The 64,673-nt window shown below is 38.2% G+C and overlaps 1 protein-coding gene across 2 annotated transcripts; it reads right to left on the bottom strand.

The window, feature by feature from the left end:
- Window positions 1–19,209: 19,209 nt before the first annotated feature.
- LOC129771821 (uncharacterized) lies at window positions 19,210–48,108 on the bottom strand. 2 transcript variants are annotated; one of them, XM_055775882.1, is made up of 4 exons: window positions 47,326–48,108; window positions 28,347–28,589; window positions 26,821–28,282; window positions 19,210–20,483 (listed from the first exon to the last, which is right to left on the bottom strand). In XM_055775882.1, coding segments are annotated over exons 1-4 (1,740 nt in total). In that variant the 5' UTR covers window positions 47,360–48,108; the 3' UTR covers window positions 19,210–20,482. The 2 variants fall into 2 exon arrangements, with proteins under 2 accessions (XP_055631857.1, XP_055631859.1); XM_055775884.1 differs by lacking the exon at window positions 47,326–48,108 and adding an exon at window positions 46,746–46,923.
- Window positions 48,109–64,673: the final 16,565 nt, after the last annotated feature.

Below are 64,673 nucleotides of genomic sequence, written 5' to 3'. Positions count from 1 at the left end.
GCATTTTTCTCTCCATAACTCGATACCTCCCTAACTCGATGGTCCCTTAGATATCGAGTTAGGGAGAGTTGACTGTATATCCAGAAATCAAAGAGGTGTTTTCTTTCGTTTTTTAGTCATAATTTTTTTCAAAACAAAAAAGAAATGCCATTTTTGGATGCGAATCTAATAGTTAGCGATAAAGCAGAAAACCACCACTTTTTACGAAGAACCAACTTCCATTTTCGGATAACCAACTCTAATTACGACTGATTTTATAAGGCCGTATCCAAAATTGTTAGCGTTTTTGAAAAAAATCAAACTCAAAATAAAATTAAAAAAAATATGATATACAGCAAAGTTATTGGGGAATTAATGAACTAGTTATAAAAAATATTTTTTGAGTAATAATTTTTATACACCAATAAAAATTATTACTCAAAAAATGTATTTAGTATCAAAAATGTTTAGAACTCAAAACATATCCCTAATTGACGGTTGGCTTTATCAATTAAAGCTGTGTATTGCAGTTTAAAGAAGAGTCGATAATCCAACAACACTCCAGGATCCTTAACTTCATCGAAGCGTTCAAGTTTTTCTCCATGAATAGTGTAGTTATATCTGATGGGACTTTTACATCTCCGGAAGGATATAATCGAACATTTAGCGACGCTCACTTCAAGAAAATTTGTAGTGCACCAATACTCAAAACGATCCAAGAACTCCTGCAGCTCCCTGCAGTCAGTTCCATTTTGAACTGCAAGAAAAAATTAATAAAATAAAATTTTAAGATCGTCAGCATAGATCAGTAGCCCACCGTTTCGCAGAAGAGTTACCACATCATTGAAGTACAGTGTGAACAGCATTGGACCTAGATTACTGCCTTATGGTATATCAGAGCGTGGCGAGAAATGCGCTGACTCACAGGATCCAGTTTTGACGCAAAGTTGCCTGTTGCGTAGACACGAATAAAGCCTGTTGCGCATTTTCTCCGATACTCCAAGTCGAAATAGTCCAGCCAGTATGATTTCGTGATTTACGGTGTCGAAAGCAGATTTGATATCCATGTACACTGCATCCACCTGTACTCCGTTGTCCATCGCACTGATGCAAGTCGAAGTGAATTCGCACAGATTATTCTAAGCTGATCGCTTTGGGTGAAATCCGTGGTGGAAAGGACTAATGTAGCTCCTGCATAAACTAAACGAGACAGTATGCACAATAGATTCTAGACCTTTTGATCCTGCCGACAAAGATGTTATGCCATGGTAGTTAGCATCGACTTATATGATTCCTATGTTCAAGAACTGTCACCATTTTCGATCGCTCTCTCCAACAACTCCCGACTGTCTGGAAATCGTCTTATATGATTCCTATGTTCAAGAATTGTCACCCTTCTTGAGGTCGAAGAGGTCGGATAAGGTCCTGCATCTCTTAAAAACACAAGAGGAAATCTTATTTTATCTTATTAATCCCGATACGGGATTGTAGGAGAACTTTATTTTATCCATCGCAAACTCCACCATCTCTCGGTAATTTAAAAAACGTCGAAATCAATAACGTCTCTAGGGGTTCCATTGACCGCTGTTGTCCTTTCATTCTCAGTAGGAATACGATCCACGAAAACACTTTTAAAATGTTGCGCGAAAAAGACGTCAGTCACCTCGCTTGTGGAGTTTCAACCGACGAATTTCTGCATAGCGGTTGACAGCTCGATCTCTTTGTGTTAGAACTTACAAAGCTGCAGAACCATTTTGGATTCCGTCGAAGATTGTCCTGTCTCTTCTTGACGTAACGTTTGTATAGAAAGTGATCGTATCCACGATATATTCGGCTGGCCTCATCAAATTGGTGTTCAAGGATGGAACATCTTAAGCTGCAGAAGAGTTTCAAAAATTTTACGCGCCTTCTGCGTTGGAAGTGTTCGAAGACGGTCATGAGACCATGCAGGATTTCTTGGTGGTCTACCTGCGTTATGCAATTCATAAGAATGCTTTTGTTTTTTTATATTTATTATAATAATGTTTTTTTTTTATTAATTAAAAAGAGTATTTTGTGAGTTCCCGTATCACGCTCAGAGTTAACAAAAAAAAGAGATATTTTGTTGTGTAATTTTTTTAATTGTTTCCCATTCTTGTATCGAGCTGTGTGTGTCCATGTGTGTGAAATCAGCATTAGGTATAAGCGATGTCCGCTCGTTGTGTTGTTCTTGTTCAGCCGCTCGCTCGGTTCCATTCCATTCCAGCAGTTTAATGAAACTCCACTTCATATTCATCCTTCCTTTGTCTTTTGTAATGACATTGCAATGTATAACATATCAAACAAATCTTAGGCGGCTCGCACACCGGAGCAATAAGCAACTAGCAATTGTTAACATGCAATAAGCAATATTATCGCCAATGGATTTTTCCATTTAATTTTTGTTGATCTCGCCCACCGACGCTATCGCTGTCGCCTTTATAGAGCAACACATGTCGCTAGTAACACGGCGTGTCGGTTGAAGAGCAACTTCTTCTTCTTCTTCAATGGCACTAACGTTCCTAGAGAAACTTCGCCGTCTCAACGTAGTATTACTTGCGTCATTTTTATTAGTAGTTAGTTGAGATTTCTATGCCAAATAACACGCCTTGAATGCATTCTGAGTGGCAAGCTCTAGAATACGCGTGATCACAGTGCAAGTCGGAGGAAATTTCTTTGACGAAAAATTCCCCCGACCAGAACGGGAATCGAACCCGAACCCCCGGCATGTTAGTTATGACGCTAACCACTCGGCCACGGGAGCACTACAACTTATCGCCCATATTTTGACAAGTTTCGTACATTAAGCCGATTGTTTGCATAATGTCAGGGATTTTTATTGCTCTGGTATGCGAAGAACAACAAAATATGTTGCCTGTTGTATATTGCGTATTGCAGTTTGCTAGTTGCTGATTGCTGCGGTGTGCGAGCCGCCTTAGAGAATTTGCGATTCGATTGTGCAAATCATGAAAAACCGTTCGCTGTGAAAATAGTTTTTCGTGTTAATTTTATTTCATAAAAACGCGACTTGTATTCTTATTTAGCATTTTTCCTGAAAGACGTTGTTCTACGTCAAAATATTTTTTTTATGTTATTCATGGCATGGACTAGATTTCACATGGGCTAAGTAAAAAATCAAATGAGGGGCTCAGAATGCAAGGGGTGTAAGTGACTTGATCCATTTATCTTCGTCAACTTTTTCTTTGATTAATAACTCAACTGCAAAAATGTTTGCTATAGAATCCGATAGATGAGGTTCTGACCTCCCGTCCACATTGTAAAATACAGCACGGAATGTGTTTGCAGCCAAATTACGACCAAAAAAGAGAGTCGATGTAGAGAAATCGATGATGTCACTTGCACCCCTTTCGTTTTGAGCCCCTCAAATATATACGTCATGAGGTACAAAGTAGTTATGTGAACGACGCGACTCACTCACTACATTCGACAAGAAAATTATAACAACACCTTGCAACATCGATAGTTTTGAGTGATATTTATAAGACTGTAACTTTGTGTAAAATGAGCATCTGGATATAAAACATACATCTTCAGATTACATCATTATATTTAAGTATATAGTATTAGAATCACATAGCATAGTGGCATATTGATGTGTTATGGACAAAAATGTGGAAGAAGAAAAGTAAATCTAGTTTTTTCAATTTTTTCCAAAACAGAAAAACAGTTCTAAAATTAGAATCTTCAGTTATAGAATCTTGTATCACTCAATTTATGCATATTTCGCTTCCAGATTTTCATGTAGCACGTATTGCTGAGTGACAATTTCTCGTTCAAATTGAATACGATTTTTGAAAGGAATTTGATAGAATATGCATCAAAAAATATATATGGGATGTATAGAATAAACATAAAATGAAAAACATAAAAATATAATTTTTATTCATTTATATGTTCCAAATGGTTTGTCCTACTGTTTCATAGGAACCCCATATTATACAACATTGGCATGCTTTTTTGTTGTCACTTTCATACGTCTTTAAATTGGAAGAAAAATATTGCTAATCATGTATAAGTGTCCGCAAACAATATTCAATCTTCATTAAATTCGGCTAAGCCGACATGCTTTCGTCCGCTAATATTGCATCGACGTTGTAAAGTGTACACATAAGCATACCTAGGTAACTGTTTACGTACGTTTGACTGCAACAACTAAAATGTTGCGTAGATCAACAGTGGTACTGCAACAGAGTGTGACGCGACATCGGGATTATGACACGTTCCATTGACAGCCAAGTAAACAGATGAGGCGAATCAAAAAATAAACATTGATGGTACGTATTATTGAGGTAAACAGTAATAAAAATGTCTTAAATTTTAGGGTATCTGCTGTCGCCAAGATGTGGTTGTTTTCCATTAGATGTATAAAAGTTGAATTCCATGCGATGCTGTAATAAACTTGAACAAACAGAGTCGTTGGCGATGGAATGGATGGCGATGCAAAACTTGTATACTGTTCCAATTCCTGGACAGTAAAGGGTAAACATTGCAATCGACTTTTGTGGATTAATCGGGGACAATTGCAAGTCGTCGTAGGAGTTGATGCTTCAGCAGCGGGAAATCGTATTTATTCGACTTTTATTTTCTCTAAATAACCAAATTCGGTCAACTTCAGCGAGTCTTATGTAACTGAGCCTGTAAAAATAAAACAATTTGAAAAAAAAAATCAGCGAGTCAAAAGTAACGCCACGAGGGTGCCAGCAAATGTTCACCTTAAAATACATCTCTAAATAATCCATCGGTGATAGCAACATGTGGTATGTACAAAGGGCAGGAACGTAATCAACGCTAGCTAATGATCAATACTTACTGGGAATTCCAGGTTCATATGGACCATTTCAATCCATAATCTCGCCTAAATGAGCATTTTAGTGTTCTCCAGTACCTCGCGGAATAGGGCACAAGCTGCTGCCCACGTTATCAGTACTATTAAATACAACAAATCTGTTTCAACCGTTTTTGAAAGTTCGCATTAGACAGTAAAGAATTTAGATGTGCTGAAGACGTATCTATGTTCGTTACGGACGTTTCGAGTTTTAAAGAGATTTATAATGATACTTACAAGGACAATTGGCTTCTAGCTGTAGAAGTCAGATATTTCAAAATGCCTGGAATCTGCACTGGAATGTATCATTCGCCCAAGAATAACGGCAAGGATTTTTTGACGTAGGACTACGTCTTTCATTTCTATACCGGGGTGTAAAATCAAAGTTTCGAAAACGAAAGCGTTACGCCGGAGACCGAGATTTTGAGCGTTAATAGCTCCTAAACAACTGAACGAAATGGTATGATAAACACTTCATTCGAAAGATAAAATGTCTACGCGTTATATACTTGTTACTTTTTGATCCAAAAACTTGTTTCAATAGTCTTAAAATTGCTTTCAAAACAGGCTATTGAAATCACCAATCGGTATATAAGCGAGCGGCGCTCGGAAATCCACTCAGTTCTAATTGAACAGCGATTGGAGCATGTTGTCGCTGTTGCGGTGAAGCTCTTTATTTATCATGAAAGCGCGGATGAACGGTGTCACCAAGAGCCTGTTTGTGCACCCTAGGCCAGAAGGGAATCTATCAGGAGGAGAGTGATGCCACAAACGGTTCCCTGGGAAGACATCGCTACACACACATACACGCGCGGCTATTAACAGGTGGTTATCGAGTTGGCATTAACCACTGGTGGGCTTCCAGTATCGAGGAAAATGTGGAAATATCTAATCGTTACTGAAAATAATTTGCCAGTTCCTTTGGGAATTTTCAAAATATATTCATGTGAAAGAGTTTAATTGAATGTTTTCTATCCATGTAACACTGTGACCAAATATGTTTCAATCAAGTGCTATTAACAGGTGGTTATCGAGTTGGCATTAACCACTGGTGGGCTTCCAGTATCGAGGAAAATATGGAAATATCTAATCGTTACTGAAAATAATCTGCCAGTTCCTTTGGGAATTTTCAAAATATATTCATGTGAAAGAGTTTAATTGAATGTTTTCTATCCATGTAACACTGTGACCAAATACATTTGGTTTTGTGGTTTTTCAATCAATCGCAATTAACAGGATAGCTTCAGAAGATTATTCTTCCCCATCAGTAGGATATTTCCGTATCCAATATTGTATGCGCCCGCAATCGATTATTGCTCAGTCGCCGAAAGTTCCAAGCTCAGAGAGTTCATTCCCCTCTAGTTTGCCTTCCAAATTGCCATCGTAAACCACACCTTCTCTCGATTCAATCACACACAAAAAGCATACTTAAGCGATATTCTGGTGGTGAGACACATTCATTTTTCGTGAGGACATCGACAAGACAACATCGTTGCATAACGTGCTGGAGGAGGTGGACGGCGAAGGATCGACACATACACGCGCAGAACTCTTTCCGTTAGGATGCCATTCAGCATCGAGAAAGTTCCGGAAAGATCTAATCATTGCTGGAAAATAATCTGGCAGTTCCTTTGGGAATTTTCAAAATATATTCATGTGAAAGAGTTTAATTGAAGTTTTCTATCCATGTTACACTGTGACCAAATATGTTTCAATCAAGTGCTATTAACAGGTGGTTATCGAGTTGGCATTAACCACTGGTGGGCTTCCAGTATCGAGGAAAATATGGAAATATCTAATCGTTACTGAAAATAATCTGCCAGTTCCTTTGGGAATTTTCAAAATATATTCATGTGAAAGAGTTTAATTGAATGTTTTCTATCCATGTAACACTGTGACCAAATACATTTGGTTTTGTGGTTTTTCAATCAATCGCAATTAACAGGATAGCTTCAGAAGATTATTCTTCCCCATCAGTAGGATATTTCCGTATCCAATATTGTATGCGCCCGCAAGCGATTATTGCTCAGTCGCCGAAAGTTCCGAGCTCAGAGAGTTCATTCCCCTCTAGTTTGCCTTCCAAATTGCCATCGTAAACCACACCTTCTCTCGATTCAATCACACACAAAAAGCATACTTAAGCGATATTCTGGTGGTGAGACACATTCATTTTTCGTGAGGACATCGACAAGACAACATCGTTGCCTAACGTGCTGGAGGAGGTGGACGGCAAAGGATCGACACATACACGCGAAGAACTCTTTCCGTTAGGATGCCATTCAGCATCGGGAAAGTTCCGGAAAGATCTAATCATTGCTGGAAAATAATCTGCCAGTTCCTCTGGGAATTTTCAAAATATATTCATGTGAAAGAGTTTAGTTGAATGTTTTCTATCCATGTTACACTGTGACCAAATATGTTTCAATCAAGTGCTATTAACAGGTGGTTATCGAGTTGGCATTAACCACTGGTGGGCTTCCAGTATCGAGGAAAATGTGGAAATAACTAATCGTTACTGAAAATAATCTGCCAGTTCCTCTGGGAATTTTCAAAATATATTCATGTGAAAGAGTTTAATTGAATGTTTTCTATCCATGTAACACTGTGACCAAATATGTTTCAATCAAGTGCTATTAACAGATGGTTATCGAGTTAGCATTAACCACTGGTGGGCTTCCAGTATCGAGGAAAATGTGGAAATATCTAATCGTTACTGAAAATAATCTGCCAGTTCCTCTGGGAATTTAAAATTACATTCATGTGAAAGAGTTTATTTTAATGTTTTCTATCCAAGAAACACTGTGACCAAATACATTTGGTTTTGTGATTTTTCAATCAATCGCAATTAACAGGATAGCTTCTGAAGATTATTCTTTCCCATCAGTAGGATATTTCCGTATCCAATATTGGATGCATAAAACCTTGTGGCTCCAACGTAACGCTCTCGTTTTCGAAGTTCTCCAAATATTCATTCATTCAGAATGAATTCAGATTCAACTTCAAACAAATGATCTCTAAATCAACGATAGTCCTACGTCACTCTTGCGGTTATACCATAGATATAACCCACTTCCTGTTTTTTAATTTCCGTAAAGATATATGGCTACAGCACATACAAGCCCATGAACTAAAAACGAATGGTTATTACTGATGATTTAAATATTGATCGAGTAGAATGAATTGAATAATAAGCAATTCTCCCAACTGCTGAATTTGGACAAAGAATTGATGATCACATCATAGGGTTGACGACTATCGGTTTAGTTCTTACTATTTTTCACGAAGGTCTGATTACAATTCTTCAAATCTCGGATCATAAAACAATTGGTATGATCTTTACCTTCATTGTTATTGGCTTGACCGAAATGAAGGAAAACTTGTTTAAGAGTTGGAAAAGCTAAAGCTATGCAAAACGCATGTTACAATAGTTTATTTTACAGAACAATTAACTGATTAGAAAGCGAACCTTTCTCCATGTTTGCGAACATTTTTGAAGAAGCATTTGACTCTTCAACTATACAAGTAGGCAGACAAAACATGAACACCCGTATTATTTTTGACGTAGGACTACGTCTAACCGGAAGATATAGGGGGTGAAATGGAATTCTAGGCACTGAACAAGTAGGAAAAAATGCAAGATTTGGAACGCTTATAACTCGAGCATTTCTCAATAGATCGCAAAGGTTTTTGCATCAATTGATAGGAAATATATCTACGCATCTATCATAACGAATAACATTTCATTTCTCTTGAGATAAATAATTGAATAATTGTGAAATATCAAGCATTGTCCAAATACACTATGTGCCCATTTTTGATTGGTCCATTTTGTGCTCCTCAAATCGTACCGACCAAAACGGGCAACCAGAGCAGCAGCGAAATAGAATGAAGCACGATTGGAAAGGAAAAAGAAAAAAATGAACGAAACATCGGTCGCAGTCTCACACATGCGTAATTCTCGAGCCAGCCAGTCAGCTTAAAAATCCCCGCTCCGCTGCCGTAACGATCATTCTCATCCGAACCGTACACCACATCGTTTCGCATCACCTCACATCAACAAACCAACACAAGCAGCCATGGTTGGATATGGCAAAGGAGGAAAAGTGAAGGGAAAGGCAAAATCCCGCTCGAACCTTGATCTGGAGTTCCCGCTCGTGTTGATCTGGAGTTCCCCGCAAGGGTAGCTAGGCCGAGCGCGTTAGTACCAGTGTACCAGTCCACCTAGCCGGCGTTATATAGTTTCGGCCGCCGGAGTGATCGAGTTAGCTGGCAAAGCTGCTCGCGACGATAAGAAAACCTGCATTCGGAACAGAACACATTCGGTTCGGCGGACATCAAGACAACAGGTAGTTGCAGCGAATGGCGAGTGGCAAACGCAATCGCAAAACGGCATCAGGTAGCAGAAGAAAAAAGTTTGTTCTTTATACAAACTGCTTTGGCGGCAAATCCAGAACAAGGCGGCATCGAGGGCGTTCGAAATGTTTTTTTTCAAAACCACGAGTACTAAGTTTTCTAAATTGAAACCATTCCATAAAACAAGGCGCTTTTCAGGGCCATTATACCTTCCAAAAAGAGTTTAGGAAATACAGTTCAATGCTTTCTAAACCATTATCCAAAATAGTAATAAAACACAAATTGATGTTTTCATAATTTGTTTGCCAGGATCTGATGAGTATGTGAATTTGGCAGTTGTTCTGAGCTTATTGATAGTTGGGGACATTCCTGATTATTCAATTTTCACCAATTCTTAAATTGTTTCCAGATTGAAAGTACAGTAATCTACAATTAGTTCGACATTTAGCTAATTGGACGGACATGTAATGTGACTTATTTAGTTGGACATTTTTGTAAACATAGAGATCCAAATTATGACCCCACATTTAAAGTCGACACTGTACCACTGTCATCGCAAATGTTCAATTACAGGTTAAAATTACCTCCAATCCGGCACTGAGTGGTGGTAATGCGACGTGCCATTGAATGTAATTTACTGTAAAATATGTCACAAGCTGGATGGGAAGAAATTTTCCAACTGTGAAAGCTGTGGCGAGTGACAACAAATCGCTAAACAGGAAGGTTTAGCCGAACAAGATGGGAATATCGAGTGATAACAAAAACACAACACCAAAGGTTCTTTTCAGAACCATCAACATATTCATAAAGAGTAAACAGTAAACTAATCCATTTTTCAGGTAGATAGGTAGGTTCACGTAGGTGAAGAAAATAAAACAATATATTTAAAATATATATTTAACAAAAGCTGTCCCCTTTGTATAGTCCTACGTCACTCCGGTTATGTCCCCGACATTACCCACCCGTCTTTTTATTTTTCCAGTACGGAAACCATTTCCATTTTAGGGTTGTCCGAAAAATCAACTTTTTCCTCTTCTTTTTTTTTCCAAAAATGACTTTTTTCAAAAATTCATAACTTTTGAACTTCTAGACCGATTCAGATGATCGACATATCAAATTAAAGAAACCAGAGAGGCGTTTTTTCCATTTTTGAGTTTTGATTCTTCAAAGTTAACCGAAGGATCAAAAAATCTTTTTTTTTCCTCTTTTTCCCAACACAAAAATTCATAACTTTTGATCTACTGGACCGATTCAGATGATCGACACATAAAATTAAAGCCAATTAGATAGTCTTTTTTGAAAAATATTGGACATGGGAAAAAAATGGGTTTTGATTTCGTAATTATTTATTGGATTAGTTTTTTATAGTTTACATGGTTTCGGGACCAAGGATGCTAATTTTTTTTAAAATTTTTTCATGAAAACTGAGGTTTTTTTTTACATAACATATCCAAAAATTAGAGATGTGTTATTTTTTTTTGTTATGATTTTTCAAAGCTAACATGATTTCAGTCTTCGTTCAATATTTCTATGCGACTAGACTGGATGTATGCGACTAGAATTCAATTAATTGGCAAATGTGTCATTTTTTCAAAAAAAGGCAAAAAAAGGCAAAACTAACACTTTTCAAGAAAATCTGAGAACCACTATATCGGTTTGGCATGCAATGGCTGTATTTGTGTACGTAAACAAATAAAATGGGTGGGTTATATCTATGATATAACCGATAGTTTGACGTGGGACTACCATAGTTTAGCAATCATTTGTTTGTATTGATTAAATTTATCATTGAATGAAACAATTTCCGAATTCAATTGAATCCATTATATTTGCTTTGTGAGTAAAAAGATTGTATAATTCCATGTAAGGTCAATTCATGCATTGTGATAGATTATGTTCTTCGTTACAAGCAGCGTTGCCAATGTTCCAGTTTAAACTGGATTCTTCCAGTTTTTTTTCCTCGATCCAGTCAAACAGTTAAACCCTAAAATCTTCCAGTTTTTTTTAAATATTGTCCAGTTTTATTCAGTTTTTTTTATTTGTGTGCTTTACCAATTTTATGTAAAATAAATTCACAATGCATAAACATTATGCTTCCCTCATCCTTTCTATTCCTTGACCAATTTTGTTTTTTGACATTTTTCGTTCGATCGATCTATTTACCTTGGTAATCGTTCAGATCTGTTTATATCCGTGATCAATCGATCATTTGACAAAATGAAAATCTGAAAATCTCTTGTGTCACAACATGCGCTAAAGATTATCTCTAGGTAACCTGAAAATGAAAATATTGTGACCGGCTATATATTCTATTATATATCGCATCTTTTCAAATCAAAATCCAATCCCAACGGTGGAAAATTAATTGTGGGAAACTTGAGATGGTAACCGAGAGAACTCCTCTACAATCAATCATCCCGGCAATATCTTATGTTTTTCATAGCGTATACACTTACGCTACACCATCCGCGACGGCGGAGAGTTATCTTTGGGAAACCTGAAAAAATACCCGGAGGAACTCTAAAACCCATCGTATTCTGTTAATCATCTATATATATCGAACTTCAATCTCGAAGGGGGAGAGTTATCTTTTGAAAACCTGAGAAGCCGAGAGGGCTCCTCTAGAAATAATCGTCCCGAAGCATTATGCATCGCACGTACGCTTTATAGAAATTTAATCGCGACGGAGAATTATCTTTTGGTAAGGCGTCGTGCACAAATTACGTAACGCGATAAGGCGGGGAGGGTGGTTGAGGTTGCGTTACTTTATGTGTATTGGAGATAGGAAATTGCGTTACGTAGGGGGGAGGGGGTCCAAAATCCGGATTTTTAGCGTTACGAAATTTGTGCCCTCTAATACCAATATCTCCGGCGATATGTTCCGTTATCATTCGCGTGTACTCTGAATCGAACTTCAATCGCGACGGCGGAGAGTTATATTTCTTTACGTAATAGCCATGGAATTACAACCGTCCTTCTTAGGGCTTTTGACCTTCTACTCTGTTTCTCAATAGTTTCAAATGCTTTTTCGGACATTCTACCATATAGATCCATTATTCGCAGGCGGAGATTTTTTTTTATTGTCGAGCAATGAATACGATATTTTTCATGTTTTATCCAAATAAAACCGTATTTCCTAGAGGTGCTAGAAGAAAAGATTCTCAAACATTGTTTCACAGTGATGTTCGAACGGTGGGAAACGTTATTTTGATCTGCTCGAAAGGGTAATCAATGTTTATTTCACTATTTTATAAACTGCATATAAATACTACAAGAAGCTTCGTAGGAAATTCTATATCTCAAGCAATCAAGCAATCAAAACAATCATTTTGGATAAATCAAAGCCGAACTTCTTAAAATTAAACGATTTTACAGGATCCAGTTTTCTTCCAGTTTTTTCAAGAGCAATCTTCCAGTTTTTTGAAAAATATTATTGGCAACCCTGGTTACAAGTAAATTTAATGACAGTCCTTTTACGTTTGGTATGATGACACCTTGGTTTAGAAGTCTGTATTAGGTAAACACATTCCAGTCGGAACAAAAATACTCCCGACCTGCGTGAATTGGCAATGCTAATTTTCTCAGACACCTTGGTTCTGAAGTCTGTGTTGGGGAAACACATTTCAACCGGTACAAAAATGCCCCCAACTTACATGAATTTGCAATACCAATTTCCCCACGCTCTTTGGATTTGAAGTCTGTGTTATTGAAACACATTTCAGTCGGCACAAAAATACCCCCGACTTTCATGTATTTGCAATGCCTATTTCACCAAGGCTGCTTGGTTTTTATGGCTGTGTTGGGGAAACTGTAAATCGGGCCAATCAAAACGAGGCAGTCAGGGGGTTTAGATAACGCTTAACATTTTACAGTTTTCAGTTGTTTATCTAATAAAAATAACATTTTATTATTTGCGATAGAAGCGTAGAAATATTTCCTATCAATTGATGCAAACATCTTTTCGATCCAGTAACAAATGTTCGAGTTATAAGCATTCGGAATCTTTCATTTTTTCCTGCATGTTCTGTGCTTAGGTTTTTATTTTACCCCCCCTGTACTCCGGTTAGACGTAGTCCCACGTCAAAAAATAGAAAATGAATTCATCCAAGCTGAAATAGGCGCAATCCAGCATGTCATAACAGTAGAAAAGTTTTATATAATTTTAAGTGTCGGGGAAGCAGTTTATATGTTGCCATTGTGCGAAAATATCCTCGAAATCGTTGTCGAAGCTTATGATCGTTCGCTTAATAGCGGACATGCAACCAATCAGGCTACGAAGAGCCTAAGCCAATATGATAAAGCACCAATTTTTACAATTAAATTTTACAATTAAAGCCAATTAGATAGTCTTTTTTGAAAAATATTGGACATGGGAAAAAAATGGGTTTTGATTTCGTAATTATTTATTGGATTAGTTTTTTATAGTTTACATGGTTTCGGGACCAAGGATGCTAATTTTTTTTAAAATTTTTTCATGAAAACTGAGGTTTTTTTTTACATAACATATCCAAAAATTAGAGATGTGTTATTTTTTTTTGTTATGATTTTTCAAAGCTAACATGATTTCAGTCTTCGTTCAATATTTCTATGCGACTAGACTGGATGTATGCGACTAGAATTCAATTAATTGGCAAATGTGTCATTTTTTCAAAAAAAGGCAAAAAAAGGCAAAACTAACACTTTTCAAGAAAATCTGAGAACCACTATATCGGTTTGGCATGCAATGGCTGTATTTGTGTACGTAAACAAATAAAATGGGTGGGTTATATCTATGATATAACCGATAGTTTGACGTGGGACTACCATAGTTTAGCAATCATTTGTTTGTATTGATTAAATTTATCATTGAATGAAACAATTTCCGAATTCAATTGAATCCATTATATTTGCTTTGTGAGTAAAAAGATTGTATAATTCCATGTAAGGTCAATTCATGCATTGTGATAGATTATGTTCTTCGTTACAAGCAGCGTTGCCAATGTTCCAGTTTAAACTGGATTCTTCCAGTTTTTTTTCCTCGATCCAGTCAAACAGTTAAACCCTAAAATCTTCCAGTTTTTTTTAAATATTGTCCAGTTTTATTCAGTTTTTTTTATTTGTGTGCTTTACCAATTTTATGTAAAATAAATTCACAATGCATAAACATTATGCTTCCCTCATCCTTTCTATTCCTTGACCAATTTTGTTTTTTGACATTTTTCGTTCGATCGATCTATTTACCTTGGTAATCGTTCAGATCTGTTTATATCCGTGATCAATCGATCATTTGACAAAATGAAAATCTGAAAATCTCTTGTGTCACAACATGCGCTAAAGATTATCTCTAGGTAACCTGAAAATGAAAATATTGTGACCGGCTATATATTCTATTATATATCGCATCTTTTCAAATCAAAATCCAATCCCAACGGTGGAAAATTAATTGTGGGAAACTTGAGATGGTAACCGAGAGAACTCCTCTACAATCAATCATCCCGGCAATATCTTATGTTTTTCATAGCGTATACACTTACGCTACACCATCCGCGACGGCGGAGAGTTATCTTTGGGAAACCTGAAAAAATACCCGGAGGAACTCTAAAACCCATCGTATTCTGTTAATCATCTATATATATCGAACTTCAATCTCGAAGGGGGAGAGTTATCTTTTGAAAACCTGAGAAGCCGAGAGGGCTCCTCTAGAAATAATCGTCCCGAAGCATTATGCATCGCACGTACGCTTTATAGAAATTTAATCGCGACGGAGAATTATCTTTTGGTAAGGCGTCGTGCACAAATTACGTAACGCGATAAGGCGGGGAGGGTGGTTGAGGTTGCGTTACTTTATGTGTATTGGAGATAGGAAATTGCGTTACGTAGGGGGGAGGGGGTCCAAAATCCGGATTTTTAGCGTTACGAAATTTGTGCCCTCTAATACCAATATCTCCGGCGATATGTTCCGTTATCATTCGCGTGTACTCTGAATCGAACTTCAATCGCGACGGCGGAGAGTTATATTTCTTTACGTAATAGCCATGGAATTACAACCGTCCTTCTTAGGGCTTTTGACCTTCTACTCTGTTTCTCAATAGTTTCAAATGCTTTTTCGGACATTCTACCATATAGATCCATTATTCGCAGGCGGAGATTTTTTTTTATTGTCGAGCAATGAATACGATATTTTTCATGTTTTATCCAAATAAAACCGTATTTCCTAGAGGTGCTAGAAGAAAAGATTCTCAAACATTGTTTCACAGTGATGTTCGAACGGTGGGAAACGTTATTTTGATCTGCTCGAAAGGGTAATCAATGTTTATTTCACTATTTTATAAACTGCATATAAATACTACAAGAAGCTTCGTAGGAAATTCTATATCTCAAGCAATCAAGCAATCAAAACAATCATTTTGGATAAATCAAAGCCGAACTTCTTAAAATTAAACGATTTTACAGGATCCAGTTTTCTTCCAGTTTTTTCAAGAGCAATCTTCCAGTTTTTTGAAAAATATTATTGGCAACCCTGGTTACAAGTAAATTTAATGACAGTCCTTTTACGTTTGGTATGATGACACCTTGGTTTAGAAGTCTGTATTAGGTAAACACATTCCAGTCGGAACAAAAATACTCCCGACCTGCGTGAATTGGCAATGCTAATTTTCTCAGACACCTTGGTTCTGAAGTCTGTGTTGGGGAAACACATTTCAACCGGTACAAAAATGCCCCCAACTTACATGAATTTGCAATACCAATTTCCCCACGCTCTTTGGATTTGAAGTCTGTGTTATTGAAACACATTTCAGTCGGCACAAAAATACCCCCGACTTTCATGTATTTGCAATGCCTATTTCACCAAGGCTGCTTGGTTTTTATGGCTGTGTTGGGGAAACTGTAAATCGGGCCAATCAAAACGAGGCAGTCAGGGGGTTTAGATAACGCTTAACATTTTACAGTTTTCAGTTGTTTATCTAATAAAAATAACATTTTATTATTTGCGATAGAAGCGTAGAAATATTTCCTATCAATTGATGCAAACATCTTTTCGATCCAGTAACAAATGTTCGAGTTATAAGCATTCGGAATCTTTCATTTTTTCCTGCATGTTCTGTGCTTAGGTTTTTATTTTACCCCCCCTGTACTCCGGTTAGACGTAGTCCCACGTCAAAAAATAGAAAATGAATTCATCCAAGCTGAAATAGGCGCAATCCAGCATGTCATAACAGTAGAAAAGTTTTATATAATTTTAAGTGTCGGGGAAGCAGTTTATATGTTGCCATTGTGCGAAAATATCCTCGAAATCGTTGTCGAAGCTTATGATCGTTCGCTTAATAGCGGACATGCAACCAATCAGGCTACGAAGAGCCTAAGCCAATATGATAAAGCACGTGTTGTAATGGACTCAACAGCAGCCAGTAAGCAGGCACCGATAAATAAATCTCGAATATTGCGTTAATCTACCGGATCATGATTTTGTCATGGCTGCTAAACATGACACCTTGGCCATGCTGAAGCACTTCAACACAGTGGTCCATTGTACGTTGCAGTTCGTTCAGAAAAGCACTGTTCATCGAACGCATTTTCTCATGGGCTCGACTTTAAAAGGGTCTACGAGCTGCCTGAATTCGAGATTATTCGGTATCAACGAATAATCAAGCCAGTAATCATGATTAATGTGGATGTAGGGCCCAGACGAGAACCTTCGTTTTAAAAAGATCTTAGATATTTTCGATTTATCGTTTTGATCAATTGATTCTTGATATAATATTCGTTACTGTAGAAGATCCAGGACGCAGTGCTTTCAAGCGAGGTGAACGTCGGATGGCTCCTCTTTTTCAGGAGTTAACAGGTTCAGTATTCCTTTATGATCATGAAGGATCTCACTTTGATAAAAACTTAAAAAAATTACCCGAAACAGGAATCAAAACATTTTGAGTATGCATGGAAATTGTTGGCTGATGTGTGGAATAACCTAGCGATCGATGGATATCCCGTTATAGCAGAATATATTGAGTTTGAAAACTCCCAAATGAAGGAGAATTAGTACGATATCGAGCCGAGCAGTTTGCTCGTGACGTAATAACATCCCAATAACTTTTGCGAGTAGTAAAACGTAACGACCAGAACTGCTGCAAGTATTCGTCACATTTATATAAATCAACATCAATTTGTACCAGCCCATGTTCCTCTCAGCTAAACGCCAGATGATTTGAAAGCACCAATCCCAACAGATGTGAGCATTGATTTTCCGTCTCTGTTCGACATGCCACTTCAAAAAAACCTACGTTATGAAAATTTTTCAAACAACTTTGACTTTATATAAACTTTGTCCAACTTCTATAAGACCACCCTGATTCTATTTCGTTGCAACACAAACAGTTAGAATTTCAACATGATACATTCATACATTGTTGAATGCTTAGAAAAAAAGTATGTTTAACGTTAATTTCGTTCAAACAAGTTGTTTGTTTATTTATTGTGTTTGAATATGATAATTTCAGCTGTCCAGTTTCTATAAGACCATTTTAAAATTCATAAGTATAATTAATGAAAAATTCAAAACGATCGGCTGATTTACATGTCAATAATTGGCAACCTCGCCATTTCGGCCAATAACCTGGAAAATTCGTGTTGGAATACTATTTACCAAATTCTGCTGAAAGGATTTCAGGATATTTTTCCATGTTTCCGAAATTGCGAACTTAAGATCTTCAATCGTGTGGAGGTGATCTGACGTAATGGTAACATCCATGCCTCTCACGCTACAGGTCACGAGTTCAATTCTCACTCCCGACATTCTTCCAAAAATGGAAGTAAAAAGTGACGAACCAGCCAAACTAGTTGAAAATCACTATAATGCAGAAAAAAAAATTTTCCAATCGTGGTGTATCGTGGTACGAATAGTAGCATTGTTTCGCTGGAATGTGATTTTTTGAGACGATATCCACGCAAAAACGGTAGGAGAGAGGATTCCTGAACATGTATGTAATCCTAGAATGATATGAAAGCAATCTTGAGGTTTCCGGATGCACAGAATCCCGCCCAAACCATGCACGAGCCTCCACCAAAATTCCTGGTTGAAAAATACTGTTCCTTCTTTCGTAAAACACGCCAGTACTCGTTGAAACCATCAGGACCATCCAAATTGAACTTTTTTACCTAACCTATACATTGAAGAACATTTCGTTATGGTATATAGCAAAATGTATTCTTTTGGAAACATTCTTTGTCACAACATACCATATCCCACTGTCGGTTCATATGAGCTCTGGCAAAAATTCAGACGTCTTACGATGTGAGATGATGTAAGATGAGGAGTTTTAACCTTTTAAGCCCTCTTTATGTGACAATTTTTTACCAAAACTTGATGAATTGTCACCCGAGTAACATTTAAATTGAAATATGGCTTTATTTGCATGAGCGATTTTGAGGTATTCGAAGCTGTTCTAGCTATTTCCTGCTTATCCCGGCCATAGAGCTTCGATTTACGTGGAGCTCTCTTCTTCTTACCGTATCCTTGAGGATTGCCAAATAATTGAGCACTACTTGATGGGATCGTCCAATCCGACGGGCAATTTCTCTGATACCAACATTTTCTTAGAGAAATGCATCGATTTGTCTTTCTTCTCTCTCCGTGAGGAATTTTCCTTTCGGCATTTTCCAGATTTATTGATCGAAACAACTAAAACAACGGAAAATATAATTGGTTTTATAGAAACTTGATACATGAAAAATACAAAACCGTACGTTTACATCACCAATACCTACACACTAGAATATAAATTGGAGCATTGTTTGTTTACAATGACACAAAGCAGCAAGATCATCACCTAGTCTTATAGAAGGTGGTCAGAGTGTACAGATTATATGAGCGTTACGTAAATTAAGGGGAGGGGGTTTTGGGACAACCGGATATTCGGACAAAGACAGACAACTCGTCAATTATATCACACACGTCTTTATTGCTCGAAGTTTAGATACAAAGTAAAAATAAAATGGATGCCGTAAAAGGCTCGAGAGAATATACAGGAGACGTTACACTGCTAATCGATATAACGCAAATTATACCTCAATAGGGGGTTTGTCTTGTGTTACTTATTGTTACATAGGGGAGGAGAGAACAGGGGGTAAAAACCACTTTTTTGACGTTAAGTAATTTGTGAACCACACCTTTCTCAGCAGTTAAAAATTCGACAACCACACGTTGTTTAATTCGCGTTAACATAGTACCAGAACGCCGCCATAGTTCCACTGGTCAATACAAACTGGATGAAAGCAAAACCTTCAAACTACGCAGGCGTGTAGAGGTGTACCATTACTAATCAGCCTACCCTCGTATGTTACGTTCGTGTGAAAATGATCATTGGTTTTCGTAGCATTTGGTAACGCTGACATCTTGCGTTGTTCGAATACCCTGTTATTTGCACTTGAAAAAACAGAAAATAAGCGTAAAAAGACAGTTACCAGGTTTTGCCTTGGGTGGGGAAAAACGTTGATGATTACGATTTTCGTTTGCTTATTTCTATTCAAAATAACAACCGCTACACCGTTTGCCAAATAAAAAGATGCGTCTCTCTTTTATTCAGAATTTATATAATTTTATTTCGAAATACAATCTATGGTTTAAAAGCGCCGCCAAAGAGTTGCGCACTAGCAATAAATACATCGCTTTTGAGTATAATAAATAACTAAAAACGAGATATGATGATAACTGAGATTTCTCATGCTCTAATTTTGGAAGGACAGACGAAGAAGGAATTGTGAGAAGTTGTCAGACCTATATAGCGAAAGTCATTCCCCATGGAAGGGTGTTAACAGAAATTTCCGCGAGATTTGGTGTTCGCTCTTGAGCACATTGAAAATTTACACAACAAATCACGATCACACAGTCACCTAAATAAGCCCGTTTATCTCATTTACATCATTCACATTCCTCAGGTTCTTTCACTCAAGTTAATGAGAAGAATCATTCTTCAGACGTTTTTATACTGAAATCTGTTCAAACGAATTCCACTATGAACAAACCGTAACGGTAACAGTTCCGTTCATCCACATAAATTTAAATAGATTACAAAAGTCTCCGTGGTTCCGAATACAATATTTAAACACTTTCTTCATTTCGATATGCGTCTTCCGCGAAAAAAATCGATCCTTTTAATCCGCAAGAAACACGTTTTGGTTGTTTTCTTATTCTTCTTCTTCTGTCGTCGTATCTAAGTTTCAGGTATATGATGTGTTCCTCCGTAATCCGAGGCGATTGAGTTGATTATTGAGGTTATGTGGTTGTTGCATCGACCAGTCCTTTCCAGGGAATCTGCCATGAAAATAAAAATCATGAAATAAGTATGAATTTATTAATTTGCTCGGTAGATAGTCGGAATTCGCGAGTGAATGTTTTGTTAACGAAAAATCGAACAGTAACTTATTAAATTAAACATAATTTCACATGAAAATTATGAACGACTATTAAATTTTCCATTTAGAATGATTATCATATTCAGTTCTGCAAGAAGTCTTCAGTAGTTGAATAAGCATAGAACATCAATCAAGATAAAAAGTTTAAAAAGAAACTTAGAATTGTTCCCAGGGGTGATAATAATCTGGCACTTTATTCAATACAAATGTCGCAATCATTTGATAGAAAATAGCTTCAGGCTGAGACCGACGCGAAGACCGAAAAATAACATTATTTAATTTGACAAATGATTGCTCTAGATAACGAGCCGTAAAGCATTAAGCAGTCAAAATGGTCGGGTTCAAAAGACTTCTAGATCAAGCATTAAAACCGGACTATATCTTTTCATGTAACGAAACATGACCCACTAACTAATTTATCTTATCAACAGTGGGATCTAATGGAGCAGTGTCTTAGGGGTCTAAAACCATTTGAATAAAAATCAAAAATAACATTTACTGGCCTCTTTTTTATCATTCATTCATTATTATTTTCCACTGGGTTATTTTGATTACCGTTAATAAATCAATATTAAAAGTAAAACTGTTGATAAATTTATGTTATGAGTTAACAATAATTGTCACCGCAAGGGAGACGTAGGACTACCGTTGGCTTAGTAAGAAGCATGTAGCTCTTGGATATTTCATCTTTCGAATAAAGTGATTATCATACCACTTCGTTTAGCCGGAAATTAATTATTAACGCTCAAAGAAGGAATCGATTCCTCCTCGGAGATACCCAGCGCAAATAATACCCCCTCTCCAACCCCCGACAATCGGAATCATCGGTCGATGGGGCATTCATGAGCATTCGATAGTAAAATAGCTGCTTTTACCAAAAAATGCTCCTCTGTTCAGTCCGGTGCCAGAAAAGGAGATGGGATTGAGAGAGAAAAGCATAGTGCTTAACGAGCTAGCGAGACAATTCTCATGTCACTTCGCAATCACAACTAAATGGATTTCTTTTTCCTCTTCTTCTTCTCCTCCTTCTCCTTCTTATTCTTCTTCTTCTTCTTCTTCTTGAATTATAGAGATTTCAAACGATTGCCCTTGGGGACAGCTCAATCTAAACTTTTTCTCCACCTGCCTTGACAAAGACACTTCATTGTCGTTCGACGCTCGTCAGCAAACCGTGTCAGTCTCAGCAAACATCAAACGACCTTCTTGAAATGGAATTCCGTGCGGGCACTTATATACGGATTTGAGTGATTTCATTAACCTGTTTCCAAAGTCACTTTTAAGCTATTCAAACAAGTTTTCGGGTCAATAATTAAAAAGCATATAACTCTTAGGCATTTCATCTTTCAAATAAAGTGATTACAATATCACTTCGTATAGTTCGAAAAGAATTATAAACGCTCAAAGTAGAAATCGATTTACCCTCGAAAAATTCCAGCACAAATAATACCCCCTTCCCCATCAATTAAAATCATCGATCGAATGTGACATGCGTCAACAAATAATATTAAAACTCCTGCTTTCATCAAACAATATGGTTTCTTTGATATGGTGGAACATTCTTTACATCATATCGGACATTTCATTTTCTTCGCTACCAAATCCATAATCAGTATCACCGTTTGTGAACAATCTGTATCGAATTGTCATCCATATCTGGTATTTCGCTCAAAGCTCCGTTCGTTCCGGCTGCAGAAAAGAAATTGAATTTGCGGAGAGGAGCAAAGTGCTTAAGCGAGCGAGCGAGACCATCATCCCGGTACTTTCTAATCACAACTAAATGGATTTCCGAGCGGTCGCCAGCTTATATACGAATTTGTGTGATTTCAATAACCTTTATCTTTTGTATGAAATGATTATCATACGATCTCGTTGACCCGAAGCAGAATTATAAACGCTCGAAGAAAGAATGGATTCCTTCACGGAATTACTCAGCAAAAATAATAACCCCTACCCAACAATTCGAAACGACGATCGATTGCGGCATCCGATGATGTTGGTTTGTCCGATTCTATTTTTGTTCATTAGAGGCGAATGCCATTTTCGAACGAAGATATTCGAATTCTCAAATAGATGTGGAATTTCTCATTCTTCTGAGTTTGATTGATTTCTTTTATAATTTAGGCTTTCTTCAGAATATTCTCTTTTCTTAGGCATTTGAAAGGTAGGCATTTGAAAGGCTCAACACAGATAAGCGTTATTTCTGCTACGCGCGAAGGATAGATTATTTGATGTTGGTTTGTACCAGTCTTGCTAATGGTTACCATCGGATATTAGTGCCGCACTCTATCACGATGCTTACGTAGATTTTAGGTGACCTGGTTTTTTTTACGCGGATTTTCCAATCAACGCAGTTTTTTTACGCGGATTTTTCAATTGACGCGGTTTTTTTTCACGCGGATTTTCTAATTAACGCGGTTTTTTACGAGGTACGTATCCCCCCCGTGAAAAAAAACCTGGGTGTACATATTGAGCCGTAACTCTCGAACAAGGCCAGTATGTGATGGTTGAGAGAAATGTTGACCGCCTACAACACTGGTTTGTACAGTCGAAAATCTGATCTTGGTTTGTTAACTTTTTTGAATTCTCTAGTTCAGCGCGCCTGTGTCAGATCAGGTATTCAAATGTTTCCAAACATATAAATAAAATTGTCTTTTTCATGATTTACAGTAGTTTTATTTGATAATCTTACGGATTCAAATGATTTAAGGGTTTATAAAGTGTCAGTGCAATTACTTTTAATCAACCACCAGAAAATTATTTGGTACGTATTCAAGCCTTTTATGGATTATAACAAATACAAATTTTGTAAACATCATGCTTGTACATTATTTGTATCAGATTTATATACAGTCATTCCATGTCAAACCGATATAGTGGATCTCAGATTTTCGTGAAAAGTGGTGATTTTGTTCTTCATCGCAAACCATTAGACCCGTATTTTTATAGTTTTTCCATTAGGGTGACCATTTCCATTTTAGGGTGAACGACTTCATCGGTTTCGATGATCGACATTTCAAATCAATGCAATGAATAAGTTTTCTTTACAAAAATATTATACTTGCAAACAAATAGGGTTTTGTTTCCATAATTATTGATTGTAAATGTTTTTTTTATTGTTTTCATGGTATCGGGACCAAGGCCATATATATTGTTATATTTTTTCTTGCAGACTGTCATTTTTTTTGCATAACATATCCAAAAATCAGATAGGTATTTTTTCGTTTTTAAGTCATGATTTTTCAATGTATAGATATTTGATTACAAAAGCTTAATGAACAGAAAATAGAAACATGAGAATAATTTTTTTTTTGCAAGCGTGATATTCTTTTAAGAAAGAATAACTCATTGGCTTCAATTTCATATGTCGATCATGTGAAACGGTCAAAAATTCAAGGTTATGAATTTTTGAACTTCTGGAAAAAAGGGAAAAATTTCATTTTTTAGACTATCGATTAACTTTGAAAAATTATAACTTCAAAACGAAAAAAATACCTCTCTGATTTTTGGATATGTTATGTAAAAAATCTTTCAAGAAAAAATATTTAAAAATATAGGGCCCTCTAGTCCAAAACCATGAAAACCAAAAAAAAAACTACAATCAATAATTACGAAAACGAAATTCATTTTTTTTGCTAGTTCAATTAAATAAAAGGCTAGTTCATTGGCTTCAATTTGATATGTTGATCACCTAAATCGGTTCAGTGGTTCAAGAGTTATGAATTGTTAGAAAAAGTCATTTTTGGGAAAAAGTGGAAATAATTGATTTTTTGAACCACCCTAAAATCGAAATGGTCACCCTATGAATTTTCATTTGTTCATAAAATTAGTTACAATCATCTGTTTTAAGTCAAATATGCGCCGTTTTGTTCGATGACTTGTTCCCAACGAGATGCCAACTTCATAATACCCCTGTTATATAAGCTCGCTTCCTTATTGGCAAAAAACTCGGTTAGCCAATTTTCACAGGCCTCTTTTGTGGCTAACTTCTGACTACCTAGCTCGTTCTCCATGGACAAAAACAGGTGGTAGTCACTTGGTGCAAGGTCCGGACTATACGGCGGATGCAAAAGAACCTCCCATCCGAGTTTCCGGAGCTTCTGGCGCGTCACCAAAGAAGTGTGTGGCCTGGCGTTGTCCTGATGGAAGACAATGCGGCCTCTGTTTATCAAAGATGGCCTCTTCTTCATGAGTGCTACCTTCAAGCGGTCCAGTTGTTGGCAGTACAGGTCCGAATTGAGCGTTTGGCCATAGGGAAGCAGCTCATAATAGATTATTCCTTGACAATCCCACCAAACACACAGCAGAACCTTCCTGGCCGTTAATGAGGGCTTGGCCACCATCTGAGCCGCTTCAGCGGGCTTCGACCACGACCGTTTGCGCTTCACGTTGTCGTAAGTGACCCACTTTTCATCGCCAGTCACCATCCGCTTCAGAAACGGGTCGATTTTGTTGCGATTCAGCAGCGATTCACATGCGTCGATACGGTCAAAGATGTTTTTTTTGCGTCAACGTGTGTGGCACCCATACATCGAGCTTCTTTGTGAATCCAAGCTTCTTCAAATGGTTAATAACGGTTTGATGACTTATCCCCAGCTCTTGGCCGATGCTACGGCTGCTACTATGCCGGTCTTTCTCGGCTAATTCAGCGATTTTGTCGCAATTTTCGACGACCGGCCTTCCGGAGCGTGGCGCATCTTCGACGACCTCTACACCAGAACGAAAACGTTGAAACCATCGTTGTGCGGTGGAAATGGAAACTGTATCGGGTCCATAAACTGCACAAATTTTATTGGCAGCTTGAGATGCATTTTTGCCTTTGTCATAGTAGTACTGTAAAATATGTCGGATTTTCTCGTTATTTTGCTCCATATTTGCGACACTATAACTCACGAACGACTTAACCAAACAAAACACTGTCAAGGACTATATTATACACGCAAAAATACCTTTCCAACAAGCTATAGTATGACTCGATACAATGAATACAACTAGAACTACGCGCTTACAACGACACCTCGCGGAAATACCGCAGGACTTTTTTGACAGCCTAATATAAATCATGCATCCCGATGACCTCATTTCTGATCATGGTTTGTCCGATGCACTGGTGTTGGTTTATCCACATGATTATTATGGCAACCGCTTGGCGCACTGCAGTTTTTTGTATGATAGGGTAAATAATGTTTGTTAGTCCGATTTTGGGGGTGTTCACGCAACTAGTAAATGCAAATCGATTTTCTTCATGAAAATCATATGTAACAAAGACGAGTTTGGCTTTGTTGAAAAGCCCCAAGTCTCTAGTTGCTAATAGTCTCTAGTTGCTCTAGTTCCGCGTGGGCACCAGGTTATATACAGATTTGTGTGATTTCAATAGCCTGTTTTCAAAACATTTTTTATGGAATCGAAATAAGCTTTCTGGTCAATAATTAACAATCATATCACTCTTGGACATTTCGTCTTTCGAATGGAGCCGGCAAAGAGGTATCAACGTTCAAAACCTTGCACTCCAAGCATCAAGCTCTCGTTTTTAAAACATTGAACTTACACCCCGGTACAGGAATGAAAGACGTAGTCCTACGTCAAAACATTTCTATTAGGTATGCTATAGTAATATAAGAGCAATATGTGCGAGCGAAACAAGAAACACATTGCAAATAAGCACTAATAGGAAACACTTTCCATCTTATAATAAGGTGTAATATTATCACGCATTTATGCAACAGCACCAGTGGCTATGTGGATAACGTGGTCGAATAAAACAGTCTCGCATTCCAGCCGGCCTTGGTTCGATCTCCGTTGACATCGTTTGGGTTTTTTTTCTAGTACAATCCCAAGCTGACGTTTAGTCTGAGAGAAAGAGAATTTTACTCCCAAATATACAAACATTTCAAAGATTTCCTATTTTGTAATATACGGACGATTTGCAGCCATGTAGATTACCTTTAATTTTTCAACAATGTGAGCCGTTTCTGAATTCACCATTTTCATAGAACACATTTCGTATAAGTTGCCATTGAGCTATTTATAAAAACAGACAAACAAAATTATCTTCTAGTAAGTATTCTAAACTTATTTCTGTTAAAATTGAAATTGGTATCTAATTAGGCAATATCTCCACATCCACACAAAGTTTCAAAGAATTCTGAGACAGTTCAGCCAACTTCGAGACGAGTTGGGGCGAAATTCATTCACTCACATCATGAAAAATTCAAATTACATCCAATGTGACAACTTACCACCGTTGTTTTATGTTCCTTTTGGCCGGCCGCGTAGTCGACCCTTCACTGGTGGCTGCTTGTTTCTCCTGATTGTCATCTACTCGTGGCTGGGCTGTGTTCTTACTATCAACCTTCACCTCCGTTGGCTGCTTCTCCGCTGGTTCCACCGTCTTTATAGATTGAATTGTATCGGAAGTCTCCTGTTCCACGGCCGGCCGAAGTTCCGTCGGCGGCTTGGCTGTATCGTGGTTCCTTCGGTTGATTTTTCGGTGTTTCTGGGAATGCTGGTTTTTCTGCTGTGAGGGTTGCAGAGTGAGTGCGGATGCCAGCTGTTGATGAGGTCTGGCTTGGTTGATTGGAAGATACGGCTGGGCGGAGAAAGAAGATGCGTCCAATTGTGGTGGAGCCCTGGCTCCCTTGGTTCGGTTCTGAGTGCCGTAGAATTCGGTGACGACCCTGTTGTCGTTGCTGTTTGGCTTCGAGAATTCAAACTGCTTGTGGATATAGTAGCTGGATTGATGACCACCATTTTGGTGATTCGTCAGTACCTGTGTGTTAAGCCCGTTTGGCCTTTCGGCTGCTTCCGTGGGTTCCTCGTGGGTGGGTTGTCGGGGGATGATTTCGTGGTCTTCACTTTGAACCGGTTTCAGTGATACAGTAGGTCGCGGGATCGACTGCTGTGCGACATGTTGTTGAAAGTGTGATTGAGGATGGGTATCAATTTCCTTGGGAATATAGAAATTCAAATGTGTTTGGGCTTGAGGAGCGGAATGATATGAATGATGGTGTGGTCTGTGATGGCTTTGCTCATGAGTATTGGCTGCGTTCGGGTTCACCACGTTGAAGTGACTTGTGGAAATCGACAATGGACTAACTATCTGGGGCTTGTAGACATAGTGTTCCTGCCACTTCGAAGGAGGCGGAGGGTGGAAACCATGCCCTAAATTGTGATGCTTATGTGATTCGCCGTTGAGGAAGATATGATTACCCGCTCCTAGTCCAGGATGATTATTTAACGGGATAGTTTTAACGTTTTCTCTGGTTTCTGTTTGTGGTTTGTTGAAATTATATTTGTTGGGTAACAACTCCGGTTTGACGAATGCTGGTTTCTCCTGCACCAACGCTGAATATTGAGGCGCCCCTTCCGCATTACTGTTGGGCTGTTGGCCAAACTTTAACAGGTGATCCTCTATATTGATTGGTGATATGTAACTGGATAAAGACACCGGTGGAGAAGATATTGGATGTGCGGAAGCAACTTCGGTATGTTTATGTGCACTCAGCGAATGCTGGGCATATCCATCATCGTTGTTTTTCTGTGAGTAGTAATGAACGTCCGACGGTTTGAACTGTGGCGAAGGAACAAAGTGATTCGGCACATGCTGACCTTTGGGTGAATTCTTGAGAACCATTGATTCCAGTCCCAGGATTGGTAACATGTGCTCGAGAGCGAAAGTTTCATCGTTGCTTGGATGGATCTCTGTGAAAATAAAATGTGAAAATAATCAGTGTGAACAGCAGTCATAACGCAGATTTCAACTCACCGGGGTAATTCACATACGACGCGACTCCGCCGGACATAATCTTCACCACTGGTTCCTTGAAGTAAATTTTCTTCTTCTTGTCAATCGGTCGAATAATCAACAATGGTATTTCTCCGTTGGCTCTTTTTGGTTTGCGAAAATTGATGGATGTATTTGGTTTATGGACGTTATCATCTGCACTCTCTGTGGCCAACACCGCCGATGGAAGGGTGGTAGTCCTATCGGCACGCAGCGCCACTGGGGCTATACCAAAATCAAATAAAAGAGGCATGATTAGATGTTAATATGGTTCAATTCGGGGTTATTTTTAGCTACGGTAGATAAAGCAACACCACACATTTTTGAAAGAGAAATTTTTATGCTTCCGCTATTGACCATCCGAATACTGAATGAAAAGTGAAAAGAAATGGTGAGAAAGTGCGAAATAACAAAACTGTAGTTGATTATCAAAGCAGATTGAACGATAATCATGCAAATGATACTAAACGCGATAATTATGCACTGCAACATAAAGCCATTAATTTTCATTGGTGTTATGAATGTTTAGGTATGTTTTCTGCCTAAAAGTCTACCTTGACGGAACCGTGGCTGCTAATTATGGTAATTTATTCAGATAAAAGTTTGTCTAAGTCAGAAGAAAACAAAACATATTTGATAAATTATACTTCAAGCTGTTGAAAAACGGATTATATGGATCGCAACATAATATGAGATTTGACTCGTGCGATCTGTATTTGATGTTATGTAAATGTGAATATTTATCTACTTCTGGATTATTTTGGGTCATTTGTAGAGACTGAGGCTGAACAAATGTGAATTCTATACAATGCATCCGACATCCAATAGAAGCTCTGACCTTATTAATGTCATCGTTTAAGGTTATTACAGTTTTGTTTACTCGAAATACTGTTTTAATGTGTTTATTCCTCAGCATTAGATCATCACTGTTCGATTTTTTAAATATATAACCATGATGCTACGGTGCTAAAACGTAAATTGCAACGAAGAAAAATAAGGCTCGGAAATACAATTGAAATTCTACTTGGTAGCATTGAAGTTGTTGAACAGTTGAGAAGGTGTGAAATAATAGCAATAGGTATGATTTATTTCACCAGAGCTCAACTAACTTAACCGTATTTGTGACATAAGTGCCGACACCATAAATATACAACTTCCGCCATTCTCGTGTAGATGGTTTTAGCGGTAAGTGGTGGTAGACATTAATAGAACATAAAGCCTGTCCACGTTAAATTTCGGACACTTTTCTTTCAGTGTAGTTTATGAAATATTTCACTAATCAATGAAATATTTTACTTACATGACAGCTGAAACCCTCCTCTTTATTTCGATGTCCAACATGTTTACATTCTTCTTCAGTTTGGTAAAACCCGTGGCCGAGTGGTTAGCATCTCACATTATCATGCCGGGTGTTTGGGTTCGATTCCCGTTCTGGCCGGGGATTTTTCGTCAAATAAGTTTCCTTCGACTTGCACGCGATCACGCGTATTCAAGAGCTTGCCACTCGGAATACATTCAGAGCGTGTTATTTGGCTTAAGAAATCTCAACTTAGTATTAGCAAATGACGCTAGTTAGTAAATACGTTGAGACGGCAAAAGTTCCACAGGGAACGTTAACGCCATTCAAGAAGAAGACAGTTTGGTAAAATGGCGTCGAATCAAGTGGAAGTACGCAAACGAATTTTGCGCGAACGGCAGCAAAAGCCAACACTGTCGGAACGCGATCTCGCCAAAAAGCTAAAACTGCCGAAGAGTACCGTGTGTGCAATTCGTTTGACCAGCGCTTAACTGTGGATCAGAAGGTTGGAAGCGGAACAAATCGAAAAGTATGCTCTCGACAGATGGACCGAAAATTGGTTGCCATTGTTGAGAAACATCCTAACCTTTCAGTTAGAAATGTAGCTCGAAAGGTTGGAAAATCAAAATCATATGTGCAAAAAGAGAAGCAGAGGCATGGACTGAAGGCGTACAAAGTGAAAAAGGTGCCCAATCGTGATGATAAGGAAAATTTCACTGCAAAAAGCCGTGCTAAGGTGCTCTACACCCAGTTTTTGCAAAAATGTTCATGCACCATAATGGGCGATGAAACTTATGTTCTCGAAACTTCAAACAGCTTCCGGGTCTCGCTTTTTATACTGAAATGTGAAGGAATGCCGTGGCCGAGTGTTTCCGGACCAAGAAGCAGTCTAAATTCTCCAAAAAGTACTTGGTTTGACAGGCCATATGCAGTTGTGACCGAAAATCCAAACCTTTCGTCTCTACCGGCACTATCAACAAAGATGTCTACGAGAACGAATGTCTCCAGAAGCGGTTGCTACCGTTCATAAGAAGCCACGACTCTACAGCGTTGTTTTGGCCAGATTTGGCCTCTTGTCACTATGCAAAATTCATCCTGGAATGGTATAATGCACATGAGGTCAAATATGTGCCAAAAACAGCAAATCCACCGAACTGTCCAGAACTTCGCCCAGTGAAAAAGTACTGGGCTCTGATTAAGCGAAAACTGTTCGAAACTCAGAAGAAAGCGAATGGCATTAATGATTTCAAGAGGAGATAGAAAAGCGTCGCCACCAGCATATCTGATATCCAAAAAAAATATATGTGCGAAGTTTCAGCTCAATCGTACATGATTTAAGGGTGCTCAAAGTTTTGATTTTTTCATCCTCGAAAATCTTCCAAGGGGGGAGTAAAGGAAAAGTTGTAAAATCGATTTTTTTTTCGATGCCAAATGACTTAAAAATGCATGAAACGTCGAGATCTGGTGTCATATCAAAAAAAATTTTGGCCGAAAATAGACCTTTTGGGACTCAATACTCAAAGTTTTGATTTTTTGGCCAATCAGGCTAAGTCCCAAGAGGTCGATTTTCGGCCAAAAAACTTTGTTCGAGATAACACCAGATCTCGACGTTTCATGCATTTTTAAGTCATTTAAGTCGATTTTCCAACTTTTCCTTGAAGATTTTCGAGGATGAATAAATCAAAACTTTGAGAGCTTTGAGGCACCCCTAAATCATGTCCAATTGAGCTGAAATTTTGCACAGGTAATTTTTTTGGGCCAATAAACAAAATGTACATGGTCGGTTTTTGAAATTTGACATGACCATTTTCGCTGCCACCGTAGTGTACAATTTCCGGGCTCGTGACTTTCCCACCGTATTTTGCCGTATTTTGACTGCACAATTCCCAGTTGTTTTCCGATGTCCCGATGAGAGAGTTGAGGATTTTCCAGGTGCTTGCGCAAAACCAATTAGCGACGTTGCTTTCCGCGTGACCCCTTTTTTTTTATTTTCGAAAATTTGACAGCGATAAAAATACGATGTAAACAGTATACTTTATTTATTTATTTATTTATTTACTAGTTTTTTTTATCCCTTTTGTTTATTTTAGGCTCATTGGCATTTTAGCTGTAACAGAGCCGAGTTTTAATCGTGTACATGTCACATATTTATCATATCTATAATTAGCACATTACACAGTTGCCATTTTTCGGCGTTAGAGTGTTCCCTTCTATACCATTGCAAATGGTACAAATTTACACAGTAGCCATTTAGGCGTAAGAGTTTTCTATCTGTTCTTCCATTATCCAGTTAAGACTGGACAGCGGAGACAGTCGTTGATCCATTGTTGAGTTATTTATAGAACAGTAGCCCGATGTGTCTGGCAGAGCAGAGCAGTTGTATGGATGAATCGATCTTATTTCGACCGTGGATCGTTCTCCATCGCTGATGATTGTTGCGTGGACGTAGCTATTCTGTAACAACACAAAGATGGTCAATGGGGGCCCTGAGTTTTGAACTCACGATCGATCGCTTACTAAGCGAACGCGCAATTTATTTACTAGTTGACCCGGCAAACTTCGTGCCGCCCAAAATTTGTTTTTTGTTATCAATACCTTCAAACATTCACGTTTTCTTACTAAGCGCAAGTTCATGAGTACAATCACAGAACTGTTCATTGATTGATTTTCTAGTCGACCCCGTTAAATCTACCTTTTACTAAAAAATTCCTAGTACTTCTATCAAAACTCATCATTATAATATCAGATTATTTGCAGACACAATTCTCGTTCAAGATTTTTTTACCACTTGAAAATAACATGTTTCTCCGTTACATGGAATAAATGTTTTATACAGAAAATATGATAGAATATAGACAGACCCCTATCTATTCACCATAGAAACGTTTCGTGCCCCCTAAAATCTTCATATGCTTAATTTGGCTCCATTTGTTTGATTAGTTTTCAATTTATGCAGAAATTTGTTTTTCATTTGTATGATAGCCCACCCTAAGCGAGGGGGAGGAGTGTCTAACTACCATAGAATTTGGTTTCATTTGCTTGATCAATTCTCGAGGAATGTAGTAGGTGGGTGTTGCCACAAAAATAAAACACAAATTGCCATAGATTTGAGAGGAAAGAACCTACACGGAACAGAGCAGACCATGCACCAGCCCGTAAGAGCACAAAACCACTTATTGTATTACAGATTACATTCAAACCAATAGATACAATTTACTTAAACTAGCTTATACATAACATCAACATTATTACATTATTACAAACAAGTTATACATTCAATAGTCATGGTGATAAAATATCGTAAAACATAAACTTTAGACTAGCACGAGAATTATTAAAGTCAAATATATAATAACATTTGTTTAATATTTCACACATGCTGGTCAGAGGTTTATTTGCACCATAGTTTGTACGCAATGCCGGAATATTCAGAAATAAGTGGGAACGTAAATTTGTTCGTCTTGTGTGTATGTTTAACTGTTGGAGAAGTGCAACGCAGTCTATATCTGACCGTAATAGATTAGCAACAAACATTGCCTTAGACAGGTCTTGACGCACATTTAGAAGTTGCAGGCTCAACAAATTACATCTAATTTCGTAACTTGGCAGGTTAACGGGATCCCTCCAGGGTAGTTTTCGAAGAGCAAAGTGTTCAAATCTCCTCTGAATGGACTCAATACGATTGACTGCATTATTGTAGAACGGTGCCCAAACTACTGAACATTATTCTAATGTTGAGCGGACTATTGAACAGTACAAGGTTTTCAAATATGCAATGTCTCTGAAATCCTTTGCATAGCGAAATATAAATCCAAGCAGAGAAGATGCTATGCTGGCGACATATGACACATGCTGTTTAAAGGTGAGATTAGAAACAAGCATTACTCCCAAATCCTTCACAATAGACTCTCGGTTTAGTGACTGCTCACGAAGAGAGTATGTAAAGCAGGTGGGTGATTTCTTTTCTTTTCTACAGAAACTGATGACAGAGCATTTCGAAGCATTCAGTATCATCATATTGTTTTGACACCACTCAGCAAATATGTCCAACTGTTGTTGAAGGAAAACTGCGTCAGTGCGATCGTTTATGACATGGTACAGCTTGAAATCATCCGCATAAGACAGTTTCTGGAATTTGATTGAGAAGTGAATGTCATTCAAATACAGTAGAAATACGAATGGACCCGTGACCGAGTGGTTAGCGTCTCACATTATCATGTCGGGTGTTCGGGTTCGATTCCCGTACTGGCCGGGAGATTTTTCGTCAGAGAAATTCCTTTGAATTGCACTGTTGTTAGGCGTATTCTAGAGCTTGCCCCTCGGAATACATTGAAGGCGTGTTATTTGGCTTAAGAAATCTCAACTAAGTATTAAGAAGTGACGCTAGTTGATGCATACGTTGAGACGGCAAAAGTTCCACAGAGAACGTTAACGCCATTCAAGAAGAACGAATGGACCGAGATGACTGCCTTGTGGTACACCAGAAGTCACAGGAAAAGGTTGCGAAACATGATCGCCTATTTTGACAGACATTTGACGACCCGTGAGATAAGATCGAAGCCAGTTGAGGAGTGTACCATGGAAGCAAAGTCGCTCTAGTTTGGCAACAGCAAGTCAGTATAGACAGCATCAACCTGTTTCCCGTTATCAAGCTCGCGAATTATAAATGATGTGTATTGCACTAGATTTGTTGATGAATCCATGTTGTTCAGCGGCTATATAACTGGAACAACTGTGTTTAACGTAGTCTAGGACGATTAATTCGAAAAGTTTGGACACAGCATACAATGCCGCAATGCCTCGATAGTTCGTAACAGAATGCTTGTCGCCTTTCTTAAAAACAGGAAAAATGAGCGAATTCTTCCAACCGTTAGGGAAAATTCCAGATTTCAATGAGAGGTTGAATATGGCTGCAAGTGGTGTACTCAGGACGTCTATACAGTATTTAATCACCAAGGCGGAGATTCCATCGGGACCAATGCAGGTGGAGTTTTTCAAACGAAGACCAGCTTTACGAACGTCATCTCTCGATAAATGTGGATGGGGTTCAATGGCTAAGTCCATGGGAACTTCTCTTGCAGCATTTGAAACGAGTTAATCAGAAACAGCGAAGTGGAAACACTGCGAAAATGTGCCATGAACAGATCGGCGATTCCATCAACGGTAGACATTTTCCGATCTCCATTGGACATCGTGGAAGGAAGGCCGGATTCCTTATGATGATCTTTCACGTGATTCCAGAATCTTTTGGGATTACATCTAAGCTTATGTTGAAGACGATACTGATGATTGCGATAGAGATGTTTGTTGAGCGCCTTATACTGTTTGCTGATTCGTATGTATTTATTTCTCGATTCTTCTGTTCGCAGTTTGCAAAACGTTTTCAAAGCAGCCCGCTTAGAGGGTTTTTAGGCGCTTCAAACGATGGTTGGACCATGGAGGGTGAATTGGTGAGAGCGGAATTTTCTTTGGTACGAACCGGTCGATTGCGTAACCAACTATACATGTAAATATATTCGATGCAACATTCAAGTGACAACCTGACGCATTTCTTCATCCCATTTAATGTTGTTGAGAAAAGCGATCATTCTAACGAAGTCAGCTTTCCAAAAGTCGTATGAGATGCTTTCTGTGGCGTTTCGGAAAGGAAAAACCTGGCAGAATTTTAGCAATACTGGTAGAGGTGGATGGTGAATGCGATGTTTCACTAGTGGCTCAGGTGCCTCAAAAATTGAGCAGTTGGAAATTAGCTCCTGACTGAGAAAACATAGATCGAGCAGTCTATGATTCGCATTGGATTGATTGTAGAGGAATCCGGCATCGTTTACACACCATTTGAGTGAAGATAGATTGAAATCACCAATAACAAGAAAATAAAATAAAAATAAAAATAAAAAAAAATCCAGAAGAGAGAATTCATGTGTTAACTAGCTGACCCGCCCAAAATTTGTTTTTTGTTATCAATACCTTCAAACATTCACGGTTTCCTACTATGAGCAAGTTCATGGGTCTAATCACAGAACTCTTGATTAATTGAAAATTCCTAGTATTTCTAACAAAACTCATCATTATAATATCAGATTTTTTTCAGACAAAATTCTCATTCAAGATTTCTCAACCACTTGCAAATAACATGTTTCTCCGTTACTTGGAATAAATGTTTTACACAGAAAATATGATAGAATAAAGACAGCCCTAAATCGGACAATTCCTTCCTCGAGTTCTGATCTTATCAACACATTCGACGATACTTTTTTATTGGTATAGATAGAAGAAGATATAGGAGTGCGTTTCATCGTGTGTTGAACATATGGGAATTTAATTTTCCGAATTTTCCCTTTTTCTTTCAGAGTTTTCCGAAAATTTTCAATTGTCATGTTTGGTTGGAATATTTTTGGTTAAAATATGTGTAATATTTTTATGGGACCCCCTCTCCATTCCAGAGGAAGAAGGGTGTCATACCATCATAGAAACATTTCTCATACCCAAACACCCTCACATCCCAAATTGTGCTTGTTAAGTTCTCGAGTTATGCAGAAATTTGTTTTACATTTCTATGACATCACCCACCCCTCCATCCGAAAGGTGGGAGGAGTGTTGAACCACTTTAGAAATGTTTCTTGCCCCCTAAAACCTCCACATGTCAAATTTGGTTCAGTTTGCCTGATTAGTTCTTGAATTATGCAGAAATGTATGTGATTTATCAATTCAGAATCTCTTACTCGGTCGAGAGGCAGGTATACAACACAAATGCAAACAGTTTTTGATTGTAGAGTGAAGGACATCCACAGTTGTTCAACACCTGTGCAATTCGGTGGATGGAGCTGTCGAGATTGAAAAGTTGACCCAAGTAAAACTCCACCACCATTACTTTTAGGGCTCGTGTCTCGTGACCGTTCAGTGCGATATACTGTGAACTCTGTGCTGAATATTTGCCTAGAGAGTGTGCTGTTTTTTAACCATGTCTCCGTGAATGCATAGATGTCGTAACAGGCGTCTGAACAAGCCAATCTGTATTGCGCCACTGACGTGTTGATGCCTCCAACATTCAGGTAATGGATGAGTACGTTATGTTCCAGTAGTGTGTTATGGTTACATGGGACACGGTCGCTGTAACGCGAAGATCCATTGTGTGGAGAACAAGATGAAAACAATGGATACTTTCCTGATATTACAGGCTGGACGACTCTTCCACCAGACCCAAGCACAGGTCTGGGACGACTGTTGACTGCAGGCAGGAAATGCTCGACTGTGCTGGAGGGCTCAGTGTCTCCCATAATACTGAACGGTTTGCGTCCCAGGTGATGTAGACTATCAGAGTTGAAGAAGCTGCGATGTGATGGATTTTCAACGTATGAAATGCTTGTATTTAAAGTGTACTTGCCAGAGGGGGCAGCTCGTTTCCAGAACTGAACACAGAGCCAGGACGACTTGGACACTGCTGGTTAGACTCAGGATGCAGCACGACTGTGTCAGACGGAGAGAAGTCTTCCGTAGTACTTAATTCGGTGCGTCCTGTGATGCGATGATCTAAGTTGCAGTTAGGTGACGGATGGATGATCCGTTTTTTTGCTTAGGCTCAAACGTACGTACGGTTACCCCATCAGGCCAGTACCATGAGTCACCGACAATTTTAGATACGGCTTTTGATCGACAACTTTGAAGGATACGAAAGAGAGATCTTCTAGACTCTTCCCTCGCGGTACTAGCTTGGTGATTTTTAATAGAGATGAGCCAATGTTTACAATATCATGATTGGGCATCTCTGTGACGTCGTAGTGGCGAATTTTGCGAGAAGATCATGGCGTACATCCTTACAAGATCAAATTGACGCTAGAATTGAAGCTGCTTAACCACCAAAAGCGTCCTAAATTCGTGAATTGGGCTGAGCAATAACTTAAAAATAATCCGGATTTTTATCGAACAATCATTTCAGCGATGAGGCTCATGTCTGGCTGAATGGCTTCGTCAATAAGCAAAATATGCCTTATTGGTCAGGCAGCAATCCACACGTACTCCATGAGTCACCATTGCATCCCGGTGCGGTGTGGTTTATAGTCCGGCGGCGTCTTTGGGCCGTACTTCTTTCGTGATGATTAAGACCGGCACGTTACTGTGAATGGGAATCGCTAGCGCTCAATGATAACCGAATATGTTGGCCCGAATTGGATGATATGAGCTTGGACAATATGTGGTTTCAACAGGACGGCGCCACAAGCCACACAACGAATTTAACCATCCATTTATTGAAAACCAAATTTGGCAAGCGTGTTATCTCACGAAATGGCCCAGTAAATTGGCCGCCTCGGTCGTGCGATTTGACGCCGTTAGACTATTTCTTGTGGGGCTACGTCAAGTCTATGGTCCATGCCGACAAGCCAGCGACGATTAATGAACTTCATACGAATATCGAACGTAAAATTGCAGCAGTATCGGCTGATTTATGTTTGAAAACCGTTGATTTTGATATCCAGAACCGTTTTTGTTTTTTTTTAAATAACTTTGAATAGCTCTTAGACAACTGAACAAAATGGTGTGATAAACGCATCATTCGAAAGATAAAATGTTACTTGTTACTTTTTCATCCAAAAACTTCTTTCAATAGCTTTGAAATAGCTTTCAAAACAGGCTATTGAAATCATCAATCAGTATATAAGCGAGCGCCGCTCGGAAACCTACTCAGTTATAATTGAACAGTGATTGGAGCATGTTGTCGCTGTTGTGGTGAGGCTAACTTCGTTTATCATTAAAGCGCTGATAAACGGTGTCACCAAGAGCCTGTTTATGCACCTTAGGCCAGAAGGGGATCCATCAGGAGGAGAGTGATGCCACTGCATCGGAGGGGCCGCCACACACACATATACACGCGCGGAACTCTCTTTGCTACCATCGCTGCTGAAAAATAATCTGCCAGTTCCCCTGGGAATTGAAAAATACATTCATGCAAAAGAGTTTATTTTAATGTTTTCTATCCAAAAACACTGCAACCAAATACATTTGGTTTTGTGATTTTTCAATCAATCGCAATTAACAGGAAAGCTTCTGAATATTATTTTTCCCCAGTAGAAAATTTTCGTACCCAATATTGGATGCATAACATGAAAAACGGAAAAATTTTCACATCGCGAAAATCATATAATGCTGCGACCAAATACATTTCGTTTTGGATTTTTCATGGCACCTATCGGTATCAAATTATCATCGACACCACGATTTTCGCTAAATGCTCCTCTCAGTTCGGCCTGCAAAAAACTTTTCTGAACTCTAATCCATCAAATTTGGAGCCCTGAAAAGGACCTTTGATTATATGCTAAGGTAATAGCACGCTTCTCGAATACGACGGGCCAGCTGGATGTCCTTGGGCATAATGTGACGCGCTTTGCGTGGATAGCACACAAATTGATATCTTCGAATAGGCCTCCTGCAGCGTCATAACCGCGGTACTTTGGAAGCGCAAGTCGGTTTTGAAGTCCTGAGCAATTCCACGAACCAAATGCTGCAAAGGTAGCTTGCGGATCTGCAATTCGGTCGACTTCTGATAGCGACGAATTTCACGCAAAGTTCCCAATCGATAGCGATGTGGCTGCTTCATACTTCCTGCGGCTGGTGCGCTTATCTGAGATGCTTTCGTGGTGCCTTACCACCAAAAGCCTAATGAGCTGTCTGCTTGGTCCCAAACAAACGAGTTCTCACGGTGCGAGAGTAGAGTAAGAAATGAACGAAAGCAAAGGAAGCGTCATATTATAAACCATAACAGTATAGAATGTAAACCCCACCCTCTTTTTTATATTCGTAGCTTACCCTGAGAGAGAAACGAATTTATTTGAATCCGGACACTTTGCGTTACATTCAATATCATACCGCAGCCACAACATTTTGTGCATGTTGAATTAATGCGATTGATTAGTAACTATCAAGTAACTATCAGTAACTATATTAGGTTAGGTTAGGTTTTGAATAAAAGAGACTTTAAACTCTGAGAGTTCATTAGTCTCTAACTATATTAGTAACTATCAATCGCATAAATTCAACATGAAAAAAATGTTATGGCTGTGGTATGATATTGAATGTAATGCAAAGTTTCCGGATTAAAAAGCGCCCGGATTCAAATACATTACTGTATACTTACTTCGATGTTATTCGTTTCTCTCTCAGGCTAAGCTACGAATATAATAAAAGGGGTGGGATTTACATTCCATACTGTTATGGTTTATAATACAACGCTTCCATTGCTTTCGTTCTTTTCTACCTCTACTCTCGTACCGTGAGGACTCGTTTCATCGGGACCAAGCAGACAGCTCGTAAATCTACCGGTGGTAAGGCACCACGAAAGCAGCTCGGAAAAGCGCACCAGCCGCAGGAAGTGTGAAGAAGCCACATCGATACCATCTCTTTGCGTGAAATTCGTCGGTATCAGAAGTCGACCGAATTGCTGATCCGCAAGCTACCTTTGCAGCGTTTGGCTTATAATCAACGGCTCAGGGACAACAAATTTGATGGATTAGAGTTCAGGAAAGTTTTTGCAGGCCGAACTGAAAGGAGTATTTAGAGAAAATGGTGATGTCGATGATAATTCGATACAGATGGGTGCCATTGACTATGGATTTGCTAATGAAGAATACGAAATTTGTAATAGTTTGTGATATAAAATTATTGGTGTACGAATGCCGCAATCGATAGCCGATTCTAATTTGCGCTGGATATTTCCTCGGAGGACTCGATTCCTCCTTTGTGCATTAATAATCTCTCCTAGCAAAACGAAGTTGTATGATAATCACATTATTCGAATGATAAAATGCAGAAGTTTTCTGCCAATCTCGTTTCAACTTCCAACATCTCTTTCTCCCGTTTGTCGCTTTTCAATTCCATTTCTTCTCTGCAGTCGGACCATTTAGCGAAAATCGAGATATCGATGGGTGCCATTGACTATGGATTTGATAGTGAAGAACACGATATAATATGGTGTAGTGGATATTATATTACATATCAATATTCGTTTACGAATGCTGCAATCGATCCTCGTTATTGGGAAATTGGAAATGTTGGGAAGGAGGCCTTATTTTTACTGTGTAATTTCTAGGAGGAATCCATTCCTTCTCAAGTGTTAATAATCCTGCTCCGGATCAACGATTATTCCAGTTGTCGGGCTTGGGGAGTGGGTACTATTTGCGCTGGGTATTTCCGAGGAGGAATTGATGCCCCCTTTGAGCGTTAATAATTCTTTTCCGGCTAAACGAAGTGGTATGTCTAAGAGATGAAATGTCTGAGATTTATACGCTTGTTACTTATTTGTTGCTAAGTCAACGTTAGTCCTACGTCCACTTTGCGGTTATATCAAAGATATAACCCACTTCTAGTTTTTTAAAATTTTATTTAGTTACCAAGAAAGTAAATGTCGTTCTGAAATTCAGTGTGCGAATTGGTTTCGAGAGCCAGTTGCAAAACTTTCTCCACTAAGGATGGCAACAACGCCAATATCGGGCATGAGAAAGCTATGCAAATCTATTCGAGGCATGTAATATTAACAGAAGCGTTTTTTTTAGAATAGCGCAAAACGATGAGAGGTGTTTATATTTCTAGTCGCTTCGGGCCACAAATGTATGGCTCTGTATGCATGCTATGTTGAACGCTTGTTTGGTGCTGGTTGGTTTACGTTGCACGAACGATGTCTAGAGGTGCGATCGCACTGAGGCAATAACAAATAACAACGTATTCTACTATGAAGAAAACCATTTGGAGGGCGACCAAACCATTCTACCAAACATTTTTTTTTATTTCTGAACTTTCGCAGCATCATAAATTATGCGAAGTTATAAACAAGCGACTTGAATAAAATAACAGCCTAATTCTACGTCAACAATGCGGTCGTGTCTTGGACGTAACCTCCTATAATTTTTTTGAGTCTGCAGAGATATGTCAGAAGTCGGTTCAATTGAAGTATATAGTGTAGGATATAATAACTATCTTCATTTACTGGCCATTTGAACTTTATTGTTGTGCCCAGGCGCGAAACATTGAAACAAATAAAAATCCAGTGTTTCATAATTATAGAACCAGATGGAAAAACTATCTCTTCTGATGGGGTTGAACTCTAATGGGGCGGGATTTCTACTACTGGGGTAATTTTTATAAAATTTGTCATGTGAAATTATTCCAATATAACAAACCCAACATTTTTCGTTGCTATAGCAGCGTTTTTCCACATAATTTGATACTTTTCATCGAACCTTAAAAAATGTAAGACGTATTAAACGGAGTTTTTAACAAAACTCAAACAAAACAAACAAAACTTTAACAAAACAAACTAATTGTTCGTTGTTCGATACTACTGCTGTATAGCAGAAGTCAAACAGTGTCCTCCGAGTGTTTCTCGTCGAAACCATCTGCGATCCACGTAGCGATCGATATTGGAGTCCCCTTTTCCCAAGGAGAAATTGCAGAAATTTACCCTAGCTGAAGAAATCCCGCCCCATTAGAGTTCAGCCCCATCAGGAGTGCGAGTTTTTTCATCTCGCCCCATTTTTTTGAATGTTTCGCTCCTGGACATAACAATAAAGTTGAAATGGTTAGTCTTATAAATGAAGATAGTTGATATAGACTACACTGTATATTTCAACTCAACTGACCTCTTACATACATCTGAAAACACTGAAAAATGGAGTGATTCTATAGTTGATATAGATATAGGTTCTATAGATTAAACGCAGTGCATATGTCAACAAATGTTGAACTCATAAAATTTGTCCTGCTCCAAGTCGATCAAAGACGGGGACGATTTTTGAATCATTATACACTCGACAAAAAAAATAGAGGAGCAAAGCGCGAAGTCGGATATTTTAAGTGATTTTTGACATGCTGTATATTCGTGAAAAATCAACGCACATCGATGGGAGGCGCATCATTTTGAAGTTACAACTTTCAGGTATTAGAACATTTTTCGTACATATTGTTATCTTGGTAAGTGTTGGTGTAGTGGGCAACAATAACGGGAAAAAAATTTAAAATCGATTTTTCTTTGTTTTTACGTGGGACTACGTCTAACCGGAGTATATGGGGGGTAAAATGAAAACCTAAACACGGAACATGCAGGAAAAAATGAAAGATTCCGAATGCTTATAACTCGAACATTTCTTACTGGATCGGAAAGATGTTGGCATCAATTGATAGGCAATATTTCTACGCTTCTATCGTACTTAATAAAATATTATTTTTCATTAGATGAACAATTGAATAACTGTAAAATGTTAAACGTTATCTAAACGCCCTAACTGCCTCATTTTGATTGGCCCGATCTACGGTTTCCCTAACACAGCCATCAAAACCAAGCAGCCTTGGGAAAATCGGCATTGCAAATACATGAAAGTATGTTGCCTAACACAGAATTCAAAACCAAGCAGTGTTGGAGAGATCGGCATTGCAAATACATGAAAGTCGGGGGTATTTTTGTTCCGACTGAAATGTGTTTCCCTAACACAGGGATATTGGCATTGCAAATACATGTTAGTCAAGGGTGTTTTTGTTCCAACTGAAATGTGTTTCGCTAACACAGACTTCAAATCCAAGGAGCGTGGGGAATTGGCATTCCAAATACATGTAAGTCGGGGGTATTTTTGTTCCAACTGAAATATGTTTCCCCAACACCGACTTTAGAATCAAGGTGTCTGAGGAAATTGGCATTGCAAATTCATGCAAGTCGGGGGCATTTTTGTACCGACTGAAATGTGTTTGCTTAACACAGACTTCAATACCTGGATGACTGGGGAAATCGGCTCAGCAAATAAATGCAAACTGCGGGTACTTTTGTACTCGCTTGCCTTTGTGCAAACTAGAATATGTTTTCTTTTAATACGGTCTTCCGCGGATACTTCTGCACTTGCATGTTTTTTTTTGAACTCCTAAAAGTGTTTTCCTAACACGGATTACAAAAGTGGATACGAACACCACGCTTTGGCCCGGCTATTGAAGATTGCATTGAAGGATATGCCTTCATATCCTCTGCTCACTGAATTTCTACGCATACCATTTGATGATTGGGCAAGATGTTGATAACCTATTGCTGCGATGACGCCTGTTGATTAACAATATGCGTTCGAAGTACATGTCAAAATCGAAACTGAGTGCCTGAAGTTCATCAAATCAAGCAAATTCGCGGTTCGAGAAATACGTACACTTGAGAGATGCAAACTTCAGAAGGAAACGTAAAATAAAATAATCGTTTGACAATTCTTCCGTTCACATGTTTTGTGCTAGGCGTCATACCAAACGTAAAAGGACTGTCATTAAATTTACTTGTAACGAATGCATGAATTGATCTTATATGGAATAATACAATCTTTTTACTCACATGGCAAATATATTGAATTCAATTGAATTCGGGAATTGTTCTATTCAATCAAAAATTTAATCAATACAAACAAATGATTGCTACCCTAAGATAGTCCCACGTCAACCTTGCGGTTATATCATAGATATAACCCACCCATTTTTTTCAAGAATATTCTGGACAAACTCAATTTTTGCCAACCAACTCAACAGCAAATCCAATTAACCTTATCAATCAGCATTTATTTGGTTCCAAGGAAGTTCCTGTAGGACGTATATATTAGGCTGTCGAAAAAGTCCTGCGGTATTTCCGCGAGGTGTCGTTGTAAACGCGTAGTTCTAGTTGTATTCATTGTATCGAGTCATACTATAGCTTGATGGAAAGGTATTTTCCCGCGCTATAATATAGTCATCGACAGTGTTTTGTTTGGTTAAGTTGTTCGTGAGTTATAGTGTCGCAAATATGGAGCAAAATAAAGAGAAAATCCGACATTTTTTACAGTACTTCTATGACAAAGGCAAAAATGCATCTCAAGCTGCCAATAAAATTTGTGCAGTTTATGGACCCGATACAGTTTCCATTTCCACTGCACAACGATGGTTTCAACGTTTTCGTTCTGGTGTAGAGGTCGTCGAAGATGCGCCACGCTCCGGAAGGCCTGTCGTCGAAAATTGCGACAAAATCGCTGAATTAGCCGAGAAAGACCGGCATAGTAGCAGCCGTAGCATCGGCCAAGAGCTGGGGATAACTCATCAAACCATTATTAACCATTTGAAGAAGCTTGGATTCACAAAGAAGCTCGATGTATGGGTGCCACACACGTTGACGCAAAAAAACATCTTTGACCGTATCGACGCATGTGACTCGCTGCTGAATCGCAACAAAATCGCCCCGTTTCTGGAGCGGATGGTGACTGGCGATGAAAAGTGGGTCATTTACGACAACGTGAAGCGCAAACGGTCGTGGTCGAAGCCCGCTGAAGCGGCTCAGACGGTGGCCAAGCCCTCATTAACGGCCAGGAAGGTTCTGCTGTGTGTTTGGTGGGATTGTCAAGGAATAATCTATTATGAGCTGCTTCCCTATGGCCAAACGCTCAATTCGGACCTGTACTGCCAACAACTGGACCGCTTGAAGGTAGCACTCATGAAGAAGAGGCCATCTTTGATAAACAGAGGCCGCATTGTCTTCCATCAGGACAACGCCAGGCCACACACTTCTTTGGTGACGCGCCAGAAGCTCCGGGAGCTCGGATGGGAGGTTCTTTTGCATCCGCCGTATAGTCCGGACCTTGCACCAAGTGACTACCACCTGTTTTTGTCCATGGCGAACGAGCTAGGTAGTCAGAAGTTAGCCAAAAAAGAGGCCTGTGAAAATTGGCTATACGAGTTTTTTGCCAATAAGGAAGCGAGCTTCTATAACAGGGGTATTATGAAGTTGGCATCTCGCTGGGAACAAGTCATCGAACAAAACGGCGCATATTTGACTTAAAACAGATGATTGTAACTATTTTATGAACAAATGAAAATTAAAAAAAAATACCACAGGACTTTTTTGACAGCCTAATATATATTTTCATATATTATATATATTTCAGTTTGAATGAAAAATTACCCCTTCATGAGTTTGTGGGTGTGGAGTGCGTGTATGTGTGGAAATGCGTATGAATATGTGTGAGTATCATCACTCCTTACAATATTCGTACATACAAACGCATGAAAACGAAAGTTACGAATCGTTCGTTCCGAAAGTCGCGCAGGATTTTGTACTTCTGATACGGTTGCGATTAAATGCTCCTCTAATTTACACAAAACTTTGAAAAATCGGCAAGAAAAAACGGCTGAAAGTATCAATATGAAACGTTCACGGATATTTAGGGAATACACTGGGCTAAAAATTAAAAAAAATAAAACTACAATGGATTTTGTAAAACACTATAAAAATCCTGTTTTTGGCACTTTTTTTAAATCTATGCCAAAATTTAAATAATTTTTTTTTCGTCAAAGTAATAAATCATCCTTGTGCAGAATTTATTGGAGTTTTCAAAACTGCCTTCGATTTGCGGTGCGATGGCTGTTTATTGAATTATTCATCATCAAAAACGAAGGGGTAGTTTTTCATTCAAACTGAAATATCTCTGTGTGGGAAGCTCCTACTGGAACGTTCTTGGAACCAAATAAAAGCTAATTGATAAAGTAAATTGGATTTGCTGTTGAGTTGGTTGGCAAAAAATTGGGTTAGTCCAGAATATTCTTGAAAAAATAAAGAAAAAACGATTTTTCATTTCTTCTCGATATTGTTGCCCACTACACCTACACACACCAAGATAAAAATATTTACGTAAAATATTATAATACCTGAAAGTAGTAGCTTCAAAATGGTGCACATTCCATCGATATGCGTTGATTTTTCACGAAGATACAGCATGTCAAAAATCACTTGAAATTTCCGACTTCGCATTCTGTTCCTCTAATTTTTTTGTCGAGTGTATATGTTACGGTCAGGATCAGTTCGACGTTTAATAACAGCTTCTCAAACACACCATGGCGTGGATCACTGTCATATTGACATATCAGTATAGAACTTGTTCTAGTTGACACCGCTAATAACTGGTTACAGACTCGTCTAGAGGAGGAAAATGTTCGCACAGAAACTTATTCAGTATTAAAACCTCATATCAATTGTCTGTTTTTTCGAGCATAGCAGCTTCACACACGGATTCTGGGCAGCTTCGGTATCGGTATACTAACTCGTCATAGCTCACCATTAGTAGCCGTCAAGACTTAGCGCTAGTCAGGCCAATAAATGGGGCTATAATTTCCCATTTTCGCAAAAGTTGCTCGCAACACCAAGAAGCTTCCCACACCGGCTTCACTCCCACCTGGATCACTGCTTACTCTTATGCCGTTGCTCTTTCGCCGTCTGGCCGACGTTTGACGTGCGCACAGGTACGTAAGGTCTTCACACATCTAAGAAAGCAACAGGATTCGGACGGGGATAATCCCACAATGGATGGCCAACAACGTTAATGCCACCGGTATGCGAAAAAGAAAAAAAACCTTCCCAGCAACTGCGCGGAAGAAACAAAACGAGACATTTCAATCCACTGCAGACAAATAAATTTCAATAAAAACTCCTTCGCTTTCGCTAGGGAGACTACGTGCTAAAAGGCTCCCAATAGTGGGATATCACTAATGGTGCTTGAAGAATCTTCATTTTATTTGTTGACAACCTTCAGCTGATTATTAATATGTAAAACATTGATTGTTTTTACTGAACGAAACATGTTTAAAAATCCATCAAAAAAAAAATCGGAAATTTTTGCAAAAAGTTGTCAGACTTACCTGCTAGAAATATGAACAACAGAAAGGACAGCATTTTTCTTGAGGTTATGCTGTTTTCCGGACGAATACCGTTCACTTCTCCGATTATGTCGTAGTTTCTGCTCCTTTGCTTGCTTACTTTTCCACTTCGCAGAAATAACTTACGATGCTGACTGTTTTCAAGTATTTCTCCCGCTTCCCCGGGCAACCGAACTTCATTAACTTTTTTTTCCTCCGAATAGCTTCTATCGAAATTCACTTTTGTTCAAAATTTAATTTTCACCTCTCGCTTGTTTTGCTCGGAAGCTACGTTCGAGGGCACAAGCATGCCGGAAAAGACGAGATCCACGGAGAGTGAAAATAACTTTCTGATTAAGAGTTTTCCACTTGTGTTCTGGCGTCTGGTTGTAAATTCACTCTTTTCGCTTACCACTTCCTTTTCGACTTGCTTCTTGATTTTTTGGGGATTTTTCAGCGTTCAACTTTTCACTACATTCACTTCGACAAATAGAGTTCTGGCCAGCGAACACCGCCTCGTAATTTGTTCTGCACTTCTGTGCAACTGTGCAATCGCTTTGAAGTCGGTCCAAAGCTGTTTGATGGTTTTCCGCAACTCACTGCAAGATGTTCTCGAGAGGGGGATCGTTTTTCTTTATCCCGATCGTTTTCCTCTTCTTTTTTCCTCTCGACGCCACAGCACTTTTCACAATAAACCGTCGCTTCCAATTTTTCCACCAGAGCTAAACTATTTCGACACTAAGCGGATTTCGCGCAGACGGCAAATGGTCACTCCGCGGTTTGCTGACGATGTACACTTTCGGCGGTCCAACGGATGAATAACCAACTTGACGGCGGCTGAAAAGTTTATACTTTAATTTTGGTGGCTCGTATGTCTTCTTCCGCTTGTTGGCTCCTATCGTTTGGGTGCAATTTGGTTCGCTTTTTTTTTCGAGATTTCCTTCCACATATTGCTTCCTTTCTTCGCCACCCAATTGGGATTGGGGCTTTGAAGAAAGTGGATGATTATGCTTCGACTCTGAGAGCCGAATAAAAATATAATATGGGTGGCACTAATTAATAATTTATAGCGTATACTAAATGCTGTCATTTATTTTCAGTTTCTATCGGTCATCTGGTTACGGCGGAAAGTGAATCTTCCGTTAAGTTCTCATCTCGAAACGACTGCACGGTTGAAAAATAGGATCCGTGGAAGTTGTTTACGGAATCTCAGAGAAACTTTTTTCGTCCAACGATTGGTTGTTAACGGCGAAGATAAGTCCTATTCAGAGCAAGCGGTCGATCTTTGATGAATAGTTAGTTCGTTTAGTGGACGGAATATAGTAGAAATCAATGTGCTTATATTGAACTTCGAACCATGGTGCGTGAATTTATAATTGTTCACACCTTTTATCCGCACATTTCTCCACGCGATGAATAATCCCACCTCCAAATTCCACCGAAATTGGCGCAGTTCTAGTGTAAAGTTCATTACGTAAAGCATGAATTTCCCTTTCACGCCTTGTCATTATACTCCAATCAGTTGGAAATGAAATTAAGCCAGGCAGCTTCCGTCGAGTCATTCAGACGCGGTGAAGATGCAAATTATCAGTAGACATTGAGATGCCCTCCAAAACGCAAATTACACGCTGTCTTTTCACTTTCCATTCGTTTAAATCGTTCTCTCGATAGTTCGTTTGTACCTCCGAATTGGACGTCTAAATCAATTGCGGCTGCGAAACCTACGTAATTTGAGTGTCGGCGAGGAGTTTCTAACCCTTCTGACAGTAACGCTTTCATGGCATCAATCTCGTGCTAAAGAGTTATTTTTGTCCTCACGTATTTTTTTATCGGTATGAGGTTATGAATTATCTAGCTCATATTTTCGGGTACTCAAAGATTTTTGTGATATCAAAGACAATTCATCGAAGATTTTTTCTTCTGTTCTGTGATGTCGCACGTCTTTGATAGGTTTACTTCTACATACATTTTTTTGAGAGAATAAATCCGTGGGACTTCATGATTTTAGCTATTGTTTTATTGTCCAACGACTCTCCTGGAAATGTTACCTTATATATAAAAATCTCGTGTCACGATGTTCGTGGTCGAACTCCTCCGAAACGGCTTGAACGATTTTCAAGAAATTATGCACAAAAAACTTGGTAGGCATGAGAATAGGACGTATGATACCGCTAGGGTACCAATTACCATATGTTTAGTACCGATTAGGGTGGCCCTATGCGAAAAAAATCTAAATAATTTTGATTTCTATTTTTTTCTCAAATTTGGTATAAAACTATATATAACCTCAAAGGTTCACCCCCCATCTCCTATTTTTAATCGCGATATTAGTATTTTGGTATAAATAATATTCAAAAAATCGACCCGTAGTTTGTTATTCAAAGAGAGCGAATCTATTTACGTTGTTAAATGACAGATGGCGCTAAGTTCACTTCATTGAACACATTCATCCTCATATGCGTCAGTAACCTTAATTCGGCTAAAGCCATGTGTATTGCCAGCGAGCTGGAAGATTTTCTGAATAAACATAATGAATTATTGAAATTCTTCATATCATACATGCTCGGTTTGCAATGTGACGATCATGTTATTTTCATTAATTCTAATAAAGGGTGTGTCACATCAAATTGCATCATGGAAAAAACGCTGTTGAAATTTAATTTTTAGGAATTATATCTTCAGCTGTCGCTTATAATCAGATAAGAGTGTATAGATCACGTTGGCCATGCTTCACTGTAAATTTTTCGTAAATTTGGAAAAATGTGGTCGAACGAAAAAGAGCGTCGTGAATTAATCCTGCACACTCATTTCGAGAATCCGGAGTTGTCACATCGGGACATCGGTAAGATGCTGGGAATCGTCCAATCCACGGTCAGCAGAGTACTAAAACGATACTTCGAGAACCTAACCATCGACCGGAAGGTGAAGAACGGCAAAAATGGATGCTCCGTCAGTGAAAAAGATCACAGGCGCGTAGTTAAGCAGTTTAGACGTGATCCGAGAAGTTCGGTCCGGGATGTCGCCAATAAGCTGAATTTGTCAAGTTCATTCGTTCAGCGGACCAAGCAGCGGGAGGGCCTGCGTACATACAAGGTTCAGAAGGCTCCTAACCGCGACGAAAGGCAAAACATGGTGGGGAAGACGCGAGCCCGGAAGCTGTACACCGAAACGAAACCTACGTCAAAGCGGACTTTCGTCAGCTGCCGGGCCTGTTGTTCTTCTCCACAGAGGATAAATTCAGCGTTCCGGAGGAGATTTGCAAGCAGAAACTATCCAAGTTTGCCAAAAAGTACATGGTGTGGCAAGCGATCTGCTCTTGCGGAAAGCGGAGCCCCCCCTTCGTGATGATCGGCACGGTAAACGGGCAGGTTTACCTTAAGGAGTGCCTACAGAAGCGCTTACTACCACTATTGAAGCAGCACGAGGGCTCGACCATCTTCTGGCCGGATCTCGCTTCGTGCCACTATTCAAAGGACGTGTTGGAGTGGTACGAAGCCAACGGGGTCACCTTCGTGCCAAAGGAAATGAACCCGCCCAACGCGCCGGAGCTTCGCCCAATAGAGAAATATTGGGCGATTATGAAGCAGGCCCTCCGGAAAAACCCAAAAGTTATCAAATCGGAGGCGGACTTCAAAAGAAAATGGATTTCTATTCAAAAAAAACTACAACCTGACGTTGTACAGAACCTTATGGACGGGGTAAAGAGGAAGGTACGAGCATACGGGCTTGGGCTCGAAGTATGAATAAAAAGAAAATGCCAAAAGTTGTTTAATAGTTTTTATTTTACTGTCTAACATTTTCAAAAGGATCGGTCTACTGGGCGAATTTCTACAGCGTTTTTTCCGTGATGCAATTTGATGTGACACACCCTTTATAACACCGACTGGAGAACACATGTATACATTCAATGCTTATGTCGTTGAATACATTGCCGAAGTCATGGTAGGCGACTGCACAGTGACGCGAGAAATTGTGATGCGAAGAAGAACAACAATCTGGAGTTCATCGTAGACACCCACCGTTCAAACGACACTCTCCATCTTCTCCTTCAATGGTACTAATGTTTCTACTGATTCTCTTTCTGTTTCTAGAATGAATTGCGAACGATATAGAGGTAGAGAGCGAACGACTGCGATTCTAAACAATCAGAACCTGTGTGAGGAGAAATACATTCACTTGCCAGACGCTTTCATGAACAACACCGACGCAGCCTTTGGTATTGCCATGTCTAAACACATGCATTGTCATGATATTACAAAACATGTGTTCAAACAAAAAAATGAATGAAATGTATAATGAGATTCATTACAACGTTATATGTATTTGGTTCCACACCTTGCTGAATTTATTCGGCTGGATGGCAAAATTACAAAAAAATTGGAATACGCCCTGAGGAAATCGATAGTGTAATTAAGTGATAATGTAATTCCATTTCTGTGAAGCGTAAATTGTTATGAATTTTCGAGTGAAATAAACACGCTTCCAAAACAAAAAAATTAAATGAAATATGGCTCTATTGTGCGTTCTGTGTAGCAGAATAATACATTCTCTGCAGGTATCTTGAACGAGAATAGTCTCTGATAATTATTTTACATTCTGAATGATATGTTGGTTGAAATGCAAGAAGATCAATAGATAAATAGTTGAGTTAGGGTCAGGACTATGTCTACTAAGTATTGAAACAACATCGAATAAAAATTTTCATTCAAATTTCAACAACTTGAAATTGCTTCCAGGTTAGGTCAGGTGATTGTTCGATATTGTTACCCCAAACATGGTTCATGAGCGTGCGGTAATCTAAAACTTTCATAGCCTTGCATGGCAGATGGAAAATGGATAATTTTTGAAGATTTCACCAACGATATGACCGCAACCTTAGGTGGATGTCCAATATATCAACGACTAAAAAGTGATAAAGACAGACAATCATTCATGAAAATTAACAACGCAGACATTGACATGAAAAATCGTTCGGCAGTGCCATATTCGCCTCAGCTGAGCAAAACATTCAATGCTTATATTAATGTTGAGTTTTGTAATGCGATGAAGAGCAACAAATACATTTGCAACAACGAAATTTATATTGATATCCTTCATTTAATTTGTCTACTTTACGACAACAATATATATACACTTCAGATTCGTTAATGAAATACATCGGGAATGGAATACAAAAAATGGTTTGTTTTTTTTAATCGTCATCGACTTGGCGCTCTATTTCTCGGTATGTCAAACACAAGAGTAACGAACGTTATGTAGATCGTTAAAACGTTTAAACACACTAACAATACATTAGTTATTTTTAATTAAACAACCAACATATTCACTAGAAATAATTTTCATGGCAAAACAACGTTTGCCGGGTCAGCTAGTTGCCTAATAAAATAATTGTGAGGCAATCTACATGTTCATTTCACGACCGTTTTACTAACTATCCAGACCCGTGGTCCTCTGAAACTGGCGTCTACACACATTTTGCAATATAATCAATAGCCGGGTGTAAGAGGTTTGTTAAAAAATAATGTGAATTCCGAATTCCCGCGGGTTACGTATATCCGATTTAAGATTTTTTATAACATTATGTTGGTACACCCAAAATTGATTTTTAGCTCATGTTTTGTCATCCCGATTTATGACATTAAATGAGACATAACCTAACAGAAAATGTCATGACTCACAAATATTGGGAAGCATTTGTAAAATATACATGGTACAGCAAAATAAGATTAATACGAGCGAGCGAAACAAAAGACAAATAAGCTTTCCGCATACCTTGCCACATACACGGCCCAGACCGAGATAGATATTGTTCTCATTCATACGCTCCTCTTTTACTCTTAGAATACACATTCCAACTTCAACAGGCCTTGGTTCGATTCCCATTGACGTCGTATGGACTTTTTTTTTTGCACAATCCCAAATGAAAAGAGAAAAGAAAACAGAAAGAGATGTCTGCTCGCATACAAACAAACCATTTTTAAGCTTTCGAAATAGCTCATTATTTGCGCATTTGACTCTCTAGCACACAGAATGGCATCTTTTCTGCCAAAGATGATATGTTTTCTGCCAACGCTAGTTTGGGTGTACTCATGTCTAGTGTTACCACACGTACAGATTTATCTGGAAAGGTACAGATTTCTTGTTAATTTTGGAACAGATTCTGTACGGTACGGTTTTTTCCACGCGTGAAATTTCTTACATTTGAACGATACGATGAACGCTAATTTGAGTTGAAAAGATTTGATTATACATCATGGCGGCAGCTCAATAGTTTCAACAAATGAAAGTATGCAATCTAAATTCAGAATAACTTTGTATAAGCATAATCAAACACACGAATGACTTGCAAATGTATATGTAGTATTTGTAGTAAATATATTACTATTTTTTTCATGCTAATAAATTAGTTTTTATTCCTACAACAAATATTTTCGATGGTACAGATTTTTGGAAGGAAACGTACAGATGAGAAAGATTTTTTACCCCTCTGGTACAGATAAAAATGTGACAACAATGCTAATGTCCTTAAATACAGCTAACAGTTCGGCTGAAAAGTTTATTGGCGAATTTACGCAAAGCTGAATTAACTCATGCGACACCTACATTAGAGCTCAGAACCACAAAAGGTATGATGTTTGTTTATTCTACGCACTGAAAATCAAGATTCGGCCGTGATTATTTATATTATTTCTATTCAGATTCATTTAAACTATTAAATGTCGTCAGTATATGGTAAGAAAGTAAGAGTTTTGTATATTTACGATGGTTTCAACACGCGATTTTACCAAAGTCATAGATAATCTTCGAAAACTACTTCGAAACTACTGTGTATAATGACGATGGAATCGATACCATATTAAGTTGGTTAATATCATTGATTGTGTAGGGGCCCATTCGAGAAGGATTTGCAGTATTTTTGGCACAACGCATGCTACTCATCGATTATCTATTTGAAAAAGTATTAATGTTACAATGCTTATACCAACTCCATACAAACAAAAAAAACAAAACATCATCATATTACTCGCTGCGCCATCTGATTGCAATTCTAACGTAAATTCGTCAATAAGGTAACTCAGTAAAACTATTTTGTTTTGCAAAATTCAATTTTATTTCACATAATTGCTTTCGAGGGCGATACAGCGATTATAGCGGTATTGCAACTTTTCGATACCATTTTTATAGTACTCTTTTGGTTTTTCCTCTTCAGTTTCGGTAATCACTTCATCATCGATCTTAAATTGCCAGCGAGCATTCTCTTCAGGTCTGCGAACAGAAAATAGTTGCCGGGGCCAGATCTGGAGAATACGGTGGATGCGGAAGCAATTCGAAGCCCAATTCACGCAATTTTGGCATCGTTTTCATTGATTTGTGATTTTTCCATTTTTTTTACGTAGAACTACGTCTTTCATTAAAAGTGTCAAGTCAGAAAATAGGTCACGATTTTGTGAAATAAAGTTAACGTAATAACTATTTTTTCCGTGGACGGATTCTGGCGATATACATACCAAACGAATCGGAAATTCCCTAAGATTTGTTTGATATACCATACATTACAATCCCATTGTCTGTATATGGTTTAAATTGATGAAAATTGGAAGCATTCCTATTTCCTGATACATTTATTCTGTCCATTTGTGTGCTTTCCCGAACAGAGCTGTCAATAACGAGCAACTTATCGACGAGCAACGAAGGGGAAGTCGTAAGAGTAAAGTCTCCGTGAACAAAGGAAAAGAAGAAGAATGAAGGGGAATATTTGCCTAGAATATAAACAGTGGATCTCGCTGAGGCAAACTTTCATTTTTCGTGAGGAAATCGACTGAATAACATTGTTGCTGGGCGAGCTGGACGGCGAAGGATCGGATGCATTTCTCAAGGCAATGGGGGCGGAGGAGTAATATTATGGATAAAGTAAAGTTTTCCAAGGGCCTTTTTGCAGGTTAGAGACGAGTGAATTGAAGAAGTTTAAAGTCTCAAGCATGGAAGGAAGGCAAATTTTCAGTATCGTTCTGTATTCAAAGCAATGAATATCGCTTGTTCTTCCTTGTTTTGTGTCATCACATGTCTTCGTTTCGGACGACCAAATTACTCACTCGCTGATGTCTCTGGCATTACAATCATTGCATCAAACTTACGCCATTGCCATAATGTTTTGAGCTACACAATTGTGTGCGGAATCATGAAGCGAGACTATCGTCAGCTCACCAAGAAAATAAATGTTCTGGAATTTTGTCAGTGATTTGGTTTCACACGACGGTAGGAAAACTCTCTCCACAAAGGATGACAGCTGAACTTACTAGACTGGCAATATTAACAGAAAGGGCTTCTGTTAGAAAGAGCGTAAAACTGAGATAAGTGTGTGTATATTTAGTTGCTTCCAGCCATCGATATATGGATATATGTGTGCGTACTTGCGTGCTGCATAACCCGTACGTAAAAATAGTGCATCTTCGCTACGCTGAAACCCCATTCGTAATGATAAATATAAACATGAAAGGGAGATAGCGGGAGGGGAATATTTGCGCTAGGGTATTAGTAATGAATCACTTCTGAGGCAAATATTCATGATTTTTCCAAGCAGTTCACATTGTTTGTTTTTCGTCATCATATAGGCTTCGTTGGTGCCTTTGACATTGCATCAATGCATTGAACTGACGCTATGGTGAAGCAGGTGTTAAGGTTGTGCACCAGAAGGTTATTTGAGGAATACCAAGTTATTCAATAAGTTTTAATAAGACATTAATTTATTTGGGTTGGCGTGCAGATAGAGTTTATTTCACTTATTTAGTCACCAAGAAAGTAAATGTCGTTCTGGAGTTGTGTATGTGATTTGGTTTCGCTTACCAGTAGCAAAACTTTCTCCACTGAGATAATACATGCTGCGTCTTGTTTGTACTTACAAACAAGCGACTTGAATAAAAGAACATCGTAGTTCTACGTCAACAATGCGGTCGTGTCTTGGATACAACCTCCCATTTTTTTTTTCCAAAATATATACTTTTATCAAGGCTCATATGGCGTTAGCCTGGCGGGGCCGGGAGTTCAATATTTTGACAATTTTTCTCATTATCTATGTTAGTAATATGTAACCGATTACTCGCGGTCGGCTCGAGGTAAGTATTACAAGTGTTTTCATAATTGGGATGTTGCTGTCTCCAATGCTCTGTACGTGTACCCGACACGGAATACTTCCTATTTGAATGCAGCTGACCATTAATCAGTAGCGCCCCCCTAGTCTGTACCACATATCTAGCGTGGTGCGTCTTTCTCGTCTCGAGGAATCCAGGATAGAATGTTCACTAGCCGGCACAATCATCAGCTCGTGTAGAGTCGTGTCATGAGCGGTTCAACCTTTGGCTCTTGTTGAATGATCAGTGGACTGCATAACCTTCGGCCCGTGTATCTGTAAAGAGTGTGTGTATGTATTGCCGCGTCTAAGTAAAAGTTTATAGATCGGATAGGAGGGATATGAAACAGGGACACAACGAAGAAAACATCATTAAACGTTGACATCGGCGTTTCTGAGGAACAGGTGTAGATGAAGCAGAAGATCAGGGTCACGGCTACCCAAGATATCCCGGACAGGGATATCCGATTGTCTGCCTTGTGCCTTCAATGCTCTGGAAAGCTGAGAGCGGGCAGCATGGAACCGGATACATGACCAGACAATATGCTCGATGTCGTGGTAGCCATCGCCACAATCACAAAGATTGTTTGCTGCAAGCCCAATGCGATAGAGTTGCGCGTTTCGGTTATAGTGATTGGACATAAGCCGAGATATCACGCGAATGAAATCACGACCTACATTCAATCCCTTGAACCATGCATTCGTCGAGACCTGAGGGATAATCGTGTGTATCCAACGACCGACCTTATCTTCACTGCACTTCGTTGCCAACTTAAGGTAGGCTTAGAGTTCCCGTGAACGTGAACGCGGACAAACACTTTTTTGTTAATAATTCATCAGTCCATATATAAAACGCGAGGAAAACATCTTGAAACGATAGGAAGAAACATTTTCTAGTTGAAAAACATGTTTAAACACAATTCATATTGATAAAAGTGGATTAATTCAATATTTCACAACGATTCTGAATTTCCACCGTGGAATCGAGATGTTGGTGAACTCACCATAGTTCACCGACTTCGGTGAGCGTGAACGTGAAAAAAGTGGTGAATAAAGACGTCAAAATATTTCCCCGTTCATGTTCACGTTCGAATGTCCCAAGGCATTTTGAAAATTATTTCACCGTGAACTTAAAAGGATATGTTTAGCAATTCTCAAGTTTTCAATGAAAATTTTGATATGGATGCAATTTCCTTCAATCGGATCTTTGCGCGGGTTGAAAAACTTCGTTGCTTCGGGTTGATTCGTGAACAATTGTATATTTTATCCGAATTACTTTATTGAAGATCGATGTTTATTTACTTCACGTTTACTGCAGAACTTTCAATATGAACGTGAACGTGAACAAAATCATTCTATTCACCACGATTTTTTAAGTTGTTTGTTCGCAATGTAGTTCACCGTGAAATGATCGTACTATTCCACCACCTTGTTTTTTCACGTTCACGGGAACTCTAAACCAGCCTTTACGAGTGAGTACTGACGAGGAATGTGAAAAAATTCGTTAAAAGCAATTTGCCTTTCAAAAAGTGTGCCTTCTGAAGCGCCCACCTTAGCTAGCGAGTCCGCTTTCTCAATCGTACAATGAGAGAGAACCCATGCTGAGGTAATCTTGAATATTTCTTCGACCAAACACTCAATAGATGTCTTATTCTTGTTAGGAAATAAGATGAGCGTTTATCAACTTTCATTGAGTGGATTGCCTCTATTGAGCTGAGACGAAACAAAGATCTATGAGTTTGAAAGAGGCACTGGAATTTCCATTGAAGACGCCGAAACCAGTGGACCCGTTTATGAATGAATCGTCACTAAGAACATTGTATCCAACCTAACTTTCCCATATTTTTCCGAAAATATCGACGGAATAACACTGAAGCGTAGATGATCTGGGGTTCCATGGTTTTTTTTGTCGCGTGGACAAATAAAAAATGACAGAGGAATTGCAAAAGTATGGAAAGCAAACTTGGTTGGAGATGCCTGGTGCAGGATGCACGTCGTGGGTAAGGTACTCATGGTATAGAGATTTTCGAAGTTATCAATCACCAATGGATTCATGATCTTGCAACGGATGAGAAAACTGTAAGTGGGGTAATCCTGCCAAGACTTCGAGACTCATTGTATGCGTCGAATGCAAACAAACATGGTGTTGATAAGTATCAAGGAATTCTAAATTTGTATGTCATTACTAGTAAGAGTTCATATAACGATATATATTATTTCCCAAAACTTGATTTAGAACATGGCTTGGTGGAACAAAATCTTGTAAAATGGATTCGATATACATATTTCAGTAAGGTTGTTGTCATCTTATTTTTATCTTCGTTCGCTACATATGTGTTACGCGAGTCTTTATTCCCTTTAACTTAACTGTTGTTATATAACTCATCAAAAATAGAGCCAACACGAGCTACGGATTCTTCAATAAGAGTTGTTCAACCTGGCCTGGTGTGAATCGAGCGGAAGTAAACGAGAAAGTCAGATCATTATTTCTTTCGCTACCGGCTTGGTGAACGACTCATCATACGGCATATACGCACATTTAAAAGGAAAAGAAAACAATATTATAAAATTGCCTGCTGCTCAAAAGTGACTTCATTGCACTTTGTGAGCTGAGAGCTCGAACGAATAAATTGCATAATGACTTCACTCAAATTACCGATGGTGGATGGTGGCATCATGGAGTGATGCTGTCGAAAAACTCAGACTCAGCTAAGAGTCAATAAACCAAAAATGCAAGTGAAAAAATGCTAGTATGTAAGTGCCATGCATTCCATATTTGTTTTTTTTGTATATGTTTCACATACGAAACTATAAAAATATATATCAATAGTCATAAAAGGCCTGGCCGGGTAAGGGAGTAAAAAGTACTCCAAACCCCCAAAACTGTATAGGATATTAAATAAGAAATTTTGGCGGTTTATTTGAACCTCTATGTGGTTTGATGTAGGATCTATAGTGGCAAACGTACTTTTTATTTATTTCACGTCATCCTCGAGATGACGAGATGACGAGATGAAAAAAATACTGAATGTGCATCTTACTAGGTGTATCAAGGAAAATTTTAAAAAAAAAATTATCAAAAATTTAAGTACTGAAAAAAATATTAATATTTTGAATTTTTTTTTTTGGATTTAGTGATTAGTACTACTCTAATTCATATTTAAATGTGTTCCTACGGTTTTTCTAGATATGAGTGATTTTTTTCAGATTTTTATCAGTGTTGCGCGGTACAAAAACTATTTTTTCTATATTTCCATTATATGGGTTATATGGGTAAGTAATTATGTGGATAAGGGAGTAGAAAGTGCCCTCAAACCAAATCACCAGCTGTATGGAAAATATTGTATATAGTACTAAATAAAACATTTTGGCAGTAATACCATATATTTGAGTCCTTATATGGTACACCATAGGATCTATGGTGAAAAATGCACCTTCTCGTTTTCTTCACGCTGTTCTCAATAGCTTTGAGACAAAAATATAGAAAAAATACTGAAAGTACATCTTACTAAGGTGTATCGATGAATATCTTCGAACAACTTTTGCATCAAAAATGTAATTACGAAAAAAAATTAAATATGCGGTACAAAAAAATTTAATATATTTTCTGGCACTCGAAATTTTGAAAAAAAATATAACTTTGAGACTAATTTTTATTTAAATGCGTTCGTATGTGTCTTTTTCTCTACATGTGGTGCATTTTTTTCCTGAATATTTAAGAGCATTGCGAGACACAAACATAATTTTCTTCATCGTCTGCATTATCATTTTTATTTTCTTGAAATCGATTATTGACGTAGAACTACGTCTTTCGTTAAGGGTGCCAAATTAGAAAACAGGTAACGTTTTTATGAAATAAAGTTAACGTTAATAACTAGTTTTTCCGCGAACGGATTTTGACGATTTACATACCAAACGAATCGAAAATTCCTTAAGATTTGTTTTTTATGCTATATGTTACAAACCCTGGTGTGTAAACGATTTAAATTGATGAAAACTAGAAGCATTTCCATTTTCCCATACATTTGTAATTTGTGAGATTCCCTACCCATGCCGTCTATAACGAGCAACTTATCAGCGATCAACGAAGGGGAATGATTTAAAGTCTCCGTGAACAAAGAATAGAAGAAAAAGAAGAACTATGGGGAATATTTGACTAGAACAAACATATTAGATCTTGCTGAGGGAAGCTTTCAGTATTGTTCTAGATACGAAGCGTTGTTTTTGCGTCATCACATGTCGTCGTTTTGGATTGAGCGGTGGACGCGATAAAATAAGTTACTCGTTACTCGATAAAGTAAGTTATGTCTCTGGAATTGCAATCATTACATCAAACTGACGCCATTCCATTAAGGTTCTGAACTACCGTTCTGAATCATATTTCGGACAGCTTCATATTTCGGACACTTTTTAAAAATAACTTGAAATGCTTAATGCCTTGATGATATAACTTTGAAATTAATATCACTATTGATTCTTTAGCGTAACTCTTGAGTAATATCATCAGTACATTAGGCATTTCAAGTTATTTTTAAAGAGTGTCCGAAATATGAATCTGTCCGAAATATCATTCAGAACGGTACACAATTATGTGGGGAATCATCGAACTAGGCTATCATCGGCTCACCAAGAAAATAATTGTTCGGGATGTGATGTTGTATGTGCTTTGATTTCGCGTGACAGTAACAAAACTATCTCCACCAAGGATGACAGCTAAGCTGATCGAGACCGGAAATATTAATAGAGAAGATCTCTTGAGAAGAAACAAAATAACAGCGTAGTTCTACGTCAACAATGTGGTCGTGTCTTGGACACAACCTCCTATAATTTTTTTATTATAAATTAATAATTTATTATAAAATAATAATAATTTGGATGTTTGTAAGTGTTCTTCTCATTAATCCGAATGATCTTTCCACAAGGACCTTATTTTTTTGACGTAGGATTACGTCTTTCGGGAACATATAGGGGTACAAATTGAAAATCGAAAATCGAGCACATCGTGAAAATTCTCCGATTTCAAACGCTTATTGCTCAGTCATTTTATGATGGATTGATGAGATTTTTGCGTCAATCAATTTTGACACTCCATAGCATTTGTTTACATTGAATAAAATAATATGTGTCATGAAACTAACTATCGAACAATTGAAAAATCTCAACCCCTATCCTAACGGAAATATCCACTTCTGATTGGTCGAAATTGACGACAAATGCGGCGGCTCATGTGCTTACAAATATTGGTCAGTTATTTCCTGATGGAATTACGAGATATTTGCATCAATCGATCTGAGCACTCAATAACAATTCATCACAATGGATAAAATCATATATAATATGAAACTAACTATCAAACAATCGAAAAATCTCCAAACGGAAATATCTCGTTCTGATTGGTCGGAATTGAAGATACGGGGTAATCGTCATTGCAAATACATCAAAGTAAAGGGAACTTTTGCTCCCACCGAAGTGTGTTCCCTAACAGAGACATTAAAACCAAGCTGCCTGGGGGAAATCGGCATTGCAAACACATGCAAGTAGGGGGAGCTATTGTTTCCACCGACATGTATTCCCTAACAGAGATTTCAAATTCAAGGTACCTGGAAGAAATCAGCATATAAATACCCTCGTGGTCGATAGTTTAACAAACGACGCGCACAAATGAATAGTGCTCATTGTAACTAGTGTGGGCATTGCTGATTGCATACGTGCTGGTGAAAAAGATGGGAGCGATGAACGAGTATTTTTTATTTTTGTTCCAATAAGAATCTTTCGATGGATTGGAAGAATTATGTTTCAATCAACTGAATAGAACTTATGTTTGATAGAACATAAATAAAATTTAAATTTTCGGATCTTTTATGTTGGTTGCTTCGTGAAATTTCATATCAATGACCGATCATGCATTTTGAAATTGTATATGGTAGCAGTTGTGTTAAAATGACTTGTAACATGAAACGATTTTTTCTCCTCCCAAGGAAAGTTCATGCGACGAGAAAAATTGAGAAAATGAAGGAGTTCCGTGTCCCGTTGGGTTTAAAGCGAAAATGAAAATGGATTAAATAAATACTCAGAAAGTAAAAATTATAAATTAAATTATCTTTTCCATTTCAAATATATTTTCTCTATAATAAAGTAACGCTTTTTTCTGGTGAGGAAAATTAATAATTGTGATCGACAATGATAATTATTTTATATGAAATGTAATGAGTTTTTTTTCTTCATTTTATCTATACATAACACAGGAGCCATCTCGTTCAGGGCCACAGAGGGCGGCTTTCATCATATCTCATTCCATTTTGGCATCTTCTATCGTGATACGCACCATCCAATGACTAATCACCATCCTTCTATCATCATCATTCGGTTATGAACACTGGTAGTGAACAAACAATACTTAACAACCAGAAAAAACGACCCTTTTCCGGGCCACCGAATCATTATCGAAGAGTTTATCAATGTGATTCTTCAAACATATCCAAAACAACAGATAGCCTAACGGAATCCTACGTCAACTATGCGGTCGTGTCTTGGACACAACCCTCCTGTAACTTTTTTTTCTCACAGATCTCTATCGTACTGCTGACTCCTTTGAATTCGGTAAACCATTTAAATCCGATGTAAAGATAATCTCATATATTTCAAGATATGAAAAAAAAATCTTTGTACAGCACAATGCTTTAAATATACCGACAAAATTTAGACATATAAAAAACAAAATTTAAATAAATATCAGAGTAGTGGGTCTCTAAATTCAAAATAAACCAAAAAAAAATTTTTTCCGCGCAATCCTTTTAAAACTTCAAGAAAAAATTACGCTACATGTGGAAAAAACAATACATACGAACGCATTTGAATAAAAATTAGAGCAAACGTGGGTCTCAAAGTAATATTCCTTTCAAAATTGGCTGAAATGCCTGAAAATATATATATTTTTTTTGTACCGCGAAAAACACTCTGAAAATTCTGAAAAAAATTCACATATACCCAAAATAGACGTAGGAAGAAATTTGAATACAAACTAGAGGAGTACTGAATCGAAGAATAAAAAAAAATTAATTTAAAATTAAAATAAAAATTAATTTAATTTTTTTCAATATTTGATTTGTTTGAAAATATTGATCGATACACCTATCTCCGCCCAGAGAGGTATCTGAGCAGAGTTCCAGAGTTGATAGTAGAGACTGGCTATCCGAAAATGATGTAGAAATGATGAGAACGAATATAGCCATAGCAGGTTTGATCTATACTGATCGATGGTTTATTTGAGACTGACATCTGCTCTGAACATTTCGTGCCTTATTTATACAATTGGCCCATAGCCATTGGAATAGCGTTTGTTTGGATCGCGTCTGGAATATACGCTATAATACAATTGCGCTTTGTATAGCGGGTTCGTTTCCATCTGTTCTCATCTTATGACAATTGCATTATTATTGTTTGTGTGTTGTGATTGTTGTTTTCCTGAAATGTCATAAGTAAGTATTGTACAGAAAATAATATCGCGTAAAATAACAATAAAATATCATTTTTGCAGATGTTTTGATGAGACATCACGAAGTAAGTAACTATATGTATAAATGCACTAATTTGTCTTCCATTGCAGGCGCAGAATTATGTGTTTTAAAATTGTTTATATAACTTTGTCATGTAGCTTTTGTGCTTTGAATAAAGTGTATTATAAAAATAAAATATGTGTTGTTTTTTTCTGGTTTCTGTCTGCCTGGGCCGCAACAACACCTTAGTAAGATGTACTTTCAGTATTTTTTTTTCCATATTTTTGTCTCAAAGCTATTGAGAATGGCGTGAAAAAAACGAGAAGGTGCATTTTTCACCATAGATCCTATGGTGTACCATGTAAGGACTCAAATATATGGTACTACTGCCAAAATTTTCTATTTTGTACTATATACATTATTTTCCATACAGCTGGTGATTTAGTTTGAGGGCACTTTTTACTCCCTTACCCAGCCAGGCCCTTTGGAAATATAAAAAAATATGTTTTTGTACCGCGCAACACTGAAAAAAATCTGAAAAAAATCACACATATCAAGAAAAACCATAGGAACACATTTAAATATGAATTAGAGTAGTACTGAATCACTAAATCCCAAAAAAAATTTCAAAATTTCAATACTTTTTTAGTACTTCCATTTTTGATAAAAAAAATTTCTGATAATGTTTATTGATACTATTCTGTATTTTTTTCAAATTTTTATCTCGA

The sequence above is a fragment of the Toxorhynchites rutilus genome, chromosome 2 (genome assembly GCF_029784135.1).
Source record: "Toxorhynchites rutilus septentrionalis strain SRP chromosome 2, ASM2978413v1, whole genome shotgun sequence".
Lineage (NCBI taxonomy): Eukaryota > Metazoa > Arthropoda > Insecta > Diptera > Culicidae > Toxorhynchites > Toxorhynchites rutilus.
The sequence above is the reverse complement of the archived record's forward strand: the minus strand, read 5'-3'. Positions and strand labels throughout refer to the sequence as shown.

Coding starts and splice junctions, on each gene's coding strand:
- LOC129771821 (XM_055775882.1), bottom strand. CDS start 47,359: ATGCTGTCCTTTCTGTTGTTCATATTTCTAGCAG. Junction 28,590..47,325: donor GTTGTTCATATTTCTAGCAG/GTAAGTCTGACA, acceptor ATTTTGGTATAG/CCCCAGTGGCGCTGCGTGCC. Junction 28,283..28,346: donor GTCGTATGTGAATTACCCCG/GTGAGTTGAAAT, acceptor TTATTTTCACAG/AGATCCATCCAAGCAACGAT.